This window comes from Sinohyriopsis cumingii, chromosome 18, assembly GCF_028554795.1.
Source record: "Sinohyriopsis cumingii isolate HCF-2022 chromosome 18, ASM2855479v2, whole genome shotgun sequence".
Lineage (NCBI taxonomy): Eukaryota > Metazoa > Mollusca > Bivalvia > Unionida > Unionidae > Sinohyriopsis > Sinohyriopsis cumingii.
Genome location: NC_142978.1, coordinates 70866439 through 70937217, shown reverse-complemented (window position 1 = coordinate 70937217; position 70779 = coordinate 70866439). Strand labels below are relative to the sequence as shown.

General features: G+C 35.6%; 1 protein-coding gene and 1 long non-coding RNA gene across 2 annotated transcripts; one reads left to right on the top strand and one right to left on the bottom strand.

Annotated features, from left to right (window-relative positions):
• Positions 1-48208: 48208 nt before the first annotated feature.
• On the bottom strand, positions 48209-51076 carry LOC149776934 (uncharacterized). Its single transcript, XR_016416139.1, has 3 exons — positions 50774-51076; positions 50054-50150; positions 48209-49195 (listed from the first exon to the last, which is right to left on the bottom strand). It is a non-coding gene; the product is annotated as an uncharacterized LOC149776934 (long non-coding RNA).
• Positions 51077-51348: 272 nt separating this feature from the next.
• LOC149776933 (uncharacterized) lies at positions 51349-54947 on the top strand. The gene is made up of 2 exons (XM_089941655.1): positions 51349-51538; positions 54292-54947. The coding sequence occupies exons 1-2, from the start codon at positions 51349-51351 to the stop codon at positions 54411-54413; spliced, it is 312 nt and encodes a 103-aa protein (XP_089797781.1). The 3' UTR covers positions 54414-54947.
• Positions 54948-70779: the final 15832 nt, after the last annotated feature.

Here is a 70779-nt window from a genome sequence, read left to right as displayed (position 1 = left end):
ACATCTCTGACTGGGCATCGCTGAATAGAGACAACTCGGAATACCCAATAACGAAGACCAATTCCAGTTATGAATCATGATTGATTGGAAGACAGTATTTCTTCTCATAAACCATATCATCTTTCAATTCAAGTTACATTTCCCAACTTGCAAAAATGATGCTTTTTTCTTATTTTTGTTATTGCTGGCTTTAATTCCATCTCTTGGTTTAAATTTGATTATACTTCTTCAGCCTCTATTATCCAAGGAACACAGAAGCTCTTTACATCTGAAATCACCTTGATAAGAACCAAACATTTTGCATCTGCTTGGGACAATCTCATGTTTCCTGACTGAAATTTAAATGCATTGATACAATTCAGTAAGTTAAAAAATGAAGATTCCAATATTAGTTTAAAACGAATTGACAAAAATGCCAAAAAGTCCAAGAAAAAGACATGTTGCAGTGTTTAGTCCTCAATTAATGAGCTACCTGCTCAGAAATAATATTACAGTAAATCCATTTTATTGACAATCAAGTGCAGTTCATCTTCTTTGAAAGGCATCTATTGCATATATATATATTTTCCTCACTATACTGTCATTTAGATTTCATAATGACTTATTCAAAAAAAAATGTTTGAGGGTTACAGTATATGTATCAAAGTTTCTTAGCAGGCATTTCATCAATTTCCAATACATACTTTTGGTCAGAAAAATTACATATCAGCCCAAAATTCAGCAGAAATGTGTATATTACAAAGCCGTGAACAGTTTTAACCATTTCTTCCTTTCAGCAGTACTAAACTGAATTTCACTTTATCCAGATTTAATAAGAATTTACAAAATCATTTTTGTTTTTGTCTCTCTTATGAGTTTCTTTAAATGATCAGTATTTTTGCAAATATACTATACAAGTTTATTATTAGCATAAGAGCTCTGTACATGTAATATCATTAGCAGTACAAAAGGTAAGCCATGTAACAGTGATCACAAATAAACCACAGCAAGGTAATGGACAGTGAGATACACTTCAAGATAATCGGTTATATTTCTTAGTAATAATAATGTTTTCTTGTAAGAAAGGCTGTTTTATTGCCTCTAATGGTAAAAATCATATAAATACATTGGAGACAATGTATACAAAAGCTTTTTTATAAGATACTAAATGCTAATTTTCATAAGAAACATTTTAATAGACAGACAGACCAAGAGAAGGATTGGATGGATACAAATCTAGAGAAAAACTAGAAAAACTAATATTTAAAATAAATGTTTAAATGTACTCAATATTTATTTGCATTCCTTATACATAACTTAAAACGTGTAGATTCTAAACAAACATAGAACTGAAGACTGTTAAATATGTAATTATATGTCAAATTAAACATATTTGACTAATTAAACTTCAATATTGCGAGATAAATATTAAAACTGCTGAGAAGTAGATGTTATTGTAACCTTTCCATGTAACAATGTGTTACAGAAACATTCCATTTTCAACCAGTGAATTAGTAAAACTACATACATTCCTATCATAATTTGTAAGGCATACAGAAACATCAAATTGAATTACAATGCAACACAAATTTTAAATAATCAAAAATAACTATATTTTCATTTAATTAAAGAGCAAATATAATCTACTAAACATGTGTGAGTAGATAATCGTTTTTCAACATGTGGCGACAATTGGTACTGATTCTCCCACTAAGTTCATCACCAATACGATTTTAATTAACGATCCCCACATAACAGGTCATGGTGCTGATTTCACATTTAACATGAGGAAAAATATTGTTAAAGGCTCTGCTTTTGTCTATTCTATTGCCAAAGAGCACGTTCATGTTGTTAGTGGATGATTATAAAAGAACCAAGAAAAAGTGGTGAGAATTGGTCTTCAACCAGTATGAATATAATTAGTTTATAGAAGCTCAGCATTCAGCCTGATTCTGCTACAGCAAATACAAGGACATTTATAGAAGGAAACCAAAGGGTTTTCAAGATAACCAATCAAATTTAAACTGTTTTCCATTCTTTACGAAGCATATATATTGAAGATATGAAACTGTAGAAACCTCTTTTCTTGGAGTGTTTCTGACATCTGAAAAGTTAAATTCTCCAATGGAAATCCCTTAAGGGAAGATTGCACATGATAGCTAGGGAACAAACTTTCAATGGGGAAATATCTGTGGCATCATTAATCAACAGTGACACAATGACTCAACTGAACTGGCTGTGTTGTGCCTGCATTTAGTAGGCTGGGGACGTTTGTTGAAAAGGAATCATCCCATTTAAAACTTATGACTCAAAAGGTCTAAACATATTTAATTCTTTTCTTATTGAGCTGAATCTCAACATGATTAAAGGAAATATAGGGAACACAGTACAGTTAAAACCTAACAACGGGAATATCACAGGAAAGTTTGTCGAAAATTCAATAAATGATTATCTGTACAAGACTGCATGATCATCAACTACATATAAATGTGAAGTATGAAAAGGATAACATTTTTTGGGTTGTAACTTTAATGTCTGATTAAGTTAAAAATAAAGTCCAACTTTTTATACACACTCCATAAAGCAAAGCATATTATCAAAATATGTATACCACACTATAACCCCTCCCAACAAAAAATCAAAATGTTAGAAATTAAAGAAAAAAGATGAAAAAGAAAAGAAATGGACTTCAAAATTGAATCAGTTCATCTGTAAATATGTAGTTGCTTATTGTCTATAAATAAGCCAACCCATGCATCCATATACTACTCAATGTTTGGTAGTATTGTTCCATTTCGAAAGATCTTCACAATACAGAATTGTACAACTAGTTTTATTGCTACATGTACCACTTAATAGCCTACGTGACAATATATATATATCTATAATTGTCCAGTGATGTTCTTTTCAGGAGCACTCTTAACAACTGTTTTCTTTTTGTACACATTATTTGGAATATCATGGCGTCAATAAAGCTCTCTCTTTATAAAATAAGCTGTAAAAATTATACTGGACACCTACCAACATGTAATGTCCAATCGTTAAGATCGATGTTCAAGAGGCAGACAAATTATTTGCAGTATTGCCAGACCAAGGTAAGGATGTCAGAGTTGTCATAGCTATGCATGGTACTGTGCAGAATAAGTTTGTAAATCATGTATACATGTTATGTTTACAAGACCCCATTATGCAAAATAGCCATGTGCGCCTCAAGAAGATCATAATGCACACGAGTAGAAATTGTTGAAATAGAAAATAGAATGCTGAAGTGGGGGAAAAAAATGCATATTACTGCATGACAAAATGTTTAAAATCATACTTAACATTGTCAACATTAACAATAAAATGTATGCAAAATTACAACATAACAAGTGCACTAAACTTGTATTTGTTCCTTCTTCTTTCCATAAAACACTCTATGGTCAAAAATAGAAAAATTATTTGTGTATCAAGTGGTGAAAGTGGCATAAACAATGCAGGAAATATAAAATTACAATGGTTCTGAAAGGTGAAAATAATGTGAAAACATTATTTGCGAAGTCGCTTGAGGACTGTTGAAATAACAAAAATTGTTTTGAAAATTATTTGTTCATGTCATACCCTGATAAGGTTTAATCAATCTTGTTATTTAAATACTGATCGGCTTCTCTGTGATAGTTAAAAAAAATGCACTCATTTGTTAGCAGTGCATGGATATACCATATTTACCGCATATATTGGGACACCATATTTGTTGGGACACCATAAATTAATTTTAAAAGTAATTTTTTTGTGCACTGTATGTTCTGGGACACATCATTTTTTTCGAGTCATAAGTTGTGGGACTCCTTTTATATCATTCGAAAATTAAATGTCGGAAATTGTAATCCAACTGAAATTTTATTTTTTAAATATAAAACTGTACTTGAGATAAAACTCTTTAATCCACTGCAGCAGCATCTCATCAACACAACCTTTCTCCTGCACACGTACGGTCTATTATTTTGGTACATGAATATTTTTTTAACTTTCTCATACCATGAAAAATTGTTGGAGGCAACACACCACCTTAAGTGGAAACTGCAAGAACAAAAGGAAGATTTGTTTTCAAATCTGCACTAGTCTTGCTAATTCTCACACTTTTGATGCCCATCTTATCATCAGTCCATCCAGGAATGCAATCAAAGTACACTAGAGTTTCATCCATGTTAATGATCATATTGTCAGCGAAATGATCTGTTTCTATTCTGGCCATCACAAATTCATCACATGATTTTATTTTCTCCAAATTTTCTGGATGGTGCTGGGTCATCGATGTTCACACATGAAGCACTATATTGTGCAACTTTAAAAACTGTTCCATTGGTTCACTTTATTGTCAAACTTTTTGTGAATACTGTTGAAAAGGAACCAAAGTTAGCTTCCATATCTCGGACGTCTTTGTATATTCAAAGCTAAAAAAATAAATCAGCACACTTAAAAGAATCCAGTAGTTGGCATCTGAGGTCAGCTTGCTTTGCAATAAAATAACCTTTGTATTGATATCCTTTTAAAAAAATTCGGCTTCCGAGTCCAAAGTCGGCTTCCAACATCTGCTTGCTTTGTAATAAAAATTACTGTTGTCTTTGATGTTCTGTTGGCAAGTTTAAAGAAGTTTACTGCTGGCTGCCAGTTGTGTTTATTTACCACCAGGGCTTATATGTGCTTGGCATCTTTAGTAATAATTAATACAAAGGTGCACTGATGTCTGTAGGTAAATATTAATGATACTTATGTAACCCGTGCTGGCGAAAAGATTGTCACTTGCACTCAAGTGAATGTGTTTTAAAATAATGATTTTATTTGCGAGATACTGGCATACAGTATAGTTCTCTTCTGGCCTTTACGAATTCATCACATGATTTTATTTTCTCCAAATATTCTGGGTGACGCTGGGTCATTGACATCTGTGTACAAAGCACTATATTGTGTCACTTTAAAATTTGTTCCATTGTTTCAATTTATTTTCAAAATTCCCGTGAATACAGTTGAAAAGGAACCCAAGTATGCTTTCATATCTCGGCCATCTTTGTATATTCCAAAAAAAAATTAAAAAATTCGGCTCACTTCACAGAATCCATAGTCATCTTCCGAGTCGGCTTGCTTTGCAATAAAATAACCTTTGTATTGATATCCTTTACAAAATAAAGTAACCAGAGTCGGCTTCTGAGATCGCCTGCTTTGTAATAAAAAAAAACTTTAGTCTTTGATGTCCTGTCGGTAGGTTCAAAGAAGGAGATAACTGATTGCTGCCAGTCATGTTTATTCACCACCAGGGCTTATATTTTCTTGGTATAGTAAGGATAATTATGTAACCCTAGGTGGTGAAAAGACTGTCACTTGCACTCAAGTGAATGTGTTTTCAAATGATGATTTTTTTTGGCGAGATACTGTCATACAGTAGACCTGGATATAATTCAATCTTGATTTTTTTTGCACCCAACACCGTGTCATGCGTGAATGGCGTCTTCAAGATATCAGTTGACTATTTCCCTCTTGTATGCGATTTTGTTGGCTCCAGTTTTCAATCGGATAACATGTTCAAACCTTTGAGCACAGCCACACACAATTGTTTCTCAATGTTCATGTCAATGAACAACATGGTGTGTGGTATCGGACATAATTGATACACGCTACAGTATGGAAGCCTACGCTACTTATATGGATTTCGTGGAAATATTTTATTCTTTAATGCTCATGTTGAAAAAAGGAATAAATGATAACAACACAAGGTTAGTTTCTTTCTTTTTATTATCAATTAAGCTTTTTATTTTTCTATTTTATTGCGACGTGCAGTGGGTGGGGGGCACAAATGCAATACAAATTTATTTCATTTCTTAAGTCTTGGGACATATGACCAAAGTGAAGAAATGTTTCACCATAAGTTCTGGGACAGGGGAAAAAATAATTATTTTATCGTGTCCCAACATATGCGGTAAATACGGTATGCAGAATGCAAAATACTCAGTTTTTCTATACTGACCATTGCTAGTTTATTTCGGTCTTCTTTGTTTAACTTTTCAGATCCTTCTGATCTATATATATCGGCCACAACAAGTTCTCGCATCTGATCATAATCTTCATCAAACTGGACCTATAAATATAAATATACACGAGTATGATGACAGTAGTCTTACCAACCAGGGTTATTAGCCTATTTCTTCAAAACATTTCCAGGCTTTTTTCAAGGTTTTTCAGGGTTCAAAATCATGTTTTTCAAGGTCCATTATTACATTAATTTTTAAAGGATTCATAAACTAAACACAAGATACTACTTACAATTACTTCATACGAGAAACATTTCTTGCAATTTAAAAAAAAAAAATGAAGTCAAGAGTATGATCTTTGATGTCATTCCAATTAATACTAACATCCTACATCTGGGCATGAGAATAATGTAAAGTCCCCGAACAGTGTTCATCTGACTCTAATAACACTACACTTTTTACGAAGTCCAAAATATTTCAGAGTGAATTTTTCAGTTCTTGTAGCTTGTCATCAAGCTGTGTTTCAAGAGCTCCAAGTTCAATGATTTTGTCCTAAACACTTTTTATCAAACAATCTGATGTCGTGATAATTTAAATTTTCCTATATGACTCTGCCTTCAATGCATAGTTATCAGAAGCAGCTGCCATTGTCTCAATGTCTTTTTCAGTGCCTGCCTTTCTTCTCTAAACTCTGCTAGTTCCTCATCCAGTGTTTTCTTTTTTGTCCTCTTCTCTCTTGCTCAAAGTTTTTCCTCTGCACATCCAAGTACATGCTATGCCTTCTGTAAGCACTGCCTGCATTTATAAGCATTTTTGGTGTTATGTCAATTTGGCAAATTCCACCAGCATTTCTTACAGTCAGTACTCACTCTCCTTGCAACCACTGTCCTTTCCTTCATATTTACATCTTCACACTCTTTATTGATAGTAAAAACCCTTTCAACAGTAGCCTGTCATGGGAAGACTTTACAGGACCCCCACTCAATAATTCCAACTATGAAAATGGGATCCGAATAACAATATACTTTTTGAAGTGAAACCCTGCTCTAAACCCATATGAAACCCACCTATGAATATTACAATCATGGGAAAAAAATCTAAATTAATGTGGGCTCCTGTGCTGAGGCCTCGTTATTTATACCCAAACCCACCCCATAAAACAAAAAAGTAACAAAAATATTTGTTCTTTATATTATCACTTATTTACAAACAGCATATCAGTATTTTAAACTATTTCATATTAGATATATTAATATTTCTCTCAACTTAGCTGTAATCTATATTTTTAGATTTATCTTGCTCATTGCAATTATTGTCTGTCCTATTTCCACTCACTCCAAAAACAGATCCGGATCAAACAAATTTCATAAGACTATATACAGTTTCTATTTTAAAATTTGAAGCTCCGTGCTTGCAGACATACCTCTTTTATCAAACACATTTTCATGCTTACGGCTTCTTCTTGTTTTACTCATAGGGGCTTGTATTGTTGCTTACAACTGACCTGTCATACATGTACTATATAATAACTACAAGGGAGGACAGTTGTCTCCTTTCTCGTGCGATTTTTTTGAGAATAAATGCTGATATTTCAAGCTTTGCTTTGCGTAGCTTAATAAATTTGGTACCAATATTTAGCTCAGGCATTCGACTGTGTATCGCTATCAAAAGATTGACTAAATATCAAACCTTTACGGAAGGCCAAATCATTTTCCCACACTACTGCTCGACACAGCCATGATTGTACCTGCTTAATATGCAAGTGAGATCCTGCTGAATGGAATACTGTCCTCTCATTGGATGAAAGAAAATGACATCCTGTATTTATTTATAACTTATTTTCAGTTGGCAAATGAGAAGGTTAAGTATTCCATTCAGTGAGTTGTTCCTGGTTTTTGCTTAACAGTACTCACAAGGTTTGTTTATAAAATAGTCCAAGTCCTAACAGTTCAAAAATGTGTACAAAATGAAGAAATGGAAGATCTGTTGCAATGACTGGAACATATATAATCAAGTCATGTACACAGTAATACAAATATGCCAACCAAACAAATTTCATTTATAGAGGCAATATATATGGGGCAATCTTGCTAACAAGCTACATGTGATGGACAGATGGATTAACATAAACAAATGAAATTAACCCGGTTGCAAGCTGTGCATGGGTACAAAAAAAGGCCTTTTTCTTCCTGGATCTATAACTATGATAAACTACCAGTTCTTGATTCAATTTTTGACATTGTAAAGAAAACTTTTATGATCAATGCAAGAATTTTTGAGCTTATGATTTAAACTCATAATGTTTCAAACATAATTTCTAAAAAAATGTTTAGAATCATTGATATTTTGTTTTTAAAAATTAAATTCATATCTTTCCCTCCTACAAGGCGTTGGAACCCCAGATGAACAAATGGTGTAAGGCACTCACTCACACATCTCACCTCTTTTTGAGTGAATTCAAGTCTCAGCTTGACAAACATGGCTGTAAGAAAGTTTGCTAGTTGCTCCCATTTGGTCGGTGGCTCTAACCAGGGTATTCTTCCATCAAATATACTGGCTGTCATGTACCACCTACCAGGTGCTGAAGATGGCATTAATTAAATGCCACAAAACCAAACCAAACCTACATGGTGTCTTTGTTATTCTGTCATCCAGATAAGTATACATATGATTAGTCACATGACCATGGACAATGAATCAGGTGATTAAAGTCCTAATACTCATTACCTTTTCTATTTTGTCCAATGCATCATTAATTTTATTAATGGCTGTTTGATACAGTGGCTTCTTTTTCGGATCACCAGCACAAATATTTTCGAAATTCCGCTTGAAATGCTTCAGAAGGATTTGGATCTGTCCAGTGCAATTTTTCATGTCCTCTTCTGAGCAGACCAAGGTGCTAGAATGAGCGTCAAAGTGACGCACATTCAAAACCTACAAAATATTTTAAAAAATTAAATCTATACACATGAACATAAAAGCTCAGAAAGAAAAGTGTATCATAAAACCCACAACTGCTAAAGTCATAAGTGCTGATCAAATGAATAAGCTGTCTGAATTCTCACTTTTGGGCTCTGGGCCTAAAACACCATCAACTGTATTAAGCACTTAATGTACTCTAAACCCCAATTCACAGATAGATGTCCTGTATCTATAAATATTATAAGAACAAAACGTCCCAGTGATTTTTGTGACTTGACCACACATTCTATTTTGCCAATGTAACTCATGCTGGACGCACAATGCCAGCTGAGTAATGGCTTTTTATTGGCCATTACTTGGGGCAACAAAGCTGATCGCACCTAATGAAAAAAAGGCTGTGAAAACAAACTTGCTTAAGTTGACTTTTAAACACTGGTGGCTGACACAAGCTTAATATTAAACAGAGCAACAACCTGAGGGAAAACAGATCATACCAAGTGAAAAATCATATCAGATTACCCCAGTGACCCATATAATAGATAGGGCCCTATGATAGAATGATTTATGTGGGTAATCTAAGATAATTTTGTCACTCTGGATCATTTTTTCCTTAAGGCAATGTGGATTTTTCTTCAACATTAAGCTCGCATCAGATACCTGTACATTCAATAAAGGGTGAGAACATATTATACCAGAAACTAATAGAAAACACTGTTCCTTACACACAGGCTATACACATCACTGGCTAAAAAAAAAATCCAAACTTAAGAGCTACTGCAAAGCTGGCAACAACCTGAAATAATTCTTAAGTCAAACTTGCTTTCTTCAAACTTTGTCAAACACCCCCAATCTGCCCCAGTTCCAATTAAATCAAACATAATAATGCAATTGCAAATGAAAATTCTTCTCAAACTTTCCACGTTGTGTATCACTGCACTAGTAATAGCAACACTTGCCATATTTCCAGGACAGAAAATAAAAATTTCCAAGAAAATCATGAATTAGACATTTCCTCACAGTCATGACACATTTCATTAGAGCTGTATACTTGTGTCATACCACTGGCAAACATAAAGCTTTTCCAAATTAGAACTGATGAAAGCTAAAAGTTATCGTTATAAAATATATTAATTATTTATTGTTATTTTTATTACATGCATCCATTACATGTGACAATACAGTCATAATATCAAATGTTTTGTTTCCAATTTATCATGCAAAGAAGTTGTTACTTAGGGTCGACTTGTCACCCCACTGCCTTATTAACATTCATATTAATGTGCTGTATTTGCAATTTACAAACAATAACACATTGCTCCAGACACTCACATTACAATACTTAGAACATGTAAAGTAACATTTTTTTTCTTTTCAAAGAGAGGCTAGATTCTAATAAGATTTTCATAAAACAGAGTAAGACCTGATATCATATATAAAAGTTAGAGGCAATAATAGCACAGTACCTGATGAATACTGTTTGTGTTGAATCTGCTAACTATATTGCAGAAGTACAAGGTTATTTTCATTTGAATGGATAACTTTGGGTGAGAAAATTAATCTATGTTAGTGTTTGTACTAAGACCAGGAAATCCCAGACATACCATAGGAAGAGCCCTTTGGGGATACAAATAATGTAACCTCTTGTCTGGGATTTCCTTGTCTCAATGAAAACCCCACCAATGACTATATTGTCCATTCACAAAGCCAATTATAAAGTCAGTGAGATTAGCCATGTTTTCCAGTTAAGATAGATACAATGTTGGAGCAGTCTGTCGACTTTTGATTATTTTTAGCTTTTTTGGTACTTCATTCTTGTTATGGGCAATACTGTGACCATTCCTCGAATATTTAATGCAGTTCTGATGAAATGAACTAAACACAACCTTGAATACATTATGCACCTGCACCATGCTTAACAGTCCAACTTGTCAGTGCTAGTAGGGCATTGTTGGCTCTGGAAATTACTAACCAGTGGGTCTAAATGGTCAAAGTATGTAGTCTTTCAACAAATGTGCACTGCAAAATCCATTATTTTGCAACGTACCATGACCATGACCTCTGATCTCAAGAAATACTTACATGCTACTAATAATAATTGTAATGATTTCCTTTTCTATACCATCAAGTCCCCTGGAGTCCAATTAGTAACTTGAGGCTCAGAATTTAAAAGAAAATGATTCTAGTCTGATCCTTTGGCCACAGCCAATATATCTTTATCTTTTGACTAATGGTTTGAGACCCATGACATAAGAACAGGGTGGGAGGCAGGAATCATTGCAATAGTTGCAAGTAAGCATTACATACATTTGTTGTTGTTGTTGTTGTAGGGTTTAACGCCATTTTTCAGCACACGATAGGCTATACATGGCGGCCAGTATTAATGGTGGAGGAAGAACCCGGGAAAACCCCGGAAAGAACCACCGACCCACGAGAAGCTACCGGCAAGCTTTCTCACATACCCACATTAGCCGAATCCGAGACTCGAACCCACGCAGACAGAGGTGAGATGGCAGTGATCCGTAACGGAAAGCGCTTTAGACCACTCGGCCACTCGGGGCCCCCTACATACATTTGTTTACCCCTGCATCCACACACCCTCCGCAAAAAATGTACAGTTTAGCAGCCATAATACATTATCTGATACTATTGCACTGCTGAAGATACCATTTAGAGGGGAGTCTGATGGCCTCAGACTAAAAGACTAGATAAAGAAACTAAATGCACTTACCTTTTGGTTGGAATGTTCACTACTTTAAGCTGTCAGATGTTTTCTTTGCCACATGTTGTGGACCCAATGAATAGATTCCTTCACTCTAGCGTACCAATCAGTAAGTGTAATAGGATATAAAGGTACTGTCATAAGGTGGTTCTCATAACATCATCCAATGACGAGTGATCAATTAAATCCAAGATACAGCAAATGGACTTTAATTCTCCCTCCCTCTTTCTTGATAACAAAGAGAAACCACCTGGAGATGGTAGCCATTGAAAAATCAGAGGAACTCACTCACGGGGAGAAAGAGACCATTCTGACTATTTCTTCTCATTTTAGAGAAAGCCAAATAAAACCTTAAAAGCAAAGAAGCAGATATTGATCAATCCAGCAGTGATACAACTGAGACTGGGAATCTCAGCAGCAACTGGACCAGCTCAAGGCAGCAATTCCAGGAAGGCAAGGAAGAGAAACCAAATCACCACTAACAGTGTCTAAATCTCATTCTTTCTCCTGATTGATGCAAGGGTCGTAAGGGTCATCTTCACTTTAAGGAATCTTCTCTTTATGGTTTGTAAGAGGGTTTAGATAATGGCCAAAGAACACACATCAAGTATTAATGAGTGATGTACCAGACTCAGAAGTTCAAAATACGCAATGAGAACAGAAAGGCCAAATGTTGGAACCCACCTTGAATGCTAAAAAGGATTGATCTATACCCCCAAATGATAGAAAGAGAACATTTCCTCAAAATGGAGAAAAAACTGGCTACTGCATTAAAAATGGTGAGAGCTATAATCAATGCATTTTCTACAAAACTAATTATAGTAGATTCTTCACTCTGCATTATAAAATTTGGAAGAAGACTGTCTCCTAGCCCGAGTAATATATGTAGTCAGTAACCTTGCTCAATGACTGGTCTTTGTGCATTGATTGCTTGAGATGATCTAAGCAAGAAGATGGAGAACTATGCTGTGCTAAGACAGCAGGTTTCTCCTTTGTGGAAATATTTTGGCTCTCTACCAAAAGGTCAAGTAGTCCTGACTTAATGGAGAACCTGCAGAATTATTTTGAAAATAAAAAGATCTGAGTTGATAATGACACTTTGGACTGAAAGCATCCACTGCCCAGACTCTCTGATACAGCACTGGAGTTTGCTGTTCAGTCCCTTTGCCAACAAGTCCACTACTAGTCTCATCCACAGCTGAAAAAGTGCCTCTGTGAAAACAAAGACCATTATGTGAGAACCACATAGCCCCACCTGGAGGCACTACCTACTACTTCTTTTACATGGAATATGGTGGATTTTGAGAGTGATCTTCTCTGAGACTGCCCATTGAAGAAGGTTCCAGACCTCCACTCAAAGAGAAGGCATGTGTGCCCAATGTACTCTACTACTGGCATTTTGTTCAAGGTGATCATCACACAATGACACCTTATCACATGGACACACCCTGGCAGGTTAGAAAAACTACATGCTATTCTAGATTGTTTATATGAAGGGTCAACACCTCCCCAGACCAAGTCCTAAAGGGACTACCCCCACTGGTTCCAGGTGTGCACCACATATCAAATTTGATGGCTCTGTACAGAAAAGAAATAGGGTCCAGGAATGCGGATTGGTACTCTGGTCAACAACAGTCCTGATCTAGCTACCAAATCAGGTGCTGGCAAAAATTGGTCCCTGGTGGAATCTTTATGTTAGTGTTAGTGTTAACACAAAGTCCTTGTGTTAGTCACCAGTGTGCTGGAGGCTGGAACTGGAGAGGACATTAAGTAAAGTCTCCTGAAAGGAATTAATTTTGCAGCTACAATCTAAGTTCCCAGGAGAGATAAGGTGAAAGTGAGATGAAAACAAGGTCTTGTCACTGCCAGAATCTGCTTGATCCACTCTGATGAAATATGAACCCTTCCTTGATTGGTGAGAAAATTTATTCCTATATAAATGAAGTCCTCATAAGGGATGAGATCTGCTATCTCTAGGTTAGGTATTAAACAGAGTTGAGTATCTGTTGACCATAATCATGTTAGGTCTTTCAGAACATAATCTGAGGACACCACATTCACCAGTCATCAAAATACTGAAAGATGGGGACCACTAAAGACCTCAAGCACATTACTATTACTCCCATCACCCTGGTATAAATTCTGTAAGTGGGGACAGGCTGAATGAGAGAGCTCAAAATTAAAGTTACTCCTGACTGAGGCAGAAACAAAGGAATTTCCTGTGAGGAGGGAAGATAGGGATGTGAGCATATGCAACCTGGAGATCTATGTAAACTGCCCAGTTACATGGCCTTATGTTGTTCCTGAATGCAGCTGTAGTTTCCATTTTAAAGCATCCTACCTATTTACATTTAAAAAAAACGAAAATCTTGATCATCAGTCAAACCTTTCTGCTCTTTCTGGACACTAAAAAGACCCCTCTCAACTGTGCCCTTCTGCAGAACAGAGTGCACCTCTTTTCTTTAGTAAACAAGTTTGAAAATATGGTCTTAATAGAGAATGATGTTCTCAGAAATGAAGCTAATAACCCTCCATTAAAGTAGAATAAGCCCACATAACATCCATGATGCCTTCCAAGCCTCTGAAATGAGGGTAAGCCAGGAACCCACTGGGACATTGGGAACAGGAAGATGCTGCTGAAGATAAAACTCCCTATGGCTGAAAACCTCCCTTATTATGGAACTGTGGACAAGTCAAAACATTTCCTCCCATGGATTCTATGGCCACCTTGTCTAGCATAAGATGAGCAAAAGTGAGTTTTGAACTGGGTCTGCTTGTGAATGTGTTGAGCCTAACCCTGCTTGAGTCAGAGTTGCAACCAGGTAGCACTGTATCTGGTCACCAAAATTCTGTGGTACTATTTATATGACAATACCATCACAGAGCAGCCTCAAGAGGTGCAGTACTCAACAGGTTTTCAATGTACTCCAGATAGACCACAGATGTCTCCAAGCTGTATCTCTGTGGAGAAGTGCCATAAACATGGAGTGTGCATGTCTTAATGTTTAAGCCACAACCTCCAGCAAGCAATGAAGTGCCACTGGAGATGCTTCCCCCTTCAAGTGTCTGAAGAAGGCAGTTGAAAAGAGATTGGCATGATCATCACCGGGGTGAAAACCTTACATTCCAAGACCTTCAGGACTTTGACCAGGAGATAAACCCACGTTGCTGCTGATATGCATAACCAAGTTTAAAAAGGGAGGAAGACTAAAGGGCCAAACAAGGGATTGCACCTCATAAATGGGGATGGAGACCAATGATCAGAGCATAAAAGGAGGGAGAGACCATCACATCTGCTGCCTGGGTGACTCGTGGCAAAGAAAAACTCCTGTGCAAGCTCCCAAATCAGTGCTGAGTGCTAGAGCAGCTTAAGATCTGAACATTAGTGGGCACTAAAAAGCCAGACTGGAGAGAATTCTAGTGTCCCCAGGCCCTGATGACTTTGGACACAATAGGGGGTGGCTGAGTTGTAAACTTCATTTACCAACTTATCAAACATCTAGGTTTCCTTCTCAACCAACATATAGTCGAAACATTGGAAACGAGGAGGGTAGTCTTAAGGAAGGATTCAGAGAAGAGCCCATTGCATCTGGCACTTCTGGGAACTCAAGTGAGTCTACTAGAATAGAAAGTACTTCATTATAATGAACCTGCTCTCAAGGCAAGACAGGACTGTCCTCCTGAGCATCCCTCTGCAGAGCGAGACATCAAATAGAGTTTGCTTTATCCCATAACCACCCTACAGGGAATAATGGGACCCATCCTACATGTTGACCTCTGAGGTGACTGATATCTTGATGGGGAGTCAATGAAGCTGGAGATGACAGAATGGGTCCATGGCTTGTCTTGGCTCCCATACCTTAAAACCAATACAATGACTCCATGTCATACATGAGGAGGTGGGGGGTGTATGAAGATGATTCACTAGAAGATTGTGGGCATTCCCAAATCACATAAAGATTAAGCTGCAATATAGGAAATGAGTGACCAAACCTTGACTCTACATATCCATGAGAATTGAATGGTAACAAAGAGACAGGGTGGGTGGGGTGAAGCAGTACATTTTGTTCACAAACTTTTCAAACATCCAGGCTTCCTCCTCCTTCAACACCTATTGACCCCATCCCTGTCACCAGACCAGTGAGCAAGAACTAGAGTCACTGGTTGCTCAAAGTGTGTTGCTGTGATTGGTAATCACAGGCCAGTGACAGGTAAATAACTGGTGTCTGACATCCAGTGACCAGTGCTTGGTGGCTGGTCAAAGACTGGTCCAGAGATGATGACCTACCTCAGATCTATCAGAATGAAATTGCTGTTTTTTCTAATATCAGGAATGCATGACTCCCTTAAATTAGTTGCCAGTACAATACTTACCTTGAAAGGGCACTGTTTATCCCTGTCAATAAGGCATGACTTACTTCAATGATTGGGTGCTGCTTATCCCTACAGGAAAGGTGCAAATCATTTTCAGAAGTTTTCCCTCCCTTGGAAGGGCCAAGGATCTATCCTCCACCTTAGCAAAGTTGGCATTAGTAAAAGCCTTGGTAATCTCTGAACAATGGAAATTGCATTTGGTTCCTACATCACATAAGTTGGCTTTCCTAACTCAGAAAGTGGTCCACATCCCTCCTGGGAATGGAGGGGTTTGTCCTGAGATGAGGAGAAAGAGAGCCTTTTTTCCTCTCCTGATAAGTGCATTGACCTTCTGCCAAGTCCCACATATCACCTGACCAATGGCATTAAATCAGACATCTGTACATGCATGAACAATCAACATATGATAGGCATGTACATACAGCGGGGGAAAAAGACAGATCAGTTTAGGATACATTTGGAGATTTGAAACTTGAATCAGAAGTTTAACTTCAAATCAAAAGGATAATTATCATGGACCCAATTTTTTGGATACAACTATGGTAAAAATTTACAACTTATTTAGAATTACCAGTAAACAAAAAAATCCAACTCCTCACAACAGTCCTTTCACAAAAATGTGTTGCCATTATATGTAGAACACATATTATTAGCCTTTCCTAATAGCTCATTGCCAGGATTATATTTGTGGCAGTCCTCAGCACTGTTCATTTCAACTCCAAGGGAATGATGTATTCACTATTAGATCAAGGTTTCCTATGAAGCCAGCCTCAATTTTCCTCAGATTAGAAAATGTCCTTGCAGAGTCTGCATTAGAATGTAGAAATTTTAATACAACTCAGCTGATACCACCAAGAAGTTTAAATTGTTTCTTGACTGTGTGTAGATCCAGGTAAACTGCCTGCCTGATCTCCTCAAGGTTGGTACTATCCGGGTTGAATTTGGGAAGTTCTTAAAATTGATTGTACATCAATGGCAGATTGTAAATTTATGACACCTTATATATCTCAACAAACTTTAAATATCAAAGCCAAACTGCATGTTTTATGCCCCTTGAGCTCTTTAGCAATAACTAAGCCAACTATAATCAGTTTGTTTTTAATCCATTCTGATTAACATCTGATCACACATAGAATAATCTAGACAAACTTTAAACACCAAAGCCAAACCAATCCTGAAAGAGAATATGCTAAAAAACAAAATAACAGGGAACCATAAAAGGATAGATAATACTTACCATCACACCTGAACCAAGAAGGGGCACAATTAGCAGAAGCACAACTTCATTGAGACAGGTACAAAATCCCTAACAAATTACAAGTAAAATGCAAATAAGCACTCAATACAAAGGCTAAGGAGAAAATTACTAGATCAATACAGAAAGGTCTACAACTGACTACATGTTTAACAACAATGAAGGTTAAATTTGTTGGAGTGTTGAAGATATTCATATATTGTCAACGACCAAAGAATCAGACTGGGATCATGCTCTTATAAGTGCTGGACCTCCAACTGATAACTAGTGGGTGAAATATTATCTTGGAATGGGGACTTCGTATCCTGTAAACTGAACAGTTCAAAAGCAGTTGGCAATTAAACTGTAGGTTTCTTTATTATCCTATTGCCAATAGGATAATAATGATACCTCTAGTTTAATTACCAACTGCTTCTGAATTGTTCAGTTTCCCAATTCATCCACAAAGTTTAGTCAAGGAAGGTATAAAGAACATTCATAATTATGCAAAACCAATTTTTCTTTGAACCACAAAGACCTTGACCTTTGTCCTTTTGACATCATAATCAAAGGTCTCTAATATACATTTATCTTTTGGTGATTATCCCATGTTGATTCAGGAGAATTTGTGACAAAATTTCCAATATGTTCATTATGGCAGCCAGAATGGAGGTAAGATTGGCATCTTTTTATTCCAGCTAGATATGACAATTACCTTTTGGTGAAAACCCCCATGTCGATCAGACTTTCCATTAAGAAGGAGCAACAAGATTTTCAAGATGGATGCCATGGTAGCCATACTGGATGTCAGATTGTCACCATTTTCATTAGTATTAACTAGAGATGATGACAGGATTACATCTAAAGAAAGAGAGGGATCTCACCCTTGTCATCGAAAACAAGGGTTATGCAGAAGTAATGGACATGAAGGAAATCTCCACAGTTCATTATTTACCTCTCTTTTGTCCTGCTCTACTGAAACCAAGATCCTTATAAGATTCCCCCGTAGTTGTACACCTCTCCCTCGATAACTCGCACACTATCAGTGCGGGTACGAGTTAATGAGGGACATCCAAAAATTTAAGAAACAAAAACACATCAAGAAACCTGCGCGCACGTGTGTGTGTGTATGGAACTGGGCTGTTTCAGGCCAAGCCCTAGGATGTTCGGGGCACAAGGCAGCAAGCGATGAGTGCAGGGACCCAAGCAAAAAAATTACATTGCAGAGCTGATTTCCTGAAAGCGCAGGGCCCAAGGTATTTGCCTCATTCGCCTTGCCCTAGGGCAGGGCCTGGGCTGTTTAATGACTGAATCCTCGTTTTACAATCCCATCGATAATAACTGTTAATAATGCGCTTTTTCTAAAGTAGTTGTTTGTTATTCTGTATAAATAACATTTATTTTCAAGATATCCATCATTTGAAAGATCGTTTCTACCGATTTCAACAACCATCACGTTTATGCAAAAACATCTGTGTATTACATCACTGCGTTTTGTATTGTCGATTAGTCTGATTCCTGGAGTGGTATTTAATTGAACAGTGTCAAGTCGGGAGTCAGAGCAACAGGGAACTAGACTAATTGTTGATTCACCACCAAACAAAATAAATTTTTTTCAAAAACTAGCGACATTTATTTTGTGAGACAGTCATCTACATCAAAAAACTCTATTTCTGTATTGTTCAATTAGTACAATTTGATGTCATGATTTCATTGTAATTAATAGTGAAACTTCCTATCATCCTTAAGGATATCTCTAATTGCCTTTTCAGGACTTCTCTGAAACTCGCTTGCACACAATGGTCTGTATATGTGAAACCAAGCTCTTTATTTTACGAAGCATTCATTTCGCTTGGCTGCCTTGCTATCTTTGATCACAGTTATGAATGAGTCGGTTAATTTAAGTTAGTTTAATTATGTTACATACACAATAACATTTGTAACAGTGTTCGATTGATCAACTGAAATGAGTTCACTCGACATACAACTGTGGCCGCTAGATTTTAAGTATGAAGGATTTGCATGCCTTTTAGGTTTAACTTTTCTGTTATTCCACCTCCTTTATTTGACTCAAAAGATGCAATTAACGTGATAATACAAAGGAGGCCAGCTTTTAATTCATTGCAACAATACGACAAAAACTTCCGCAAGTCTAGTCTGAGTTATCAAAACACGGTCGGCACTTAATAAGGTTCTCAGAGAAATGCTTGTGGACATAGTAGTTAAGGTAGATTGACACATTTTACATTGCATTTATGATGATTACACTTAAGAGGAACTAAAAGATACAATTAAAACAAAATTTCACTTAATAAAAATGATTGAATTGGCATTTAAATATTATTGTACAGCATACACTAGGCATAAGTGACATTTTCACTGATCGAAATTTCCTTGAATATCAATATGGTATATTAAGAATGTCGTTTGGAAAGAAAATGTAACGAATTATATGACGTCTAATTAAAAGCTGATAATTTCAAAATGTTGATTAAAATTTCCAGGTCTTATCTACCATTTTCATCCATAAAACGAGAGACATATCAACGTTTCAGTTACCAATCATGATCGCGATTTTCTTCAAGAAATAGGGATGATTTTTTGGGTATTTTCTGGTTCAAAAATGGGATCCATGCCTGACCCACGTGTTATAAGCAGGTTCGCGAGTTATTAGGGCACGAGTTATTGAGGGAGTGGTGTATAGGCATTAATATGTTGCTTGTTTCTCATCTGAATATGTTATATCATCTGTTTGAACAGTGTTCTGCGATGACAACCCCCGAGTCTGCTGTTTGATGGGAATATGCATTGCTATGGAAGCCAGCATCAATAAAAATATACATTGCTAGCTAAGAAAGCTTCAACAAGGTTGGAAATTATTCTTTATGGTTGCTTTGGTCAATTTTCAAACATTTGCAGGTCTCATGGGATTTCACAGAAAGTCCTCAAATGAAAACTCCAATGATGATATGACTTTCCATGAAGGATCTGTAGCGATAAGATTTTCAAGATGACAGCTGTCACATCAGATTGGCTCAATTTTTATTTAAGACCAACTAGATATGATAAAAAATCTTTTGGTGAAAAACAACATGCTGGTATGACTTTCCATTCAAGAGGAGTAGCAACAGCAAGATTTTCTAGATGGCACCAGTGATGGCTATATTTAATGCAAGACTGGCACCATATATATTTAGAACTAATTAAACATATAAAGTCCTTTAATGAAAACCCCATGTTGATATGATGATCTATTCATCTGGCGTAGCAATAAATAGTTTTAAAACAGATGATGTGATGGATGTAGTGGACATTTGGGCAGCACATTTTTCATTAGGACCAACAAGAATCAAAAAAAGTCTTCTGGTGAAAACCCCATATTGATACGACTTTCCGTTCCGATGAAGTGTTTACAAGATCTTCAAGATGGCTGCTCTGGAAGCTATACTGGAAGTCAGATTGGCATAATTTTCATTTAGGATCAACCGAACCACAGAATTTTATTAATGAAACCCTGTGCTGATTTGACAATTGATTCAGGATGGTGATAACAAGATTTTCAAGATCTCTTTTAGTCTGCAACAAGTTACTCAAAATAGGGAATTTTGACTTAATTGAGAGCAAGGTCATTAATTAATGTAAATTTTAACATTGTCTTTCTCTCTTTCTTGTCTGCAGAACTGTGTTAGTACAATTGGCTTCTCACATAGAAAACTGAAGCATATCAAGATGTTTTGCCATTACCATGCTGGCCTCTTATGATGCTAGACTGGTTTTCATGTCTTCCATGTAAGGAAAGATACAGATACGGAGCTGACTTTGAAAATAAAAGTCTACTAGACGAATCTAATCCACTGAGCATTTGGATTTACTCAGCATATATGCTTATTGCAATCACCCAATTGACCCAACCTGCACCTTCTGAATATTATGGTTAGAACTCGATAAATTTAACTCACAATCAGTTTAGTTATGACTCAATTACGTGATTGTTTTGGGCGTCAAGTGCTGGTGGAAAATTCCCGGATTTTTCCCGACTGTCATCAATATTTGCAAAATTCAAGGTCGGGAAAAAAATTGTAATTTCTCCCGACTTTTTCCCCGATTTCCCAGTAGTGTTGGAACCCTGGAAATACTTTTTAAGTCAACAAGACCAGTTGTCTATAATCTACTGACAGAAAAGATTAAACTATAGAATGGATGAAACTGTACCCAGTACTCACCATCTGCATTACTAGTCACATGACTATACAAATTTCAAACTGCAATACTGGAAGTACAACAGTCATATGATATCAACAAAAATTCCTTTCTAATGTTGTTGTACAAGAAATCAAATATATTAAACTCAGATACCTCTTGTAAAAACCAGAAAGAACATGTAATTCTCAACCTATCCATTTTAGGGAACAACTACCAGAAAGCTGCCACTGTTGCCGAAATCTAGACAGTCATATTCATCAAGCAGAGAACACATGACAATGTTGTAGCCATGTGATACAACAAAACCTGGGTAGTTTTTCTCAGAATAAATATATAGCGAATTATGAATTATTTCATTTTTTTTAAAATTACAAACATTATACGACTTTCTTTTAATATTTTTATTTGTTTCAACAACATTTGAAATGGGTTATTATTAATATCACGTGATTATGGACCTATGATGTCAAGAATATGTGGGTTTGAGAAATCTGTGTACAGTACTCGTGCAACTAGCAACGCAAAAGCCAAGTACCAGGTCAAATTTCATCAACGCCATAGTTTCATCTCATCTGTCAGAATATTAAAGACATAATAATTGCAATATTTGCAATTTCTGAGAAAAAAAATAATGTTCATATCGAATTCATGCAGGTGTGACTCGATGTAACAGTGTTTAAGTTTGTTAGTTTATTAGGCAAGTGGCTATGCTTTGCCAACACCATGTTGGCTTCTTGTGATGCTAGAATCGTTTTTATATCACCAATGTAAGAAATGATACCGATGTTGAGCTGTCTGTGAAATAATCAGTATACTTGATGAATTTAATCTACTGAGCATTTGGATTGACTAAACGAATATGTTTATGACAAGTACAAATGATCCTTATTGCAATCTCCAAATATTCTGGTCAGAACTGAATAAATTTAACGCATAATCAGTTCAGTTACGAAAATTTACAGGGTTTTCCCAACTTTTATCAATATTTTCAAAATTCAAAGACTTTTCATGGCAGGGAAAAAATTACCATTTCTCCTGACTTTTTCACAGAATTCCTGGTAGCATGGAACCCTGGATAAACTGAAGTAGGTTATCAACAGCTGTGAATTGTTTCGTTGGTTTTCATTGCTTCTGTGATATAAAATCCTGCACTTTTCAGATTCTACTTTGACTACATATACAATTTTAGTTTTCAAGTTTCTACTGTCTCCGTTACTGACATGCAAATTTCAGAACCATATTTATCTCAGTTATTTCTGAGAGCAGATTTTATCTCTGTATTTATTCGAATGCTTCACTTTATCCTTGCTTACTATTTTCCTCTCCAAGAATCAGAGAACAACTTGATGACCGACTCAGGTAACACTTATTGTTTTGTTTGTTTTTTCCCAAGAGTTCAGCTTTCACCATCATATTTGAACGTTGTTCCTGCAACTTATCATATCTGTCTTTCGCTGACTGATATTTTGTTTTCAAGTATTCATGTTCATTTTTAGGAGGTCCCTTAGGGTATGGAAGGTTCAATGAAATACACAACAAACATATATGTACTGTATTCATAATATGTGTCTGTTGCGGAGAATTAAAAATCACATGCAACTTACAAAAATAAATTTGTTATAGTAATGGTACTCCCCCCTTTCAAACATATTTTGCACACCCAGAGAAAAAGGTATGATAAAATTACCTTCTGAATGATATCATTTCCCTTGACTCCGTCTGTCTCTCCCACCAGCCAGCCACAAAATTCTGTACAATTATAAACTAGCCGCAGAATGCCCATGCAATCGGTTTTTGAGGCGTCTATGTTCTCTTCTTTTTGACCAGATTGCATGAAAGCTTTTGCAACTTCCCAGAAACATTCTCTCCAGTTGGCAATATTTATATTACTACTATAAATCTTGTTTTGTTCATCTTCCTTGTTTTGAAATTTGTCTAGATATTTAGCAATTACTTTTTTTTTTTCAACTTCAGTTTTGTCAGCAAATCCTGGTATTGTATTCATTTTATTAACAACCTTCTCATGGACCAATCTCATCTTAAACTCCACAAGTTCATTTAATGTTTCTTTCATGTAATGAAGAGATCTTCTCGATCGAAGAAACCTCTTGTGGCCATCATCATCAAGTAAAAAATACTTGAAATCCCTGAAAGATAAAGATAAAGATTTAAGGAACAACTAACAATGACTAGAGGCAATTAAGAAGTATCTCCCCGTCTGCGATTCTGTCAAGCAACAACTACAACAGCATAAAGAAGCTCAAGTGGAATTTGCAGAGGATGCTGCAGAATTATTTAAACCGGTTACAGAGACTACTAAAGGTCTTCTTCAATCGCTGGAACAAACTAATAAAGCAACTGTGAAAATAGTAAAAAGAACTATAAAAATAACAGAAAAGATTCTCAAAGACCTTCCAGCTAAAACAGTTGCTGCTCATCCACAATTATAGTAAGAAGTACAGCAAGCAATTGAGGATATTGACCAAGCTCATGCTGAGATCGGTGATATAAAGGATCTTCTTGCACCAGAACCAGAAACAGAAAATCAGCCATCAAAAGTTAAAGCTGATATGATAGATAAATTTACTTGGAAGGTATTACAGCTATCAAATATCAAAAACAATAAATTAAAATTGCTGCATTAGGGTGGGAAGAAAAGGAAAAGTATGTACAACCTGAATAGGCTAAAGTGCTACAATAAAATCGTGCTGTTGTGTGTGTGTGTGTGTGTGTGTATATATATATATATATATATATATATATATATATATATATATATATATATATATATATATATCGCATTGCCAAACCAACATGGACAAATTGAACTACAAGTTCATGATACATCAAAGTATTTCCTACCTGCTGGGGCATTCACTGAGGTTCAGGGTAGACTTTTGACAGATAACAATAATCCATATGCCGCAGGTGATGAATGTGGATTCGTTAATAATGGTATTATGACATTATGTAAAAGTGCTGTGTATATAATTGATGGTAGATAAATCAAAGTATGTCACAATAAAGTTGTTATGATGATACTTGGTCTTGCAAGATATTCTGATGATTATTCAAGGTCCGCCAGTCCATCGATGACGTCTGTGAAGGATATTACCAGCCATCATAATCACATCAATGTAACAAAGAGAGCTGTAGCTGATGGTGATGACATGGTAACTGGAATGAGTGAAGAATTTAACTTGGGATATACTGTAGCACAATAATCTCAAATTGATGCTCAAGGAAGATTCAGATGTGTGATACCTTTATCACATATCTTTGGATTCTGCAGAAATGTTTGAAAGGTTATCTTTGGAGCCAAACAGTTGAGTTAGTTCAAAAGTCCACTAACAACAATGCAAACTGCCGAGATAATGCTGCATCTGCTGGTAAAGTAATATTAACAAACTTGCATTGTGGATGCCAATGATGACTCCATATCTGACAGAAGAACAACAACTGGATCGATAGTGTTAAAAGCACAGCCAATTCATGTGCATGGCAGATAGCATCTCAACTGGGAATTTTTGCACCACGACATATATTCATTGTTTCAAGGTAACACAAGATTTCATTAAGAATAAACAGGCATCAGGAACCACCCGAGTACAAATTTTGAACAAAACAACATAGCATGGGCTTATCATAGTTTGATGAGATTCATGTGGCAAGGTCAGAATATCGATTTTGGTTTCCACATATCTCAGCATGATTTCTCAACGCTGTATCCAATCTATTATTTCTCAATGTAACATCTGGATTTGTTCATACAATGTGTCGTTGATATACACATGCCAGCTAATGAAATACCAGCTGGTCCTGGTAGTTACAGAGCCACTGCAGTTATAATACAAGACAATGTTGCTCAAAGGACGAATGAGAGTCATTGATGCACCAGTGAAAAATATGTGATCTGCACACTCATGATCTACTGCAAATCAATCGGATCATTCATAATTCTGTATAAATATCATATCAATACATGAATGTTACTCTGAAATCTGGTCAGATTAAAAACTTACAATCAATATAAAAAAAGAATTCCAAAATATAAATATCACTGAAATCAATGGCGTTGCAAGGGCCAAATAAATTACCGATTGCTAAACGTCAACTCAAACACTTCAATGACGCAAAAAAATAAAAGAACTGGCATACAACTTTGTCTTTGTGAGTGTGCCATTAATGATATGGCAAAGACTGGCAGTCACTTATTTCCACTTCCTGCAGCTATACTGATGTTGATTGCGGCTGCAGCTCTAGCTGTTGCAAAGGCAGCTGCACTTGGTGCTGTTGGAACAGCTGCCGGGATGGCAGTAAAGAAAGTGACAGGACACAGTCTGACCTGAAACAAAAGAAGAAAGCAGCAATCTGTTCACTGATTGGGTCTACGACTGCCAGGAACCCCACCTTTGTGGTATGGTCGTGGCTCAGGCCTGAGGCTATCTAGAACCTTTTGCAAAGAACGCAGAATGTTCCAATGTCCAATTTTGATTTACTTGATGTGGCTCATCAATTAAACATCAAAACTTTAGGAGTTTTCATGCATGATCAGTTACCTGACAAATCAGAGACCATAGAAAATGTTATCATTAATCTCGATGAAAGTTCATGCCCTAGTACTCACTGGGTTGCATATGCTGTTGATCTATGCAGTGTTGTTTATTTTGATTCGTACGGATTGGCACCACCAAAAGAATTTTATAAAATATATCAGAGGAGTGAATCAGAACTCATTGGCCATTGGTGGTCCACCACCACATAAAGTTGTACATCAATTTACCATTAGTCATTTTAAAGAGCCCATAGTTTACAATGGTTGATATTTATGGAAGATCTCTTGTTAGAGTTAAGAAACCAGGTGTAGGTGATGCTGATTTATCAAAGTATGCAACTAAAGATGAACTTGCTGAACTTATGAACTTCGCTGGGGTTGACAAGGATGAAGTTGTTGTTTTTCAGGATCAATATGGATGGCTGAAGACGAGTAATATTAGGTATGTTGATATTGTCCGACCAGTTTTAGGCGTGACCATCAATAATATCCTGGCATTTAATGATGGTGGAAGAATCAGAGACTCAAGCGTATCAATCGCAACGATCAGCAATGAAATCAATAAACTCGTCGCTAAATCCGGTGATACAATGAGCATTGAACTCAACGAGAACAGAATAAAATTGTTTTCAAGAGTACCAGCATCTGACCATGATGTTGCAGTGAAGAAATATGTGAACGAAAGAGACACTGCAGTTAGTGATGAATTATCCACAAATGTCAGCTATGACGTTCATGTAAGTGTATTTACTGGTATTCGCAGAAACTCTCAACAACTTGATAAAACCACAGAAGAGTTGTCAACATAAGGCTTGCCAAAATTAACGATCAGATCACCGAGCTGGCCAACAATAAAACATTAAAATGTCAATTGCCAACGTCAACAAAACACTTGTAGATATAACTAGTGGAATCCCCAACATCACTGAAAAAGTCAGAAAGATTAAGGAGGGTTTAATTTATATGACTCTGATTATTAACACTGAATGCACAGCAAATTCAGAATCAGCAACATGGTCACAGCAAAATAATTCCATCAAACAACAGTGGCATGTACATGCTCTCAGTGTTATGTGCTGCAAAATTTAGGATATTTACCATATATCCTTTACATCATTCAACCGATAGCTTTTCTGGAACTGTCTCGGTGCTGTTAAATCAAAATACTGAGGAGATATTCATATTGGATCCTGAAGACCAAATCCTCAGCGATATACTGATGGTACCTTTAATCTGTCACTAAAACACCTGAGTTAATTACTTAGCATTCACATAATGAGCGACATTCACCGTCTCACACAATCTTTCAGATATCCTTAAGAACATTATAGCATCATTGTTCATCTGTGGATTGTGCCACTAAATACAGTTTGTTCCCTATGAGTCATCTCAATGTCAGGTTCAGGAGCAACTGAGTTTTACCAGACCCAGATGGTCTGACAATAATGGCACAAATAGAGTTTGGCAATGCTGGATGATGCTTAACTGACTCCTGCTCTCGCGCTGCTGAGAAGTCAATTACATTCATGTTGTACATATACAGTAAGTATATGAGTTTATATTGTGTTCGATGCAAAAAAGTCTCTGATACTAGTTGGGTAAAAAAGGAACGAAAAATTGTTGACATGCACTTTTAGGTACGCGCGTGAAATGTAAGAAAAATACAAATTTGTGGTGGCATCAAGTGGTGGTGATATCGCTAAGGCACTCGGAAAACTACCAGGAACTCCATGAGCTAAGTATGCTGGTGAGAAACACCTTCCAGGATCTAATAATTGTGGTCCTGGAACTTGACTTGATATTAGACTCAATGAAAAAATCAACCAAAACCAGGAGAATATCCAGTAAATGTGATTGATCAAGCGTGCCTTGTTCATGATATCACATATAAAAATCCAGATCTACAACATATTGCAGATGTCAAGCTGATTTACACGTTGAAGTCTGTTAAAAATAAATCACTACGAGGATGGCTCCCAATTGGTTGATAAGATCAGCGATGAGTGATAAGTTAGCCATAGGGGCTGCAAAAAATTGTCAATTTTAATAATGGAGTTGAGTTATTATAGGTAAACTCGCTGATGCAGCAGGTGTCTTGTATGGTGTTTCCTCAGATTGGTTGGCAATATGGCAAATTTATTTTCTGCCATCTAAAACAATTAGGTATGGATGGTTTGATGTTAGCACTCCCTATGAAGTTCATCAAGCAGATTTTTTGCTTTTAGCCCATGACACAATTATAACTGGTACAGCACGTAAACATTGTTCATGCACATACAAATACGCATTGACACTCATCAGCATTGCAAGTAGATACAAAGAAGCTGAACCATTATCAACTAAAAGTGAAGCTGCAGCCGCATTTGAATGAATTATTAACGTGGTAGCCTGTGATGGCTACAGTTGATATAGGATGATCTTTGCAAACAATTTCTTAGTGCAGTAACATTGCCGATGCAACAACGTACGGTTAAAATCAGACGAGGACACACCACATTACATTGCGATCAGGTGATTGTTGAGCGATTGTTTGGACATCAATAGGCCCAGGAATTACTGAGCAAGGACAGATCTCGCGATTGAGTTGCAAGACTGCCAAGCGTGATTGCTGCTTTAAACAACAAAGTTATGCATGGAATTTCTATGAAACACATCAATGCAACCTCAAAGAAACACATACCAGTTAAGCAACGTGACTCTTCCTCACAACAACCATTACTCGGTGACTCGGCGGTCAGGTATTTAAATGAACCTGGTGAACTTGAAGGTGGCGAGAAAAAAAAAAAAGAGCAACTGATCCTATTTGGAGTGTAACCACACATAAAATTTCCAGTGTGATAAGGTCTACAGGTAGGCATGCAGTCTACAGACTAGATTCAACGGCTCTTCAGCATGGATTTTTCTGCAAGCAATTACAAGTAATTCATGAAGATACCCAATTACCACCAGCATGGGTTAGCTAGAAATCAAGGTGTTAGCTCCTCAACGTGGACTACATTTAAGACAGGTCAGATTACATTTACACGTGGTTGGCCCCAAGTGGTCTAAAGTGCTCACCATTATGAATCACTGCCATCTCACCTCTGTATGCATGGGATCAAGTCTCAGATTTGTCCAGTGTGGGTATGTGAGAAAGCTAGCCAGTAGATTCTTCTCGGTCAGTGGTTCTTTCTGGAGTTTTCCCTGGTTCTTCCTCCATCATTTATATTGGCCGCCATGTATAGTCTATCTTGTGCTGAAAAATGGCATTAAACCCTACATTACAACAACAACAACAACAACAACATTCATGTGTGTATGGCCAAGACTACTTTTGATTCTGTCCATGGTAAATTTTCATGAGTCATGAGGAGAATATTTCTGCAACATCACTGTGTTACAGCAAGCGCAGTGGTTCTTTAGTCTTCTTTTCAGTGTCATGATAAATTCAACGTCAAGATCAAACTCGTGTTTATGCTTTTTTGTCATTTCAATGATAGCCAGCTAAGTTTTTCCTTACCATATCATCGTTGGTTTTCTGAGGTTGATTATCTTTCACAGTATAAACCATCCTCTGTAGTTGAGACATTTTTGTAAGTTCCCTCAATACTGCTAGAGACATTAAATTTAACCATTTGACACTGTCGTCGACCAGTTGTTGATATCAGAGATGGTCAGTCCCAGTGTTGAATGAATGGTTTTAACATATTGTAGAGTCCATGGGGATTTGCAATCTACAGATGACTTTGCTAAAGTTTTTTCAACACCATCTACAGGGACAAAAATGATATAGTTAAGAACGAGTTTTTGTTTTTTCCTTGTCCCTGGAATCTCAATGTCAGTATTTCATCTGCAGGTATCCACAGGGCGATAACACAATTGGACCAGTAGATCTGGAAATTTTTCCTTGTGAAGTGAGAATAATTTGCGTTGAGTGAATCAATAACTATTTTCCTGGATGCCAATATCTCAGATCAGTAGGGTTCCAGAAATCATCATTTGTTGTTTCTGGAATTATGCATTATCTCACATTGCATCTTCTCAGGTTTGAGTCTAATTAACTCGTTTAGTTTCTTCAATGATTCGTCAGTGGCCATGTGGTCCTCTAACATTTCTTTATAATAATCAACACCATTTTTCAACCAACAGTGTGGCGATTCTCCAACAAAAGGTGGTGGTTGACCATGATCGTTGCACAATATAATAGCCATTGATTTCGTCAAAAGCCAGTCACGAAACATTTTTTTACGGGTCTTTGGACACATATGTATTTCATCCCAGCTGATGATCTTAGGAATATATTTCTTGCCCATTCTTTCTGAAGTCCATGCTTCACTGCACCATCCGCCTCGGATGCGGGAGGTTGTGGGTTCGATCCCCAGCCGAGTCATACCATCATACCAGAGACTTACAAAAATGGTACTAACAGCTGCCTTGCTTGGCGCTTAGCATTAAGAGGTTAGTGTTAGGACTGGTTGGCCTGGTGTCAGGATAATTTGACTGGGTGGGACATCATGCTATATGTCTGCGACATGATGCCCCAGTGCCAAGACATCACTATAAACTGCCACACTGCAGACATCATAGTGATATGACTGAAAAATTGTTAAAGCTATGTTAAAAATCCAAATCACATACACACACACTCTCTCTCTCACTGCACCATCAAAAGAAACTATGATAAGTATAAGACTTAACACCTCTCTGTTTCATCTTCCTGGCAAATTGGTGAGTTGGGGTTAGTACTACCATGTCAGTGGGCATGGAACTTTGTTCCGCCGGCATAAACAATTTTAATGCGTGTGTTGTTTTACCAGACACACCAGGACAATTAAGACAAAGTTTTGTCACCACACTGGATAATTATCTGATGGTGCCAATGAAGGTTGCGACAATTGTCCATTTCTAGCAGCAGTTTGACTCACTGCTGGTGTGACGGCGGTTGTTATGCCTTCACTGTGGTAGGTGTGGGGTCGGGTGCTTCCAATATTTTATTTAAATATTTATAGTAGTCCCACCCAGGCTCAATTTTGGTTGGAAGTTAAATTAGTGAAAGATAGTTAAATCATTGAATATTCTTATGTCACTTGTTTAGGTTCGATTAAACAGTCACAAAGAAAGAGTGAAAACAACTAGCTCTGAAAAAATACAATAATTTATTTCCCTAGAAAAATTCTGTAAAAATGAAAAATTATGAACTTATGGTTTTATAGAATCAAATCCAAAAATAATCCAAGAATAAAATTTTAGTAGTCCTAATAACAAAATGTTCAACTGATTTCACGTTTCAATCCCGACGAAAAATCCATGATGGAAGACGATGACGTATGCTGCAATCTGTAGTGTTGAAGTCTACAGTGCCTTGTAGAAACAAGAATTATCACCCCGGTTTCCGACAGCTGAATAAATTTTTATAAAGAAACTGTCCTTGTTCCACAATATTACAGGAACACACATATTTTCCAGAAAAATAACAGAAATAATCCTTTTGAATTCAAGTAATTTGAAATAACTCCAAACAGCACAACATACAATGAACAGTTTAACAGCCCTGCTTCTAAGGAGATTAATTCTTCAAAACATGGGTTATATGGTCTTTCTAAAACGTAAACAATGGGTCACGTGATCATCTTCTGGAAGGTTACATAAGTAAGTACTTGTTACAGGTCACGTTTATATAGTGTGATCCTGACGAAAACCAATCATTTTTACTCTAAGAAATCAAAAATAAAAAATAAATTGTTTACATCTTAAAGACAAAATCCCATCATGACCTTGGAAACAACCAATCATTTTAAAATAAGAACTTGTTTACGAAGGTTGCTATAAATTCTGAAACAAGGTCAGGATTTAGATCAAAACTTGGTGTTTTTAAACTAACAATGTCAAACTATTTTCTAAAAAAGTATCATCTCTAGTGAATAAATTTACATTATAATATCATGTAATGAAAAAAAAATTAAAACTGACAAACAATTAAATTAAATAAATATATATTAAATCAGATATAACCAATCAAATAGACATAACAATATACCCCCCAAAAAAAGAAATTCAATGTATAACAATTTAATGACAATTCGATAGTCAAGTGATTAAAATTTCCCACGTACTCTCCTTCCGCTTAACCCTTTGATAGCCTGTTGCATCACTTGATTAGTAGTGTGAGACAGCTTTCCACCTGTCCTTGTATTCTACTCATCTGTGTATTCTTCTCTCCTATTCCTCCAATTTCTTCTCCTCTTCCCCCCGATTTTCTGCAAATTCCTTCTCCTCCTTAACTTCTCTATATTCCTCCTCCTTTTCCATTTTCTCCTCGACTCCTTTTCCTCCTCTTTCTCGACTTTATATTGACTAGACTTGTTGACTCCGACTGCTCTGCTAGTCTTACTTCCGTCTCCCCTCTTAGAGACTCGGGACTTACTGAACCAGAAGTGCTGTCCCCCAAAAAGCTTCCTTTACAAAGCTTTGTCTTTCCTTAGAAGCACCCCTCAAAGTTGTACCACCAAATTACAAGTGGCTCTCTCGGAGTAACCCTATATTGCTCAGCAATCTTCCTATGCCAGACTAAATTTTTACTTTCTTGTTAGAAGTTATAATTCAGATCAAAATTGTTACCACATCCTCTTTTTCAATTCCTATTGGATGTCGTATTGACCTGATCCAATCAAACTTGGCGAACAGTGTATTGCTTGCTGTCTGTCCACATGGGGATGGATTTAGAACACGCCCCGTTCCTCACGGTTCCTCTGATCTTTGTCACAGATAGGTGAGAAGTCGCTTGATCTAACGTCTGTGCCGATCCAGAATGCCAGATCTACTCTCTGGTCACGATAACCTTGCGTAAGAGATTAACTCTAGCTTGCAGCTATGTGCAGGCATCAAATCATGGCTTGTAAATAATACCTTTGTTTATACACAACTTATGAACTGGGGCTGAGCAAATGTGACACTCGCTGATATAAAATGAACCTGTGATGACTCTGACAGCGTCCTTAGGAAATCGGGTGGTTATTGATAAAAGATTTATTGCGAAATTAGCGAGTATTGAAGATCAGTACCAAATTTAGTTCCATTTGGTAGATTTTCATGTATTTTATCCACAAATACACCTTTCTTTGTTGAGTGCGATTATGAAGTCAAGTACTGCCTTATCTTTGATCATTCTTGTACAACGATGCTTATTACCAAATGAGGCTCCATATGTAAATTTACCAATAATTTTATGACCTATATTCTTTGCAAATGAATTCTCATTCTTCTTGTCTTTGGGTTTTGGCATCCAAACTGAGGTTTGTGGTCTATATGAAATTGTTGCCTCACTCACTGTCATCGATAACAATATCTTTGCATCAAGCATAAATCTCAAATAGCACTATTGGAGCCCAACAACATTTATTCTTTGCACCACAGTCTGTGACATTTATCTCTGGATTTAGTTTTCTTACAATGACAAACAAACCAGGCAAGAATGACCGGATGAACATTTGCAGCAAATCTGAATGATTCAATCTTGGCAAATCCAGTTAAATCAATGGGATTTTCATGGAAATCCACTGGCAGTGTGCTATTTTTCACAACTCGAGTCACTTCATGTGTGTGATGCCCAAATCTCTCAAAATAAGGCTTAGAGTCATCCATCCCAAGAAAGCTTCTGGGATAACATGCAAACCTATCAATCAAGATAATGTCAGTGTAATCATATTTAGTGTTCCACAGACCTCCGTGTCCATATTCAACACATGAGCATTGAAAATCTTCAAGAAATTCTGCACATGTTGGTCTCCATGAATTTTTCTGCTGGCAGAAGTGAGCAATGACAGATAAGATTGTAAAACAATTATTCAACAATTCATTAAATAGAGCTGTCTCAGCTGTGTATTTTAGTGCAACCTGGGTCTTTTGCTCATGAAGAGATCCTGTATGATAAAGTTCAACAGATGGTAATACAGATCAAATCCATGGTGGGGAGTGCTTCAATCAGTAGTGATCCACACTCTGTCGTCAGATTACAAGCAGTCAGATTGTTCACAGTCCGCACTCTAAAACAGCTATACCGACACAGGGTTTCACTTACTGATATTAGAAATGCACTGATAAATATCACCGAAGTAAAATCTAAGAGTTTTTCTGGGTGAAAATTTTGTTATATTCTCGGTCCAAGTGTGAGTGTTGTGAATTATTACTATCAGGCAGCCCCTCGATTGATACTTTGAGTGTACATGACCTCATTGGTTATTGTCCATACTTGTAACAAGAATTTTAATTTTTTTCCAACATGGCAGTATCTTTTATTCTGGCTACATTTTCTATTACGCCTTTGGCCCATTGGTTTATTTTTCTGCATGACAGCTCTGTTAGATGATTTCTTCGTAACGCATACATGAAATATTCTGTGATTCTTGTGACTACACAATTATAACATCGGAAGAAGAGCAACAATGTTAGGTTCATCATTCAGTGGATAAATTGCATTAACAACTGCCTTCACAGGATATGCTTGCTCATGATATGGCTTGTCAATACCAGTCAGAATCCCTGGTTTGGAATTTTTGCTTAACGCGATATCACCCTGGCGGTGTTGTGATTCTCGAACAGGGTTGCATTTATCATGTGTAATCAATATTATGTCATCGACATCATCACCACTGATGGCAACAATAAATTTTATCCTAAACAAGTGTCTTTGGATAGCTAGTGATCCATATCAAGATAACCAGTAATCGTTGCTGGTCGTTGGTCGTTCATGTTAGCATCAATGGAAATATCATCTTGATGAGTCCTGAAAGATTACCAAATCTGTGTTGCTTCATTGTCCTTAAACTCCTCCTTGGCTTCATGGATACAATTGCTTAATTGCAAATTTGGTATCTATGGAACAGTTTCTGTTATCGATTCATCTGTCAAATTCGAACCTAGGATGAGAAGGCTTGATCATGGCTAATTTTGTAAGCTCCTCATCGGCTTCTGTTATTATATATTTAAGGCAAATATATCTTCTAATTAAAGATCATTCTAGATTAATAAATAATGATCTCATGAGCAAAAAATACCTGCAAATGGATGATGATTGGATCAACAACCCCATGTGGCAAGTTTTACTACTATAATTACTGTTGTTATCATCAAGTTAGTGTTTGATGAGGGAGTTTAGGTCCAAAACCATGAGTGAAATGCGGAATTGGTGTAAGAGGAAAATTTTAACTTTGCAGACATTGCGGTGTCAAAAAAATACAGACCTTTAAAAAATAATGTGATTTAAAAAAATGAGACCACAATAAGGGCTGCTAAGGACTATCTCTGTAGATTCTCTAGTAAGAAAACCAGTGATTAGATTGCACTCTGACCAATCATGATTTTTTTCTTAGTAATATAAAATTATAATTTTGACAAGAGATAATATTTATACAAATGGAGCAAGGAAACTTAGAAGAATTCAGAAGACACACCACCCTTAATAACTTTTAGGCAAATTGCACTGGTGTAATCAGAAACTGTCTGTTAAGAAGACTCCTCCTCAGCTGTGTTAATTCATGTAACTCCGGTTATCTCATGATCACCGCTAGAGGGAAGAGCATTCTGAAGACAAATTAACTCTTGCATAGATTTGTTTAAGAGTACTTTAATGGCTTGATCAAAGATGGTTTTGTTGTTGATCACATTAATGGCAATAAACATGATAATTCTTTATAGAATTTTGAAGCTATTACTCCAAGCCAAAATATCCTTAGAGGAAATACTGGTAAACATAGCAAACATTCAAGGTCAGTTAGATCTGTAAATCCACATAATTTTCATCAATTGGTGCAGCTGGAAAATATTTTAATATTCATCCAAATTCAATGCAGCTTGTCACAGATGATGTAAGTTCAGTGTTTTCACAGCAGTATAATCAAAAAATAAAATTTCAGTGTATATAATTAGACTACTGTGGATAACTATTGATCCGCGATTCCTTGGAATCCTGGGATTCATGTCATTTTTATCTAAGTCCCAGACCAGTACATGTATTAAGGGAGATAAGTCTGCCTCGACTAAAGATCACGACAAAGAACAGCAACTCTGTCTCCAAAAACACCTTAAGCCATGCCCCTAGATATTAATAGCACAAATTAAAAGTAGCATAGTCAGGTTAATGAATGGAAATGTGATAGATGTTTGGTTTCGATATGTCTACATGTGGCTTTTTTCATATATTTCCCTGGAGGAAATATAAAAAAAAGTTGTATTATAAAGATGTGTTTGTGTAAGCACCTGATTTCTGTATCGGCAGAGACAAGGTAATCAGGTGCTAATGTGCAAGCACGTGATCATAATCAACTGTTTTTCATTCCTGACTGGAGACTTTAGTACCTGCGTGCTGGGCTAGAATAATCATGCAACCAATCTGTCTGTCTGCCAGAGATTGATTTCATTGTATAAAAGCTCAGCGTGTACAAATAAATAGTTACTGGGATCTGAAAGGCCCATATTCAGGTATAATACACACATCAAGGTACTGATTCGGTAGGTGGGTTGAATCGAACATGGCATGTGTATTACACCTGTAGAGGAGTAGGGGTATGTTTCATCCTGTTTTCCCAGTTAGTGTGTGGTTTTATATAGGAGTGCCGATATACAGACAAGTAAACATGTGCCATATCGATATGGATAGATCGTCTAACTACCAATCACATTGCTGAAATTAATACATGTTTGAATTTTGGCAAACGAAAGAATTTTTTTTCTTCTATATAGTATGGAGACATTACTGGGCCTGGCTAAGATTTTGAATATAATCTGAAATCCAACTTGGTAATGTATAATCAGTGCTAATTACTTGACTAGAGAATACATCATTCCTGAGAGGTCAAGTTCTCTTAGATCACCCGATGGGCCTGCTAGAATGTTTTTTTTGGCAATCTAGGTGTTCACCGGGGGTGGGGTGTGTGTCTGCACAAAATTAGCACTGACCAGTGCAGAAGCCTATTGGATGTAAAATAATATATGAATACCATCAGCTTACGGCAGCAGTTATGTCTAATAAAGTAAAATATATACTCCCAGGAAATACTATCAATGGGCATCACCTGGGCCTAGTTATATCCTTTTGTGCTAACACAATATTGTTGATTTAAATTAATATTTTTATTATAAAATGAAGAAAATATTAATGTGATTATTTTTGCAATTGAAAAATTACATAATTGGATTGGTAGCGATCCTGATGCAAGCATCTGACTTACTGATCAACTTGATCCTGAAAAAAATCATGGATGATTTCGAAGTGTTGCAACAATTGATATCAGAAAGGTGGATACACACTTGCTGCAGAATGCAGATTCAAATTACTCCAGCAAGCAATGATAATGTCACTTGCTAGTGTTAGTGATGATAAATGTGTTGCTGAATTTGTTCCACTTGCATCAGCAATAGAGACAATTAGATAAGTATCATCTCAAGGTTATGGAGCAGAAAAGGTTGTAGGTGAGCATGTAAGACAGCCAAAGGAATCAGTTGTTTACTGGCTACTATGCCAAATTTCTTATCTGTTCCATAATGCTGTATAAGGGTATTTAGACCATCAATGCTTGTGCAGATAGAGGTATTAAAATAAATATCTTTACTTCTTAATTGCATTTTGTAACCCTTATTTTATTCAATTTATTTAACCCTGATATGGATACATGTATATTGTTTTATAGCATATCATTTGCAGGACAAATTTAATTAATTAAAAAAAATGAAAATTACATTATACTTTTAAATTGTCTGTATTTTAATTAGGTTCAGCATTCTGACCTTTGTACATTTAATTTTAAAATACCACTAAAAGGGTCATTCCATCTATTTTTTTGTCCATCCAGCATATACAACTGACTCATATTTAAAGATCATTTTGGGTTCAGAAACACTGGCATCTCCATTAACACTTTCCCACCTCCAGTATTCTGATATACTTCATAACTTTAAAAATTATTGTCATCATCACTATTATCATCAAGTATTTGATGAATGAAATCATAATGAATGACATTGGGAAGCAGATATTTTGGGTTTACTAAGTAGCCAATATTTTAAACACACATTGTAAAACTTTCTTCATGAATGGTTCAAACTACGCCATAATTTTTATTCCTGGGCACATTGTACTTGAAATATCTAATGACTTTCCCACAAAGTCTATCTGTTGTTCTGCCAATACTTCATATTCGTCACGCAGGGAATAAGGGCATTGATTTCTGATTGTTTAAGCTGGAGCGGAACAAGCATTGATAACCACAGATGAGAGTTCATTGTAACATTTTTCAACGTTACCTTCAAATCGACCAAATGAGTCAAGATACAATTCAAAGTATAAACTTCGCATGGTTATTAAATGATGAGTTCTTCATTAAACACGAAGAATATGTTTGGAATGTATAGTATATTTTGAACATACTTCTGGGTTAAGATTAGCTACGATGTCGTAGCCTCAACTTGATTTTGTTGTCCACGAGGTACGAGCAAGGGTACTAATATTAGTACTAGGTCAAGATAATTAGCATGAAATGAGGGGTTTGTGCAGATTACAAACCATGTCAGATGGTGAGTGGTTATTCTCAAATAATCTATTTCATTTTTACTAATAAACATGAGTGCCTGTGACTGCAAATTCGGTTTCAGATAGATTATAATTTTATAGAATAACAAGGCAACTAATAATAATTATTCCTGACTGCTGAAGACTAAAATAACATGCATGTGGTAAGTATTATTTTGTATCATTTCTCCATCTCTTGTATCGATATGTCTATTTCAGCAATAGTATTGATGCATCTATATAGTGATGAATTGTTTCACCCCCACTGATATCATCGTGGTTGTTCGTGTTGTGTTAGCGACAATTTTTTTTAATAGTGGGATTGTGAAACAATGTCATTATTATTTACACCAATTATAAATGTGGGACGCTTTGTGTCTTACATACATCATAATAAATATTAATTATTTCATAAATTCTTGATCTGAAAGTATACTGTCATTCAACCCCGTTGATTTCATCAACGATAACTGCTCATGTGCATGTGTTGCTTTTGTCAATATCTCAATATGTTCATGTAATTTCTCAGTCCCACATGTTGATAATTTCTTTGCTATAATATTAAAGAATACCAGCAACACCAGCAATTACAGCAACACTGATTCATATTACTGGTGCTGTCACATATGTTACTGATAATGTTCCAGCTGCTATGGTGGATGCCATGTATACAGCAACATCAATAACTATGATGCATCAGCATTTTTTTTTTTTTTTTTTGCTTTCCATGTGCGTGTCTATATTTTTCAGCTATGCCTGCCACATTCAAACTTGGTCATTTCGATCCTTTTAAGAGGAATAGTGATAAAAAAATTTTCAAGATGGACACTAGTGGCCATATTAGATGTCAGATCAGCACAATTTTAATTAAGGACCAACAAGACATTATAAGAAATCTTTTAGTAGAAAGCCCATGCCGATATGATCATTCATTCATGAGTAATAACAAGATTTTCAAGATGTCCACTATTGTGGCCATATTTGACACAGATCAAAACATATTTCATTTAGGACCAACTAGACATACAAAATCTTCTGGTAAATAAAAATCAAGTCAATATGACTTTTCATTCAGGAGGAGTAGCAATAACAAAATGTTCAAGATGGCTGCCATTTTAATCATTAGATCAGCATAATTTTCATTTAGGACCAACTTGACATCATAAACAATCTTAATTAAATGCCCATGTTGATTATAATGACCATATATTCAGGAGGAGCAGCAACAACAAAACTCTCAAGATATCAAATGTAGCAGCTATAATGGATGTGAAGGCAGCACCATTTACGTTTCAGATCAATTAGGCATCATGAAAGGTCATCCCGTGGAAACCCTGCCAATATGACTTTTTGCTTTGAAGGAATAATTATAAGATTTTCAAGATGGTTGCTCTGGTGTCCATACTGGAAACATATTCTGGACCAACAAGACATCATATGAAGTCCTCCAGTGAAAATCTCATATTGGTATGACCATCTACATGTGTTCAGGAGGAGAAGCCATAACAAAACTCTGGCAGTCACATTAGACAACAGATCTGAACAGTCTTCATTTAGGACCAAGTAGTCTTCTGGTGAAAACCCATGTCAATATGACTTTCAGTTCAGGAGGAGTAGCAGTAACAAGATTTTCAACATGACTCTTGGTGGCCATATCAACAGCATTTTCATGTACGACAAATTATAGACTTGATAAGAAGTTGTTTTAGTGAAAACCCCATGTTGACAGGATAAAGCAGACATAAAAAGATGTCTTTTAGTAAAATTCCGTTCTTGATATGACTATTCATTCAGGAGAAGTAGCAATAACAAGATTCTAAAGGGGGACACTGTAGCAGCCATATTTGATTTGTGAGTTGCATCATTTATACTTAGGACCAACAAGACATCATAAAAAACCTTGTAATAAAAGTCCTATGCTGATATGAAAGAATAGTGAGGACAAGATTGGAACTATTTTCATTTAAAATCATTGGATGAAAACGTGTGTACAGTGTATATACAATTCTCCAAGTAGTTTAGGAGGAGCAGCAATAAAAACTTTATAACCAACAGCTTGATGAAAGAACATGATCCCATCAGCTCTTCTCGCCTATGACCAGTAGAGCTAAAAATGACCAAAGTGCAATCCAAAATGGTAGAAATCCACAAATCTAATCAAAATTCACATCCCTGCACTCATTATCAACAGAACCCAAAGCCCATATTCCAAGTCTTCACAGATCAGAATCAGAATCTGATCAGAAATCCACATCTGGCCTCCATAACAGTAACAAGCTGAGCCAACCAGATGCATGGTCACCTCTTTAATATGTATTGATAAACTGTTGCAAAATCTTGATGATATTATAATCCCATAAACAAGTTTAATAAAAATAACATGGCTGCAAAAGTGGTACATGTAACAACACTGTGAAATGATTTGCCTGTGCTTTTTTTTAATGTATCTTTATTAAAACCAATACATGAGGTCAAAAGTATTACAGTCAGAGATATCATCTGTTTTTATTTGTTACATTGTTCTATTTGCTTAGTTTATCCTTTTTCTCATTTATGTCTTATGTGACTTAGGTTTTGCCTTTTGCCTGTACAAAATTTTATTGAGCAAGTGTTATAATAACTAACTTTATAATTTATCAACAGGATGAACAAGTCTTGCCTTATAGTTAACTTCATAACTTATATACCATAATGCCAAATGAATACATGTAAACTTCAAATAAAAATTGTCTTTATCATCAATTTATTTTAGAATTATATTTTCTGTTGCATGAAACACATGTAATATTTCACAAAAACCCTATAAATAAACAATAAAATACATGTGCAGTAATTACACATAATTATCTTTCTTGAATTCTGACCCTGAAAAGTTTGACTGCTTGACAAATCTGTCATGTGCTGAGTGACTTTTTGTTGGCAGAAGGGTTTCAAAACCGACATTACTGAACTGTAAAGTATTATAAACGAAAAGTGCTTTGAAAATTATAAAATGGGTAAAGAATTCCAACAAATTTCAAACTGCTAGATAACTCTGCAAAAAAGAAAAAATTGCACAATGAAACATCCAAATTATTGTTGTGGTTTTGGAAAATGTGAAATACAGCAATAACTACATATTAAATCCAGTTCAAGTCATTTGCATATAAATACATATTAGACAACTGCTAGTGTGGTGTCAGATATATCAAACACATGGGGTCTTAAAAAGGGCACCTGTTGAAAAAATTTCTCTGCCAAAAGAAAGTCTCCCAATGTAACTGTGGCTCCCTTTCTGATTTTTATGTGATCAACTATTTATCACACAGGCAAATTATTCACATAATGCGCTCTTCCTAGCACCCAGTCCTTTTCTAAAAATACTGCATCATCTATCAAGGTACATATAGCCACTTATTTTCACCTGCCGCATCACATGTAATCATATTCATGTCCTTTTCAAACCAACAACATTCTTCATTTAGAGATGCATTTTGGACAGTGCTGTTAAGTTGAGAGAGACTTAATTATGTCAAAATTTTTTCTGGTAGTGAGGAGAAGAAAATGAAGAAGAACTATTGAAATAACCTGAAAATCTAATCAAGTTATCTTGATATAAATTTTTATTGAAATATGTCTACCAAATTTTGATTATCTATCTCATGTTGCTTTTGTTTCAATGCTAACAAAGTATGTGTTGAAACAAGTAAAAGTCCCAGAAGTTTACATGTTAACAAAATTTAAACATTCCTGTATTTCCCTGAAAATCTCACCAGGCCACCTACATGTGAATACAAACTGGCTTATTCAATTTTGATCATCTACATCACCAGGTCTAACAAAATCAAGATGTCACCATCACTGTTTCAAATCCACTGTGTAGTTACTCTGAATCAAATGAAACAGCAAAATGCTATTTCTTTGAATGTAATTAACTTCCTCAAATATTCCAGATGAATGAACTTAATAAAACTTACATTTCACACTGACATCTACATGCTTTTGTTTGGTATGATACTCTTAATGATACAATTAATACTGGTGTTTTTAAACCATTATCTCAGACGTATTAACTTTTTGAGTCTAGCAAGAGAGTTCAAGAAAGATAAATCCAAATGTGTTTTTCCTCACTTTTACTTCTTTCTTTTTATTTTAACAGTATAATTGTCATGATCGTTAAATCTTAAAAAATGTTATTATCAATATTATTGTTGTTATTATTATTTGCCACATAGGAAGTTCTTTGGTTATGTCAGACACATCATTGTTTAACCAATATACATATAAGTTATGTAAGTATGAATATTTATGCAGACGTGTATGTGTTCTGTATGTACATGTGTGAACAGAGATGCATGTATTCCTGTATATAAATGCATATGCATAGTATCTATGCATGTATACATGTATATGCAATGCTCAAAAAAATCTGATAGCCCAACACCAAGGGCTCATCTAAATTCAGATTGGTCCCCTCATGCATTCTAAGTGATGTGCCCATTGGGCTTGTCAAAGAAATCTAATCTGCCTGAGAACAACTTCTATCGCACTAATGAAATGCAAAACGTTATTTTCAAGATGTTGAAATACTAGTAAATTATTATGTTTCCTATTATTATGTGTCCCCATGTTTGCCCATTATCCTTAAGAAGATTGTCTAATTGTATGACACTTCTACAGAAAGCTGTAAACTTTGCATACAAAGCAAAGCATGTGACATTTAAATGGGGAACAGATTGTCTGGGCCGTACTCAAACTAGTACTCACCTGGCTTTAACATAAATGTGATTCTAAATTACGTACTAGAAACCAGTAAGAACAGGTCTGGTGGCTACTGGAACTGTTCCAGCATTCATCGCAACCATTGCATTGATGCATGGCCCCATAATGCCAGGGATTAAGGTTAGCATGTAATTACATGACATTATGCTGTTAATTGATAACTTTATTGTTCTAATATGGAGAACGTAGCCAAATGCAGAATGAGGTATTATGAGTATTAAAGGGACAGAATGCAGTCATCATTACTTTTGCATATCCAATTAAACATTGATTGTCCTTAGGCAGAGTTGACATAAAAAGGAAATATCAACTAAAAATGATTTTGGAAAAAACACTTGAGAAAATATTTTGAATTTTTTCATGATTTTGTTTAAATGTTATTGTGCTAAAGGTGTTTCAAGTTAAAGTCTAATGAATGATAATTCAGCTGTCCCTTACTCATGCTTAAAATAGTGTAATGAAACACTGGCTAAACATATCAACCCCATTGAACAACATCAAAGAGTAAACAGCAACTGTATAAATCAAGACAGGCTTCAGGTGCTAATGAACATAAATACAGATGATACACTGAGTATAAAGGAGATTGTTAGAGCAATTAGACAATGGCTGACTACAGGACCTTTTCATATTTGAAGTGAAGTAATTGCAACATTTCTAATAAATATTATTTTTTTAAAGGGTCAATTTTGGGCAAACGGAAACTGGAATATGGGCTTGTGAATTTGAGTGAGGGCTTGTGATTTTTTTTTAAAAATCATCAGCTCTGGGCCTGTGCCTAATTTTTTCTTTAAGCTCTTGCATGTGCTTGTATATAGCACAGAATATGTAAAAAATTTGTGTTACATCTCACTTTTATAAAATTTCAGTTATTATATTGGGTCCATATTATATAATTATAACACTCCTGATAATGGGCCATTTATTTTTATACAAAAGGAGATCTTTCCTTGTGCATGTCGTGTAAAAAGAAATAATTTTGGAGATCAACAAAAGATATAACGCAAGACACCAGTAAGATCTTTTCTGAACAATTTCAACATCGTCACTGAAAATATCCAAATGATATTGTGATTGTTTAATTACAGAGAATGCAAAGAAGAAATCTTAGTTCCTATGTTTAGATTATAGGCCAGGATATGGAAACTGTAACTATTAATATGCTGTAGATTAACAGAATGACATTTTCGCTTTTTCAAAATAATTGTGAAACACATCAGACAGCCATACAAAAGAATGATCATCAATTTGAGGCAATGAATTTGACAAATTTTTCATGCCTTATTGTGCAGTATTAAAGGTTTAATATGCTAACTTGTGAAGATGGCATTCTGCATCCAGCTATGTCCAAGATTTTCATTCCTTTTTGGTCATTTGAAATGCTCATGGTCTCAGAACATTATCCCCTATCATACAGCAGTGAATACTGGGCCATCTGCAATCACTTTACTGAATCTTAAGTGGGGCTGGTACCTGACATTTGCTTCCAATCACCAGTCTTTACTTCTAGTGTGGGGAGGGTGCTTGTCATCATATGGAAAACTGAAGTTATGATTTTGTTAAATCCTGTATTATATTCCAACTTTATGATGGACAAACAAATAATAATTATCCAAGTTCTAGATTTGTTTTGTCAATTATTCCAGAGATTTGCTTTATCAATTTTCATATCCAAACTTTGTGTCATTCTGTTGGTCTATGAGGAACATAATACTTGTGCAAGAAATTATACAATGAGATACAAGAACGATGCTAGTTTTTCTTGTCCTTGTCTAACATGAAATTTCATCTCAAGCTTTTTCAAGAAACATTATAATGTTACATATTTTAAAAGTCAATTCTGAGTTTGTTGTATATTTGTGTAGGTATTATGACGAATACCTTTTAATACAAAGAGGTTTTGGGTACTGTAAATCATGGAACAACACATCTCGGTTATCTAATATGTAATGAACAGGATGCTGTTATATATAGTGAGTAAACATAAAAGTTACATTTTTCCTCATTATTTTTTAGTAGCCCCAAACCAATGAATACGAATGTCATTTATATTCACAAAATCTGACAAAGAAAAGAAAAAGACACAAAATTAGGAGTGTGTGTGCGTGTTTTGGATTTTTAATATAGCTTTAACAATTTTTCAGTCATACTGCTACGATGTCTGCAGTGTGGCAGTTTAAAGTGATGTCTAGCACTGGGGCATCATGCCGCAGTCATGTAGCATGATGTTCCACCCAGTCACATTATCCTGACACCAGGCCGACCAGTCCTAACACTAATCTCTTAATGCTGAGTGCCTAGCAAGGCAGCTGTAGGTACCATTTTTATGAGTCTTTCGTATGACTCAGCTGGGGTTCAAACCCATGACCTCCCACAGCTGAGGCAGATGCTCTAATCACTAGGCTACCAGAGCAGTCAACAAAATAAGGACATGGTGTATGTATGTCATCACCATCAAATTTGAAATCAGTATGATGGTTTACCCATATGACTAACATGACAGATATCTTCTTTTTTTCTCAAAGAATTACTGCTGAATGTTAATGGCATTTCAAATTCTAATGAATATGTAACAATGGACATGACCATCCAGCATCAACAGCAGCTGGAAAATATATACTGAAAGTCATTTGCAAAACTCAACCATTTTCCAAACAATTTTCAGGCAAAATGCTAAGTAATTTAAATAAATTTTCAGGCAAAATGCTAAGTAATTTAAATACTTCACCAATTTATGACAAAAAAAACCCTATTTTTCCGTCTGTCTTGAGCAATATTTGATACAGAAACAGTTGTTCGTAAGTGTAACAGTGGTAAAAATACATCAACATCCACTCATCTGCTGTTTTTCCAAGCCATGTGTTTTGTATATAATGTGAGGCTATCATAAAAAGGTCATATATAGATGTCATAAAATAACACAGCTTATTTAGGACAAAGTCATCCTTTCCAGTTGCTATCATTAATTTATAAGACTCTGAAATATGATATTCTGACACTAAACCAATTTATGTAAACAGGAAAAATGTTAAGAAAATTCAACTGGTGATTTCTTTCTACAACTTTAACAATGAATTACAACACATTCATGAACTGAGACTGTTCTAGCTGGTGAAATAGTGGCATAAATTTGTCATGATTTTGGCATAAAATAGTAACATGTTACATATTAGACATGGTGATAAATAATCTGTAAGCTGATGACTCTTTTGGTTTGAAGATGTATATATGAACTTAGATATTTTTATGATTTTAAGTACCTTTAATGTAAATGGATGCTTAAAGATTGTCGCTGGGGTGGCAATTAATTATGACACCTTCACCATGGTCATGATAAAGCCTTGAGAATGTCCATAACATTTCACTTGAACATTTCAAGTTTTGAATTCATCTGACTTGTGATCAGTTAAATAGATATCAATTTTATCTCTCTTAAGTTGACTATAAATGAAAAAAGCACCAGTCTAATATTTCTGGAAATATTTAAATTTTTCAGACATAACATTTAATTTATGACATCAAATTCTGTACCACATACATATATATGCAGTTCTATACGTGTGTATATGTCTATATATAACTGTTTGGATGTATGTTTAGAAGTATTCTAAATCATTAAGAAAATATGGTCAGCCAACCATCCCCGTTTCTCATTGCCGACCCTAGTACTTGTATCCCCGATAGTCAAATAAAAAACAATTTAAATATATGTAAGCCTTACAAACAAAAATGACCTCCCAACCCTAATTTTAAAACCGGTGCAATAGGAAACTCACAAATTAAAATTATTCATCCAGGAATATCAAAAAAGTTCACTAAAGAAAAGAATTGTTCACATATTTGTATATATGTATTTATAAATCTGTCACTTGTTCTCATAGGTACCTCACCTTACTTTATTCCTTTCTAAACTTGCACCTCAAACAATGATTGCTTTAGATCATTACTGTCCTTACACTCATTCAAACATCATTATAATTTCCTTTGTTCAAATTCATGAAATATGTGTTTTGTCTTTGTTAAGGGAAAGGCTATTCTGTGTTGGAAGGACTTGTACATAACCCTTTTGTTTTCCAAATATGTGCAATAAAATGTTTAAACCTATGATGCCACTCCTGCAAGCAGTACTGCAGATAAAAATCAATTGGAAAACATGCATGTGATGAGGGTTCAAAGATGTATATGCACACAGTACACATCTAGGAGTTGGTTTTTACATACCGTCCAGTCTCCAAAGGGCTTTCCTTCTTTTCATAACCCGGCTGTACTTTTTCCATCGTATACTCTGGAAAAGGATGGAATACGATGGAAAAACATGGAAAACCCTGGAAAATGATGGAAAAATGAAATATTCTGCAGAATTTAGCATGGAAACCCTGGACATTGTGCATGGAAAATGCTGGACATGCCTGGAAAATGCTGGACATTTTGGACTTTGAAATTTTTCAGCATGGAAAACCCTGGAAAACGATGGACATTTTGGACTTTGATTTTTTTCAGCATGGAAAACGATGGACATTTTGGACTCTGAACTTTTTTCAGCATGGAAAACCCTGGAAAAGCATGGACAGTTTAGACTTAGAATTTTTTGGATAAATTTCAGCATGGAAAACCCTGGAAAAGGATGGACAGTTTGGACTTAGAATTTTTGGGATAAATTTCAGCATGGAAAACCCTGGAAAAGAACTTAGTCAATTTTCAAGATTGGTACAAAGAATTATTTTGAATTACCTAAAGAAAGAGCAATCATGACTAAACTGCGCTGTAACACAGATTTTTGAACTTGAAACTAAACTATTATTTCAAACCTATGATAAATATATACTGAGAAATAGAGGACACAAGTCAAATAAACAAACTAAACCATACACACACACACACTTGACCCCTGCCTTAAAAAAACAAACTACAAGTGTTGAAGTAGTACATCATTTATTGTATGTACCACATATGTAATTAAATGTTCATTATCAAAAGAACATCACTATACAAAAATGTTGGTGTAACACAAACTATACATGTATGAAAAGATATCCTGAAAAATTAGTTAAATCCTGACCAGAAAATATCTGGTGCATATAAAATCATAAATATGTCCAAATCTGTTCACCACTTGAGCTTGACACTACAGTGTATAAGTATGAAATTCTGCTGTGCAATGGTGAGAGCCATTTTAGTCCTTTTCATGATGATTGGGGAGAACAGTACCATAAATGGCATTTCCAATTTCAACAACAATAATAGGTTCTCGAAGACACTTGATCCTATTTTTGATGATGAAAGGTAGTCTTCTTTCTTGTCAGAGCCAACTTAATTCCAAAGAGATGTTTGCTCATAATTATTAGTTATGTACACCTGTACAGCCCCCAGTTTCACATATTTCTTCTTTATCGGAGTACAATTTTTTGCAGATCCCACAATAAAAATTGTATTTGAGATACTCCTTACTGAATTCACATTTTTCCTTCAAATCTTTGACAGCTGTCAATCCTGTGTTTGCTGAAGGAAGATGCAACTGAATTAAGTCCAAAAAGTCACATATTTAGCATCTGACAAATTATGTCTTGTTGGCAAAGCCCCAAGGACAATAACATGTTCAGACTTTGTGATTTCACTACAATATATATCTTGTTATGGGGCTATGACATAAAGTGGGGGATCTGTGACATGAGATGGGTAAGACTGAGTTGCTTCATTCACCTGATGATACTGTTCATTGTCTGAACTTGATTAAAACTCTATACTTTCTTCTGAGTCAGATGAAAAACTCATGTCACTGTCACCATATCTAGTTGGTTCATCTGTTGATATTCTCATTATATTTGAAGATTAGTATTACGTACAGTCACCAATTTCATAATATCCAAGACCAACAGAACTGGAATGACCTAGATCAACAACACTGTAATGAGAAATACAAATTTTAGTGAACATGTATAATTCATATTAAAATCTTAACATTCAAACATTATTGTTTTGTTGTGGGAATTGAATATGTACAGTTAATATTACACTGTTACAGTAGTTTAGTTTGACAAATCCAATGTTAATGCATGCATCATTTAAACATGGGTAATGCAAATATGATACACAATGAATGCATGTAAATGACAAGTAATTGATACACAATAATATACTCAATCATACAAAGTACATGTGATACAACATACACTTCATAAATGTATGTGATGTTTTCAGAAAAACAACTCAAGTTTCATAACATTTTAGGGCACTATAAGAAAAATGAAAGTAAAAATTATATTTAACATTTTAAATAATTAAAAACTTAAGTATGACAATGCATAACAATAAATTATTATATCTTGTTCTGCAAGAATCAATACTGATCAGATATTTCCTGGAATTTCTGTAATTGGCTGATTTGGTTAAATATGGTGTACATTGTGCATATATTGTGTATGGTGTGTTGGATAACCCATACAGAGTGAATGTTCTGTTCAAACACGTACACTGAAAATTCTGTCTGTAAATACTGATTGATTTCACCATATACTCAGAATTTGTTGAACTCTGAAAATTCCACTTAGTGTTGTATAGTGAAATTTGTTTATTCCTTAAATTATTGATATGATAATGAAACTGTGTTTAAGATATGAGCCATGTTAAGCTGTGAATGTACTAGGTAAGAACAAATGTATAAAGAATAATGCTTATCTTCACACAAATAAACATTGTTGTGGGAGACAGCTGCAGACATTATTTAAAATGTAAAAAAACTCTCTATTACTCCTGGAATTACCATTGTTTTCTCTTCCTCCAGTACATGGTGCTTTTAGGAATGGACTTTGTGGAATTAACTTCAAACTGCTTATATATTTTGTCCTGAACACCAGCACCTGTAATACACAAACAGCATTAAAACGTTTACAGACTGTACAGTCAGACTGATTAAAACATTAACATATCGTTCAAAAATCATCTTCATGGTAAAACTTGTGTACATTTTAATCTTGCTAAGATTCATGTGAAATTTTTCAAAATTTCTTTTTCCAGGACTTAAGTTACTTAAGTTATGATTTTACTTATATATGTAGCAGTCTGAAAATTTAGCAGCAACCTAAAGACCTTTTTGGACTAGATCTACAAATACTCAAGAAATTCACAACTTTATCATAATACCAGAGCAGTCCCTGTTTGGGCTTACATGTATCACTGGAGTTAACATTTCCAAGACTGACAATTACAAGGTTATGGCTGTTAAAATAAAATTCCACAAATTAGGTTGCTTTGAAAGTTATATATACATATATATTGAAAAACAAAAATACCTACTCTAATTTTAAAACTGGTGCAAAAGGAAACTTGTTTTTGACCTTGTATATCTTTTCACATTTATTGAAATACTTGCTTACAATTTAATTACCAGTCATACATATACTGTGTTGGGCGGTTAATCATATAGTCAGTTTATACTTGGGCAAACGAGATAAAGTCGAGACTCCGTTTATCTCATACTCACCTATAATATTTGGGTGTCCAATTTGTGTTGTCTTTCCATTTGTGTTCCACACCTCGACACGATATTGCCTCTTGGTCGTAAACTTTGTCTTCTAAAACCACTTTACTGTAAACCAATCATTCCCCAACATATCCAAATCACGGCGTTGGTATCCGATGTATAGATATTAACTCTTTAGATAAATCATAAATCAAAAGAGAACAAAATGTCTGATTTTTCTGTCAAGTATTCGCCTTCGCGTATCGGAGTCACGTTTTTGTCACGCAGAAATAGCCGAGGTTGTTCCGTATGATGATGGCTGATTGAGCTGACTATGATGGGATATAAAATTAAGAACTTATTTTTTTTTAACCAATTACTACATTGAAAAAGCCGGCATATTTCGATTTCATGCGTTAGAACCAAATTTTCTGTAAAAAGAAAAAAAAACAAAAAAAAAAAAAAACGTTTCTGTAAATTTTGGTTCCAAATTTGGCACCGAAAAACGCTTTGGATAACCAGTCTAGAATTTGGGCGCAATTTTCGATTGGAGTGTCTTTGAAATTGTAAAATATAAAATATCCCAGGATTTTAAGATGACCACTGAACCAGAAATATCACTGGTTATATGGGTGAATGATCGTCCCATTCAGGGAGGCATAATCTGTATGGCTGATGTACGCTCGCCACGAAAAGAAATGAAGGAATATCGCACGGGAGAGAAAGTGATGGCGGTTTGTCGTGGATTCAAGGGATACCATGAGTGTATTATTGCGAAAATAGCAGGTAAGTCATTACTTAGTCCAATTGTAGCAAAATTATTTGCACGGCCGCCAAGTACCTTAGCTGCGAAAGACTTCGCTTGACGTAAATTTACGGAAAGCTATTACGAAATATATCCTATGGAACAATTTCTTTTTTTTCATGCTGTTTGAAGACTGATAAATTAAACGTCAAACTTGTAAGGATATTGAAAGGTATGTGTTATGTTTTAAGCTTTGTTTACATAATTGGCAACATTTTTTACTTATCCTAATGCACAATGACCAGTCATCTCGTGTCTGTCGTTCAAAAAAGTTGGTACGTGCCGGCCTTGCGAATATACATTTCCAAATTGTAAATTTCACTTTAAATTTTATTGACCCTTGATATTATTAATGATCTGACTGGTATTTGTATTTTTTACATTTTCGTTATTATTTTCCAGACAGTGTGCTATTTGTAGCAGTAAGTTATATTTGTTTTAATTAATTTTAGACTGTGACTCGGAAATATACCGGTAGATCTCTTTTCCAATTAATCTTCAATTCAGATTATGGCTTGTTTCTGTCTATCCAATTTATATTCAGCCATTTCAGTAATATTTAATAGTAACTTATTGTATAATTAATAAGAATGTACAGTTGTAAACTGTTGGAAATGATTATCATTTTTCCTCACCAAAAATACTTGTTTAGTTTGTGTCCTTTAATTTCAGAAAAAAAGTGGCAAGGCACAGTTATGTAAACAACTTGATGGCGACAGCTTCATTGAAATTCTTAGATCTTTTAATTTGAATTAAGCAAGCGAGAGGTAATACCACATTTGTTTCAAATTCAAATGTCTAGAACATTAGCTGTAACCTGGAGTTGTGTATGTAGATAAGTAAATATATCAGAAACTTAGTGCATATGAATCATCATGGTGAAAATTTGGATTAAATTTTTTTTCACACCCAGCATGAGGCAGAAATATGTCAAATTTTGGATTTTAACAAAGCTGCTAAATAAATATTCAGAATGCTGTACAGCTCTGGTGAATATATTGGGAAGACACTAACTGGGGCAAGAGCCAATAATAAGTACACACAAGGCCACCTCTCCAAGAACAGTCCAGAATTCAAATAATTTATGGTATATTTTAAATTATTAACCATGCGTTTTAAACTTTGTTAACCTATGACAAAATATATGCCAAATTGTAACAAAATTTTTGTATGAACTAAGGCTGGAACATTATTATGAAATATAAACGTATACACAACTACTACTTGAAACATTATAGTGTAGACAGGCAATATTCAAATGGACAATGTAAATCTACTTTCAGTTTAAATGGTATAATCACAACTGCATGTATATGGTAGCCAGTTTGTGTGTGCGTGATTCAGATGTTTAGTAATGTAGCTTTAACAAATGTTTAGTCACATCGCTACAATGTCTGCAGTGTGGCAATTTATAGTGATGTCTAGCACTGGGATATCATGCCACAGACATGTAGCATAATGTCTCCCACCCATTCACATTATCTTGACACCAGGTTGACCAGTCCTAACACTAACCTGTTAACCGTTTACCTTATAGAGCATAATTACAAAGTGCAGCATGCTATAAATAGAGCACCTGTTACCTATTCGACTCCATACGCATAGGCCTGCCTGTTAACTGTTAAGCAATGTAGTGTATTTTATGTTAAACAGCAATTGTAACCATTTTACATTTTTGGTACACATCTATTATGTGTGGAAAAATTTAAGATTAAAAGTCTGATTGTTATAGCTGCGTAATTATTTTTCACAGAAGAATTTTTTACGTGCTTTCAAATCTTGAGAGGACTCATTCACCGTCATGTCAGTGAGGCCGCGTGACCAATCGTAGCTGCCATTTCTCATACTTCAAATTTACAATTTGTCGTCTGCATCTACATCACTAAGTCATCTGAATTTGATAATTTATGAAAACTAATTGCTGCCTGCATCAATATCAGAGCCTTTACCTAAGTTATTGAATCTTTCGTAGTTCTGATTCTAATCGTGAAAACTTCGTAAGTACTGAATGAAATCCGCGACCTCCATTTTGGAGAGTGGAGATTATGACCCAGTTACTTTAAATAGCAGATATCGACCAGGGCATAAACAGTGACCACATGATCTGATGTAATTGTCATTCACAGAAATGAATGTAGTATCTAAATGGGGGTTTTCCCCGAAGGTGGCACTATGAAAACCGGCTTAAAATGGCTGATGTTTACAGTAGGCGTCAAAAGGCGCTTCCATGTGAATGGAGTAGAGGCGTCAAAAGATGCTTGCATGAGGTAAAGAGTTAATGCTGAGAACTAGGCGAGGCAGCTAATAGTACCATTTTTTTAATAAGTCTTTGGTATGACTCGGTTAAGGGTTAAAACCTGTGACCTCTCACACCCGTAGCAGGCGCTCTAACCACTTAGACTTAGGCCACAGGAGCAGTTAGCTAGCCAGTTTAATTTGTGATGGAAACCACAGGTTTTTAAGCCTATCAAGTTAGTCATCAAGCCAAGTGCCTCATTACAATTACCAACCTCAGGGATTGTAAAAGTACTGTAATTGCATGAAATGTTTCAGGCATAACTCTCATTCTCTCACTCCCCTCTCTCTCTGTGCCTCTGTCTCTGTCTGTCTGTCTCTCTCTCTCTCTCTCTCTCTCTATATATATATATATATTTTTTTTTTGGGGGGGGGGATTGAAATAAATTTGAAATCTTGCTTGATTCGATTCATTAATATACAATGATTTGTATTTCAGAAATCATGAAGGAGAAGTATAACATTGGGGAGGTGATGGTGAGACAGAAGCTTTGCGATTTGGTTAAACCATCAAGAGTACCATCACTTCCACAGATTCCAGTGGTGACAACAGAAAAATAAGAAATGTGGTGAACGAACTATGAAACAACACGTGTAAAAAGAAATATTTTAAATTTTTTTAATTAAAATTGAGATAGAAATTAACGTGAATTTCTGTTATTTTGTTGTTAAGATTGCTTCAGAATAAATTCAAACTATAACTAGAGTAAGAGAACATATTTTTAGAAACTCGGATGATGTTAAGGAGCCAGTAATCTGGATTTTATGACACCAGTAGAAGTGTAGCGACATTTATGACAACTTAAGCCATGTTGTCTACTGAATACTAGTGCACAACCTATTAAGCTACCAGTGACATTATAGTTTTTAATTTTTGTTTCCTTGTTTAAAAGTTACTAAACATCACAGTCAATACAATGAGTTGGTTGGGGTAATTTGGATCATGTTCTTCTTGAAATTATCATCAAATAAAAGTTGCATCACTGTTAAAAAATCTCGTTTTCATAAAATATTTCAATAATTTTCAGCTAAAATTTAGTGTTGTCCAGGGTTTTCCAGCCTACCCTGGATAAAGACTGGAATATTAGTCCAAATGCTCCAGCATTTTCCATGCTAGAATTGTCCAGGGTTTTCCATCGTTTTCCATGCTAGAATTGTCCAGGGTTTTCCAGCCTACCATGGACATAGGCTGGAATATTAGTCCAAATACTCCAGCGTTTTCCATGCTAGAATTTTCCAGCGTTTTCCATGCTAGAATTGTCCAGGGTTTTCCAGCCTACCCTGGACAGAGGCTGGAATATTAGTCCAAATACTCCAGCGTTTTCCATGCTAGAATTTTCCAGCGTTTTCCATGCTAGAATTGTCCAGGGTTTTCCAGCCTACCCTGGACAGAGGCTGGAATATTAGTCCAAATACTCCAGCGTTTTCCATGCTAGAATTTTCCAGCGTTTTCCATGCTAGAATTGTCCAGGGTTTTCCAGCCTACCCTGGACATAGCCTGGAATAATAGTCCAAATACTCCAGCGTTTTCCATGCTAGAATTGTCCAGCGTTTTCCATGCAAGAATTGTTCAGGGTTTTCCAGCCTACCCTGGACAGAGGCTGGAATATTAGTCCAAATACTCCAGCGTTTTCCATGCTAGAATTTTCCAGCGTTTTCCAGCGTTTTTCATGGAATATGATGGACATTCTACAGCCGGGAACTGGGAATCCAATTCCCCATTTTTTTTAATAAGTCCTGGGAATACTCCAAAATTTCATATATCTGCCAGTCAGTTGACTTGGTATCACTGCAAATAAATTAATTGTATTGCATAAATTGACAGTTCACCCTCATAATGGTAATGGTCAAACAGTTTAAAATAAGAGGCCCAAGTGGACCTTATTTCATTCAATTGAGTAGTTGTCAACTGAGTAGTTGACATTTGTCAGCTTGTAAATGTAAATTCACACATATATTGACACTGTACAGGTGAATAAAACACACAGTGTTTCCCTTTACCCTCATTTGCGCTTCAGATACCCCCAAATTTTTAATCTATACCCCCAGTTTTGACACCAAGGTGATTTTTGACTCTGTCTTGCACCCCTAGGGGATACACTGAACAGATGTACAACATAGCTGCTACATGCCCAACCAATAATGCACATACATTTAGGGACTGACCAATTCATTATCAGGAGGGGGTCTCTAAGGTTTTCTTAATGGATCAAGGGTAATTTTTTTTCACCTCAAGATATTTCATTTTTGAACTAAAATATTGGATGTAAGTTTGTTTGTAAAAATCTGAGCAAATTTGTTTCCAGCTATTGAAGAGCCAGAACTTAATTCTTTAAAAAAATATCCCAGCCCCCACCACACACCACCAAATTACAGGGTTGGTTCCTTACTTGGCTTTATAAATGGGGAGATAATCAGTGCAATCAGCATACATTCCTAGGTTGGTCTTTATGACCTTGGGCCCCAGCAACAAACTCTTAACTTGTGAACTTTTAGATGCCCACTCAAGAGAAATTGCATTGGCTTTGTGGCTAATGCAATATATTCATGTCCATAAAGTTAAGTGAAAGTTTGATTCCCACCATCTGGTCAGCAAAACAAAACATTTAAAACTTATGACAAATTTGAAAACTACTACAATTGCAAAAGAAATTTAAACAGCTCATGGATATAGTTACATACCAAATTTCATTTGTCTGTTTGAAATGGTTTCTGCTTGATCATGCTAACAAGACAGTCAAGAAAAGTTGAACAAGTTGAAAAATGTGTGAAAAAAAAACTTAAATTAAAATTCACTGAAATGGTCTAAACATCTAATCAGGTCATCTTCAAGTGATTAAAAACATGTGCAAAATTTAACTGGACTGCCTCAAGTGGTTTTTTCTTAATCATGTTAGTTTTCTATAAACAATTTCAAATTTCTACTAAATGTTTGTTTATCATATGATTTGCAGGTTTTTAAATATTTTGAGAAAAATAAATAAATATAAGTAAGGTGTCATACTGACCCTAAGGCACCATCCATGGACACAACTCAGGAAACAAACACAAAATAAGGAGAAAGCATAATCTGGGATCATATGTAGTGAACTAACTAAAACGTTATAACAAACATAAACTTTCAATACCAACCATCAACTGGGGGAGGGGGGCAGGGATTATTCTTTTGAGCCAGGTTACTTTTCCTTTCTTTTACAGTTACATGAAGATAATTTTCTTTTTCAGCAAATATAATGGGTTTAACAGGTTTTTCTAAAATATACTTGAGCAAAGCTATTTTTTAAAACATTTTGAGGGTGGGATTTGTTTTGAAAATTCTCAGCCCAGCAACCCAACCATTCCTCCAAAGATTAAATGGTCAGTCCCTAACCCAAATTTGTACTATATACTAAAACCATAGACTTTATCTGGCTGTAGGTGAAGTCAAATCCAAAAGGTCAGTATGTTATACTGTTATGTTCTAAATATCAAAATGGTTTGGCAATGGAAATGTTAGAAGGTCAGGTGGCATGCCATATTCTCAAAGTAGTGAACAAGCGAATTGCAAATAAAATGCTATTATTTACCTGCTAATTCATGATGCCTTACTTGTTTATTTATTATTTATACCCAGCCAATCCTCTCTCCAGGAAATGCTGTCAATAATGTCAATTTTGCAATAAACATCCAATGGAAGATACCATGTTTACTGGCATATAAAATGAGATTTTTTTTATAAATGATATAATCATCAAAATGTGATATGGATGGATAAAATTTTACCCAAGACCGTTAACTATTACACTGAGAATTGGCAAGTAGGCAAACAGGAAACAGCATTCTACCACTGTGTTAAAACAAAGGGATTGGTTAGTACTTATATTATTATCCAAATTTACAGGCTAGAACCTCATTGCTTGGGATTGGTTTATGATCATCCAGTAAAATTATTTAATTTATTCACTAATTGGTCAGTCCATGCATTCCTGCCTTCTGCTCTTTCCATTGTTTGACATTTTGTTCTTATGCACCGATTCATGTCAAAATTTAAAGGAAAAGATAATTTTGTCCACCTCCTTCCTTTATTTTATCCTATACTGTCTTCATATTAAAATGTATTTATTGTAATAGGCTTGCAGATTTGATCTGCAGTAATGTATCATAAATGTATACTTGTTGGTACAGTGAGGTTTAAGCCAATTTTGATTCATCTTTCATATTTTATATTAGTTTCTACAGATTACTGACCTGGCAATGAAATGAATATACTTATATCTGACTTTGATTTAGTATATATGTTATCATTTCCTTATAAGAACAGACTTTAATATTGATTTTGTTTCCAATACTAACACTAATGGCTACATGTGATATAAACGGACAACCTTACACATATGATCAATGCTTCAACAAGAGTATCAGTCTTTACTTCTACCCTGATCCCCCCAATCAACTGCATTTAAACTAGCAACCCCAACCACCTCTATGAGATAAACATACTGTACCCTCTTTCTTTATTAGTGATCACTATTGCATTTGTGCAACTCATTTAAAAAAATCCATGCATTACTGATGCATCCAAAAAATTTGTTCAAAATGAATTCCTCTCTCAACTATCTCCAAATTAGCTCATTAACATTCTCTAATACAGACCAGAATTACGATTTGTCTATCTGGAACCCCCGTTTTTTTTACTATCCTAAGTAATCACATACAAAACAAAAGAATTAAACAATCAACACAACCAGAATGGAATACTAATGAATCACACAGGCAAAACGTAAATGAACCTACTATCATAAATGGAAAGAGTTTAAATAATATCACTTATGGCAGAACAAAGTCAAATGACTCACTGTAAAATGCAAGTGTTCCTTTTTCAAAGAAGAGATCACCTTGAACTATGATAACAGAGCCATCTGGAATCACATGCAAGAACTAACTTCAATGAAAACAATACTTCTAAGTCCATATGAAATTACATTTAATGGTAATAGTTATACTGATGAGCACAGTATTACAAACCAACTGGACCTCATTTTTACTAATTACCAAAATGCTTGACAGGTCAAATTTTACAGAGCCTAACATAAACAAACTTGCTGCCATTGTGAATGAATGGGTACCCAGTTATGTTAGTTTAAGTATCCCCTAATTAAAATAGCTGATACTATTGATATTATCAAGAAAATAGACACTACCAAATTAGCGGGTCTAGAAAGAATTTATCCAAAATTCTGAAAATGCTGCTTTTATCAATATTGGAGTCACTGAATGATGTTATTTAAACTGTAGTGCAACTTCTTGTATACTTCCAGAGTCACTGAAATTTCCAAAAGTATTCACAATTCATAAGGGAAATAGAAAGAATGGCACATCAACATACTGACCCATCTCTATTAGTAATTTTTAAAAAAAGTGATAGAAATCCATCAGCAAACATCTTTCTGGATATCCTAACAAGTACCAACTCCTCTGTAAATCACATTCAGGTTTCCGACAGAAACATTCATGTCAATCTGCACTGATATAACTTCTTATAAACCAGTGATCAAATCAGGCGAAGTTAATGGCACAATCTTCATTGACTTAAAAAAACATTGGATTGGTTGACCATTTAGTGTTCATTAAAAACTATCAGCCCACAAGTTTCTTTTTTTCAAACTCGGTTACTTAGTACATATTGTATCTCACTAACAGATCCCAGGTTGTTTGCGCCATTAAATATACTCCTGATTCAAGTCATACCACAAGTAGTGTTCCTCAAGAATCTATATTAGGGCCTCTTCTTTTTCTACTATTTATCAATGACTTAGCCTTGTATCAATGCACTCCAACACAGATCTTTCTGCTGAGAACTCTAAACTGCAGTCATGTTGCAACTCTCTTGACTCCATTGAAAATAAACTTTAAATTCACCTAAACAATACATCACTCTGGCATCAACAAAACAGAATGCATATTAATGCCTCTAAAATGAAATGTATGACAATCGGAACAAGACAGCATTATATAACAACATGAATTGACTTTTAACTCAATCTGACTTAGACGTGTCTAGTCTTAGAAATAAAAAACTTCTTGGTATCTACATTAATCAACATCTCAGCTGAAATGCACATATCGATCAACTATGCGCAATGGCAATCAAAAGAGAAACCCTCTTAAAATTACTTTTGAAATTTCTACCTCCCAAGTCATTTGAATGTTAATTTTCTGGATATACGCTATCACTGATAGACCACGGCTGTACCATATCAGGAAACACATCCAATTATATTCTATTCAGAATTTACAAACTCCTGGAAAGGGCTGCCCAAACAATTCTGAAACTTCCTACTCCCTCAAATGTATTGTTTTCATGTCTACAATAGCTACCTAAAAAAAAATGTATTATTTATTTTAAAGGAATCATGACATAAAAGTCTTTAAATGACCTTTTTCTAGGTTATATATCTAACATAACTTAACTAACATCATCTGATACTGAGCATAATGTCTGAAAAACAACTAGATTCTGTGGTTTGAAAACCATTTCAAAAGCTCTTTTACTGTATCAAAACTTATGTTTTTGAATACCTTACACCTGAGAATTCATAATTCAAATTCTCTTGCTTTGTTTACAACCTCATTAAAAAAATTCTTTATGGGCCAGCTGGAACCTCCCAGCAGAAATTTTTATCATGGTCCCCTTAAATAATATGTGCCTATTTTATTCATTGAGTGTATATATGACTTTTGACATGCAGAATTGTGTATACCGGTAGTACATTGTTCATATATGTATCTGTTGACCACCATAGTTAAACATATTAATTTACTTTAAATCTGTGCAAGTACATGTGTGAGTATACAAGAGTGTGTCTAATGGACTTTTTCATAAAAATGTATAACAACCTGTTACAAAAATTTAGGACCATATGGCAGACTGGTCTTTCATGACCAAATGTTCTATGCTTGTTATTATTGTTATTATTATTATTATTATCTGACTAAATTTGAATCTAACTGGAATTAATTCACCTGCTTGGTCAATTAATTTCATTCATAGTAAGGTGGAACAAATCTTATACCTTATTTATTTTATGTAATTGTCTAAATCTAAAATTCAGCCAAAGAATGCATAAGATAAGTTGTTTTTGGTTTGTCTTTGTTGTCGTTCTTAACATGCTTTCCTGAGTTGCCTTACTCTGTTATAACATATTCTGACTTGTTACAATCTCACTTTTGCATATACCGACATTTTAAGTTCAGGACTAATCATATTTAAGCACAATGTCATTATTAACACGTCAAATTGTTGTCCATAGCAAAAGAATTAAAATTACCAATTTTAGAAATATTTGCATATTACAAATGTTTTGAGTCTATAAAATTATATACCCATTTATTCTCTGAAGAGGAAATGCGGACACCTGAAGACAAGTGCTCTCCCCAATGCTTGAACTTTTGAGTATAATGAGTACAGCACATTTTTCCTTATTTACATTAATCAGATGTTTGCAGTTAATATGCTCCTCCTCTATTTTTGACTCTTGCAGACTTTGCTATCAAACACATTACTACTGTTACTACTGTTATTACTGCCTTTGTCAAAATGTACTTACAAACAATACTGTTCTTTATTGAGAGAATAAAAGCTGTTCTATCCCACCTCCACCCCATGCCAACTCACAAGCATCATTAACCATACATAATGCAGCAAAAAAAGAAGATAAAAGGTCCAACCCAACCATCAGTTTGAAAAAATGTATAAGAAATATTTATGATGCATTATTGATGGATACTACAACACACAAAATGATTTCACTCCTCCCCCTAACATGCATGACTAAACTACGCTGGGGGAAAATGAAAAGGTGCTGCTGGAGAAAATATTGTGGTTTTCATATACAAAATATATGAAATGGAGAAACACTCTTCTACTGGCTGCAGATTAGGGAAAAAGCATCATATCACTGGTGCAGGAGTTGTGGAGGTCGGTCATAACAAAAAAAGATCTATTGTGCAAAAAATATTTTAACTTTTCAAATAGAAAGAATAGCATGGTAGCTGATATTTAATGTTTGTGAAGTAATTAATTTAACAAGGAATCTTGGGTTTGAAGCCCAGCCAAGTCATACCAAAGACTTAAAAAAATGGTACTAACACAACTATAATACTTTTTCAGTCATATCGCTATGATGTCTGCAGTGTGGCAGTTTATAGTGATGTCTAGCACAGGGGCATCATGCCACAGACGTAGCATTATGTCCCACCCAGTCACATTATCCTGACACCAGGCCGACCAGCCCTAACACTAACCTCTTAATGCTGAGCGTCTAGCGAGGCTGCTGTTAGTACCATTTTTGTAAGTCTCTGGTATGACTTGGCCAGGCTTTGAACCCAAGACCTCCCGCTTCCGAGGCGGCTGCTCTAACCACTAGGTTACTGGAGCGGTCATGTATGTCTGCTATTCAATAATACCATGTTGATATTATTAAATAACACTACTGCTATTAATGTGTGTGTGTGATTTGGATTTTTAATGTAGCTTTAACAATTTTTCAGTCATATCACTATGATATCCACAGTGTGGCAGTTTATAGTGATGCCTAGCACTGGGACATCATGTCACAGACATGTAGCATGATGTCCCACCCAGTCACATTATCCTGAAACCAGGCTGACCAGTCCTAACACTAACCTCTTAATGCTGAGGGCCAAGTGAGGCAGCTGTTATTACCATTTTTGTAAGTCTTTTGTATGTCTCGGCCAGGGATGGAACCCACGACCTCCCACATCCAAGGCGGACACTCTAACCACTAGGCCACTGGAGCGGTACTGCTATTAATAACAATAATCAGTATTATTTATTATTGTTATTATTATCACTATTATTAAATATTTAGCATATTTTGTTGTCTCATTAGTTTTGATAATTTAAAGATTCATTCTGGCTATCTAGAATTTCCCACATGACATATCTCTCTCTCTCTTCTGTCGTGACGGCCAGACTTAACCACAGCTCCAATCAGAAGCAATGGTCAGTTCCAAGTGATATAGTCTTCATAAGAAGGCTTCAGGGCATTATACTTGCTTTGGGGTGATCCTGCTTTTCACACATACATCAGCAATTTTTTATATAAAAATGTCATTAATTGATGTATACATAGGTGCTCTGTTCTGACTAAGAAAAAGCTAATGTTCTGAAGGATTTAATGCAATGGATCAAAAGAAGAGGGATTTTACTTCTCGCCCTCCTCCTAGTAGAAAAAACAAGCTGACTGAACCTCTTTTTGGAGCAGTTTCCAAAACTTCTGGACTATGGAAATTTGATAGGTGCGACCTTATTATTCTTGGAGATTTCAACTTTCACTTTGGCTGTCTCGGAAACCCAAACACATAAAAACTCCTAGATTCCATTAATGTTTTCAACCTCAAACAGTCAGTTAACCAACCCACCTATTAAACATGGTCACATTTTAGACTGGATACTTCACAGACCTGATGATAACATTCTATGGTCCTCCCTGGTATCCCATGAACTTGCATCAGATCACCTCTGCATTATATGCCATCTTCATGTATCCATCCCTAACCCTCCACCTTTATCTGCTACTAAGAGAAACCTCTGTATGATAAATAGAACCAAACTAATGCATGACATCCAAGAAAACCTAACAACTTGCTTACCTCCTACAGCAGAACAACTAGATAACTGCCTGCATTCATTGCTCGAAAAACATGCCCCAGCTACCAAGTGCAGAGTATCCATTCAGAAGTGTTCTCCATAGTATAGCAGTGTTAGGGACCAGCTTCACACTGCTAAAAGAGACCGCCGTAAAGCTGAAAGGCTTTGGCTGTCCACTAGACTCACTATTCATAAGCAAATCTATGAAGCCACCAAGAAGAATGTCACAAATATAGTCCATGCAGCGAAATCAGCCCACTACACTACAAGATCATGGAAAGTTCCAGCTGCAAAGAGCTCTTTGAGATTACTAACAAGCTAATGTCAAGGAACAAATCTACACCGCTTCCAACTACCTCCTCTCCAGTCAACCTTCTGGACATATTTGCAAATTTCTTCCGTGACAAAGTACAAACCATTAGAGATAAGCTTGACACCATAATTTCAACTGACTCATCGTCACCATACAGTTGGGATACAGAATCTGAGCAGCAACCATTAGCAGCATTTAAACCTGTCTTTATGGATTTCATCCATACAATCCTGATGAAGAGTGCACCAAAGTCATGTGAACTTGATCCAATTCCAATATCACTGCTGCTTGAGTATTTAGATCCAGTATTGCCTTCACTAATTAATACCTCTCTCTCATCTGGGGATTTCCATCTTTTTTCAAAACTGCCATTGTAAAGCCAGCTGCTAAAGAAACCAACACTTGACCATAATGATTTAAAGAACTACTGCCCAGTTTCTAATCTCCCATTCATATAAAAAATCTTAGAAATGGTTGTTCTATCCCACCTTGCATCTCATCTGAATTCAAACAGTTTATTTAGCAATGTACAATCTGCATATCGCCCTTGCCACATTACTGAAACTACTCTTCTAAAAGTAGTTAATGACATTCTCTCTGCTTTGGATAGCGGAAAGATTACAGTCCTACCCTCCTTGATCTGTCTGCAGCATTTAACACAACAGACCATGATATATTACTTCACCGTCTCCAGCATGTATTTGGCATTCATGATACAGCCTTACTGTGGTTCAAGTCCTACTTTGTCAACAGGACACAAATTGTATCTGCAAATGGAATACACTCCAGCCCAGTTAATCTAAGTTGTGGTGTTCCACAGGGGTTTGTTCTTGGACCTGTTCTCTTTATTCTATACACTCAGCCACTTTCAAGTGTCATAGATCATCATCCAGTGTCTCACCAATTGTACGCTGATGACACCCAAATATACAAATCTAGCCACCCAAATGAAGTTGATGCTACCATCCAAGGTGTAGAGAGGTACATATCTGATGTGAAATCATGGATGACAAGTAACAAGCTGCAGATGAATGATGATAAAACTGAGGCCATTCTGATTACAACACAGACTTTCTCATTCATATCCTTTACCTCAAACAATAAATATCAGCAACACCAACATTAAATTTACACAATCAGTACAAAACCTAGGTGTTACTCTGGACAGTACTCTCACATTGCACCAACATGTCATGAATATATGCAAGGCTGCATATCTTGAGCTGAGATGCATCAGCTCAATTTGCAAATACCTTTCAGTTGATGCCACTAAATCAATTGTGTGTTCATTAGTACTTTCAAGACTGGACTATTGTAACTCAATTCTGTCTGATTCATCTCAATATCTACTCCAAACAGTTCAAAACACAGCTGCTTAGATCATACTTAGAGTACCCTGATCAGAGCACACCTCCCCGCTGCTCTGTACCATAAACTGGCTATACATTTGATCCAGAATCAAACACAAAATTTGTTCTCTGTGCTACGTTTCACTGACGGACTCTAGTCGAACATACCTATCCGCCCTCACCCATGTGTACACACCAGCAAGTTATGTACGCTCCTCTTCTGACAATCGTATACTCATTATTCCCACTATGAAAACAAAGTCATATAGACAGCGTTCTTTTGCATACCAGGGCCCAGCAATGTGGAATGAATTGCCCACTGAACTTCGACACAAAGACACAGTGATCACATTCAAGAGTGCTCTGAAAACTCGACACTTAGTTCGACTGCAAGAACAAATTTAAAGTCATAATAATGTTTCCTACCTTAAATATTCTCAGCATGTTTTTTCTGTGTTTTCTTATTTCATGGTGTTTGTGTTTGTAATCATATAATTATATATGTTTTTTTTATCTTATATGTGTTGTCTAATGTTGTAAGGCGCTTAGAGTTCTAAAGATTAGGCGCTATACAAAGTCCTCATTATTATTATTATTATTAATTATTATTATTATTATTATTATTATTATTATTATTATCTGCATACAACGGTCCGTCGAAATAAATTTATTAATTACTAGCGTCAGAGTCAGAAATGATCGAAGGGTGAAACTTCAGCATGGAATAAGGCTCGATAATGCTAACTGTTTTGTCATGATATTACATCAAATAAAAATCTCAGATATGCATCGGCATGTATTATGCATTACATTACTTCGGTAAAGTCGCAAGGTTCAACAGTGCAGGTAAACAACTGAACAGTATATTAGCGATGATCAGGAGTGTAGCTGCCAACAAGGCAGCTGCCTACACAAAATTTTGACGATTATTTTTCAATGGTTTAAGTTTCACTCACGAAACCGATATGAAATCTATATTTATATAATACAATACATACGGAAAAGAGGATTCATTAGAAGCAAAAACACGAACAAAGTAGTAGCAAACTCGATTTTATTGAGTCTGTTCATAAGAATTTGATGTTTTCTCTTTATTTTTACAGTATTAAAACAGTACCAAGGTTCAGAAAGTCTCTACAAGATGCATGAAATGCTATCTCAGAGCCTGTAGATTGTTAACAATATTGCCCCGTACCCACACACACCCCGCTCCTCTAGCAGTTCGAGGCTTCGCCGTTCAACATGCCTAATCATCAATCATATACTAGATACGTCCCTGAGGATAATTATAACAGTAAACAAGAACCCATGAATAATGAATAAACCATCTACAGTCGGTTTAAAGATGCATACTAATGAACGACTTTGTCTATTTGTTACTGTAGGTAAATCGGGTAAAATTAGGATTTTATTAAATGAAAATGCAGGTTATATATATATATATATATATATATATATATATATATATATATATATATATATATATATATAAGAATTAACGTTCAGCGGTTCAGCGTATTATTTAAGAAAACTATATATATATATATATATATATATATATATATATATATATATATATATATATATGTATACACATACATACATACATACATACATACATACATACATATGTTTAGTATGTGTATAAGCGTTCGAATCCCAGTGAGGGCACTCTTTTATTAATTTATTTCAAATCGAATTTTGAAGTATTGATATGCAATTTGTTCTAACGTTTTCTAGTTTATAATGTATTTTTGAAATTATTTTTGGGAAATGCATATTATTTTATTTTCATAAACATTCTGCATTTTAAATTACAAAATAATATTCAAGCGATACGACAAAAAAGGCGTGGCGATGTAACTCTTGTTAGACCTAATAGGCCGTGTATGTTTCTGAAGTGACCGCGCCTTCGCTTGCGGTTTACATATACGTGCATTTAAGACATTTTGATACGATCTTAAAATTGCACACCGGTACTCTTAAAATCGATAATGCTAACTGCTTTGTCATGATATTACATCAAATAAAAATCTCAGATATGCATCGGCATGTATTATGCATTACATATTTTTTTTTAAAATCATATCGATTGGGAATAGAACCATTGACCCTTTCTTGATAGACAAGATTTTAAAAAGCTTACAATGGCATGCATTTTAATGCGAATCATTTCAACTGTTATCAATATACATGGGTATAACTTAGTACTAATATTAGTACCCTTACTCGTTCCTCGTTCCTCAAGTTGAGGCTACGACATCGTAGCTAGGGTATAACTTATCTCCCTATAAATACACCAATGTTTATAACGGTTATCATGTAACTATCGGCCGAAAATACAGAGAAGCAGAGATCAATTGACAATGTTTACGTTTAGACCAAATGTAAACAATATATATATTTAAATTTTAAAAATACATTTCTTAATTTTATTACAAGAAAAACGTAAAACCCGCGGCCGTAAAATATCGCTAATTTAGCACGATTTACCCGTATTAAAAGATTTCCAACATGGCTTCCTTCACTTGGAATTAAATTATATTGTGCTTGGGTAGCGAACATTCCATTATTCTTTTAAATTCTGACGAATACAATTGAATAGTTGGGAGCAATCAAGTTTCCAAAAAGCAAGCAAAATCTCGTAAGTTTTTACTACATTTAAACTAGTATTATGTGTTATTGGTTCAAAATCCCTCAAGATGTAAGGGTTATATGGAGCGGAAACCAAATATATAGTCTACTGGACCTTTGATCACAAAATATCACATTTAGCATGAACCGACAAGACTGGAATCAGCTCTCTGAGCATAATCTCAATATTGTGCAAATTTGTCCCATCTACTACAGTCAACTGGGATAATTACTGGAGCAGAAGATGTGTTTGTGGAGAAAGACCTGGAAGGTGCCATCACTAACAGGTGTATGTGGAGTTCCAAAAAACAGCACTTTTCAGGGCTAACCAAAAACTCTAGAAAAGAAACACTATTCAATTTGCCAATGTGAGAATGTAGAAAAGTGTTTATATATACACTCCCTCCTTTCCTGGTGTAATTGTGTGTGTGTGTGCGTGTGTTTATGTGTTTGTAAGCGCTCACGTACGTTTGTGTGGATGATAGATTATTGGGTTTTGTAAGCGCTGAAGTACGTTTGTGTAGATAGTAGAGAGTATGTTTTTTTAAACCTTCACGTGTATGGATAGTATATTATGGTTATCTTTCTGCTTTTCCGTGTGTGGATAGTAGATTGTGATTATGTTTTTAGCTTCTATCGTGTGTGGATGGTAGATTTTGGGGTTTGATTTGGCATCTCTGCGTGTGTGGGTAGTAAATGGTGGGTTTGTTTCTGCTTCTTGACGTGTGTAAATGGTAAATTTTGGGTTTGATTTGGCTTCTTCTCGTGTGTGGATAGTAGATTGTGGTTATGTTTTGGCTTCTCAGCGTGTGTGGATAGTATATTATGGTTATGTCTCTACTTCTCCGTGTGTGGATAGTAGATTGTGGTTATGTTTTTAGCTTCTCCCGTGTGTGGATGGTAGATTTTGGGGTTTGATTTGGCATCTCTGCGTGTGTGGGTAGTAAATGGTGGGTTTGTTTCTGCTTCTTGGCGTGTGTGGATGGTAGATTGTATGGTTTGATTTGACATCTCTGCGTGTGTGGATAGTAAATGGTGGGTTTGTTTCTGCTTCTTGACGTGTGTGAATGGTAAATTTTGGGTTTGATTTGCCTTCTTCTCGTGTGTGGATAGTAGACTGTGGTTATGTTTTGGCTTGTCAGCGTGTGGATAGTATATTATGGTTATGTTTCTGTTTCTCCGTGTGTGGATAGTAGATTATTGGGGTTTGTAAGCGCTCACGTAGGTTTGTGTGGATAGTAGAGTGTATGGTTGTTTAACTTTCCTTTTGTGTTAATAGTATAATTCGGTTTTGTTTTTGCTTCCCGGTGTGTGTGAATAGTATAGTTAGGGTTTAATTTGGCTTCTTCCCGTGTGTGGATAGTATAGTTTGGGTTTGATTTGACTTCTCCGCGTGTGTGGAAAGAAGATTTTGTGTTGAATTTGGTATCTGTGTGTGTGTGGATAGTAAATGGTGTGTTTGTTTCTGCTTCTTGACGTGTGTGAATGGTAAATTTTGGGTTTGATTTGGCTTCTCAGCGTGTGTGGACAGCATATTATGGTTTTGTTTCTGCCTTTCAGCGTGTGTGCATGGTAGATTGTGGTTATGTTGTTGCTTCTCCCGTGTCAGGATGGTAAATTTTGGGGTTTGATTTGGCATCTCTGCGTGTGTGGATAGTAAATGGTGGGTTTGTTTCTGCTTCTTGGCGTGTGTGGATGGTAGATTTTGGGGTTTGATTTGGCATCTCTGCATGTGTGGATAGTATAAAATGTGGTTAGTTTTTTGTCTCATTACCTTTGTGTGAATAGTAGATAATATGAGAAGACAAAAGTAGGGGATGTTTTCCTTTACGTCCGTGCTTTAGATATAAATGTAAAAAGGGCCGGTCATTCGCGCCATTCTACGGATAAGCGAAAAGAAGATGGTAGCAGTATCTGACTTGTTTAACCAGTTGAAGGAGAGTTGGTATTGGATGATAGATCCGGAGTATGTAGTGGAAAGACTTGAAAGAGAATGGAAGTTCCCAGGCAGCTTGGACTTTGCAAACAATCTGAAAATAGCCAGGGAGAACACTGAAGGGATGATAGAAGAAGAGGTAAAGAAGTTGAGAGGTTTCATCTCGCCTGAATATGTAAGAGTCGGAACATTGAAGCAGTCTCGTGAAATTGTTATCAAAGTCAGGTGGGGTTTTTTTTGGATGATATCTTCAATTTGACAGAGTGGGCTTTTGTCAAAAGGGGACTAGACCAAGTCCATAAAGCAGAAGAAATTATGAAAAGGGTCTTGGAAGAAGAAGTCAAGAACGTTAAGGACACATGGGCAAAAGATAGGAAAGAACAAGAGAGCAGAAAGAAAAAAGAAGCATTTGAGAGAATGAACAAAAACTGAATGAATGTCCAGAAGAAATGCAGAGCGATTGGTTATCCAGACTCGATTCCTGAGTCGGAACACAAGAAGAAAGGAATATTGGGAAAATTTAGGAGATGGATAAAGAAATGGAGAAAGTAGAAGAAGAAAAAGCAGAAGAACCGAATGACTTTCATGCCTAACCCTCCCACAAAAAATTATTTTTTAAATGTGGTATCAGTGTTTATAATCCACGATATATTCCCATGTTTATTTCCCCTTGACGCTAGGCAGGCCCATGATATATTCCTATGTTAATTTTCCCTTGACGCTATACAGGCCCAGGTTGTACTTCAAAGTACTTGTCGCTATATCGTCCCACGGGACCTTGTAATGGTAATTCCCATTGTCGCTATAACTCTTGTCGCCATATCGTCCCAGGGTGGTTTGTAATGCTAATTCCCATTATCTCCCTATCGTCCCACTATACTACTCTGATGTCCTTCTTTAAATGTTGGTCTACATCTGAAAGTGCTCTACAGGCGTAGGCAATAATCTTTCCATTATTAGTTAATGATGTGCCTAGACCGACAGGAATTGCATGTACAAGTAATTGCATTTCCTTATTAGGATCGAATTACTCTATTATGTTT

Bases quoted from the DNA above. Each gene is read 5' to 3' on its own strand.
- LOC149776933 (XM_089941655.1), top strand. From the start codon at position 51,349: ATGACCACTGAACCAGAAATATCACTGGTTATATGGGTGAATGATCGT. The intron at 51,539-54,291 runs GTAAGTCATTAC...TTTGTATTTCAG, and splicing joins TATTATTGCGAAAATAGCAG to AAATCATGAAGGAGAAGTAT.